Source organism: Populus trichocarpa, chromosome 5 (assembly GCF_000002775.5).
Source record: "Populus trichocarpa isolate Nisqually-1 chromosome 5, P.trichocarpa_v4.1, whole genome shotgun sequence".
Lineage (NCBI taxonomy): Eukaryota > Viridiplantae > Streptophyta > Magnoliopsida > Malpighiales > Salicaceae > Populus > Populus trichocarpa.
This window is the reverse complement of record NC_037289.2, coordinates 15,473,616-15,545,704: the sequence shown is the minus strand read 5'-3', so window position 1 is coordinate 15,545,704 and position 72,089 is coordinate 15,473,616. Positions and strand designations below refer to the sequence as shown.

Here is a 72,089-nt window from a genome sequence, read left to right as displayed (position 1 = left end):
ATCATAAATTAATTGCCTTATATATTTATGTCTCAGGCTGATATGTCTAGATTTTTCATTGTAAACTTTACTAAATACTTTAGATATAGTTGTTTAACTATCATAGTATAAAGAGATAGATAACATCAGTTGTGGCCACAATTTAATGTCCAATAACATATTTCTCAAACATATGGTCTCCTTACAGCTGCTAGAGTTATGAACTCGAATTCCATTGTAGAATGAGTTATACATGTTTGTTTCTTTGAAGCCCAAGAAACAACACTACCTTTTAAAATAAATACTCGTCCAGAATTTAACTTATTATCACTTGCACTAGTTATCCAACTAACATTACTATAACCTTTAAGTACAACTAGAAAATTATTATAAAATAATCCAAAATTCATTGTCCTTTGTAAGTAACCAAAAACTCTTGTAATTTCTTTCTAATGATCCATACTATAATTACTTATCTATCTAGATAATTTGCACTGGATATAGTTACTTGACTATCATAGTATAAGGAGATAGATTGTATCGGTTGTGGTCACAACTTAATATCTAATAACATATTTCTCAATCATTCTGCCTCTTTACCTATAGCTGCTAGAGTTATAAACTTGGATTCAATTATAGAATAAGTTATACATGTTTGTTTCTTTGAAGCCCAAGAAACAACACTACCTTTTAAAATAAATACATATTCAGAAGTTAACTTGTTATCACTTGCACTAGTTATTCAACTAGCATCAATATAACATTTAAGCATAACTTGAAAATTATTATAAAATAATCTAAAATTCATAATCTTTTTCAAGTATCCAAGTAATCTTATAATTGCTTTCCAACGATCCATACTAGGATTACTTGTGTATCTAGATAATTTGCACATTGTCAAAGCAATATTTGGTCTAGTACAATGCATGACATACATTAAGCTACTGATTTTAGTAGCTTATTCAATTTGAGCAACTGATCTACTAGTATTTTTTGTCAACTTAAAAGAAACATCAAACTGAGTATTTGCTTCTTTGATATTCAAATGATTAAATTTATTTAAGACTTTCTCAATATAATGAGATTGACAAAGAGCAAAACCCTTACTGTGTTTTCTTACTTTGATACCCAAATTTGTATCTACCTCATTTAAGTCCTTCATTTTGAAATCTTTGAGGTTAGATATTTCTACGTATCATTGACATCATTCATGTTAGTACTAATAATGAACATGTTATCCATATAAAGACATATTATTATAGAAAAATCATTTGTAAATTTAGAATAAATACATTTATCAACACTATTATGTTTAAAACCATATTCTAAAATTACATAATCAAATTTATCATGTTATTATTTAGGTGCTTGTTTCAATCCATATAGAGATTTAATCAATTTGCAGACTTTATGCTCATTTCCTAGTAGAACAAAACCCTCTGGTAGTTCTATATAAACTTCCTTATCCAATTCACCATTTAGAAAAGCTATTTTAACATCCATTTGATGTACATAGAAACTATAGATTGATGATAAAGCCTAGAGTACTCTTATAAATATTATATGAGCCACCAAAGTATATATATTAAAATATTATATTCCTTCCTTTTGTCTAAAGTCCTTGGCTACTAACCTTACTTTAAAAGTTTGAATTGATCCATCACTATTATATTTTCTTCTGAAAACCCATATACATCAAATTACCTTGGAATTTAGAGGCAAATCAACAATAACCCAAGTATTGTTATATAATAATGAATCAATCCATCTCATCATTAACTACATCTTTCCAAAAAGTAACATCTCAAGACATCATTGCATCTTTGTGTGTTTTAGGATCATCTTCTATTATTAATAAGATTGATATCTTATTAAGAATATTAGTCTTATTATCTTCAACTAAGAAAACAATAGAATATAAAAATATATAATCTGGATGTAAAGTTTTTTTCTTTTCTAGCACTCAGACTTCTCCTTAGTTCAATAAGATGATCCATTTTAATTCTTTTATTTCTAGAACTTGGATAAGAACCTGCATTATTTGTTGACTCTATTTCAATATCAAAATTATTGTTTCGTTTACTAATTAAATTGTAATCAGTTTGAAATTTATTTTTGATGAACTCAACATTTCTAGATTCAACAATTACATTAGAACTTGAATCTAATATTCAACTTTTGAGTTTTTAGCATAGTCAACAAAATTATCCTTTAAAGCTTTAGGTTTCAATTTCATCATTTTAGGATCCAAAACTCTATGAAAAGCAAAACAAACTTAAATTCTAAGATAATTTAAGTTTGATTTTATTTTCTTTCATAATTTCTATGGAGAAACTTTTAATTTTCTGGAATGAATTATTTATGTATATGACAAGCAATGAGTAAAGCTCCCCCTCCCCTCACATGCTAGTACGCAACTTGACATTCGTTAACATAGAGTTAAGCATATCAACAAATGTTTATTCTTTCATTCTGCCAAGCTATTTTGTTGGGGTGTATATAAAACACTAGTTTGATGTATGATTCCATTTTCTTCACAAAATGAATAAAATTCCTTGGAAAAATACTCACAACTTTTGTCACTTCTAATAATTTTAATTTTCTTTCCCTTTTGGTTTTCAACTTCGAATTTATAATTCTTGAACATTTGAAAAACTTGATCTTTATGTTTCATTAAATAAACATAAGTATACTTTGATAGTCATCAATAAAAGTGATAAAATACATATTTCCTCATCTAGTTAAGATATCATTCAATTCACATATATCAGAATGCACAAGCTCTAATAAATTTATATTTTTTTCAACTTTAGAAAAAGTCTTTCTAGTTATCTTTTCTTGAATATAGATTTCACATGTTCTTTTATCTTCAATATTATAAGAAATTAAATTATGTTTAGCCATATTTTTTAATGATCTAAAACTAAAATATGTCAAATGATCATGCCATAAAGATAAAGATAACTCAATCATATAAATAGAAACATTGACTTTATTATTAATACCAAGTTTGAACATCCGATCGCATGAGTAACATTTCCTAACAAATAGTCTATTTTTTAACAGAATAATCTTATTTGACTTTAAAATAGCCTTAAAACCCTTCTTACAAAGCAAATTTGCAGATACAAGATTTTTCCTTATATCTAGTACATCTAAGACATTAACCAACAATAATTTCTTTTCAGAATTGAAATTTAGTTCAGCACTTGTTTTTCCCACACCGTTCTTAGATTCTACGCCCCACATTTTCTATGTTAGACTCTCAATTATAGTGGGATACTCGACACCATTAGTTTTGCTCGTCAGATCAGGAGACGAATCTCATCTTTTAGATTGCGTCTAGATTTTCGCCTTCAAAAACATTTTATCTAACCTGGCATCCTTCATAACAGTTGTAGTCTTGTATGTGTAAATGAGTTTAGGCTTTTGAATCTCATGATTTTGATGTCTGAGACTCAAGATATGCGTGTTTGAATCTATAGTGTAACAGTAGAGAATCCGGTTGCAAGTAGGATTTCAGTCCAATTTTGAAGATCTGATTAGAGGTCCAAATAAACTTGGATTTCTACTCATAATACCTTCTCGGAAAGCTTGTGATGTGTACTTTAACTTTGATTCAGTCCACGTTCACATTCTGAAATTATAACTCAATGAAAAACCTGTCACAAGAAGCAAGATCTGAAACATAAAATGCAAAAATTCTTATCTTTTAGCAATTAATTCACAGTCTCTTAATCATGTCAAACTCATAAAAATATCTTCCAATAAGCTCAAAATACATTAAAAAGCATAGTGTAAAAGGAATAAAAACATATGTATATTTTGCACTTATCATTTAACAAAACGACAATTCCAATCTTTTATCTTCAATCTATTGGAAGACAAACTGTAACGATCTGAAATTTCCATGTAACTTTGATATTTCTAATCATCATGTCTGAGTATAATGGGGTAAATTTATTTTTGTGCAATCTGCTAACAATACTTCCCATTATAGATTCTTTGGTTTACCAAATTTACAGTAGAGTTTCCCCTATAACTTATACGTTTCTTTAGTTCTTTTCTTATCGTCCTAGGCAACACAATATCAAATAACTCTATTACATACACGCAGTAGCCTTCGGTCACTTACCAATTCAATTGTTTCTTCATTTGATTCTTTCATATCACTTCTCACAATTCATCTTATATTTTTTTCATTTTTCATTTACTTAAAACATATGTGTGATGAATACACACACACACACACACACACACATAACAAAAGAGATGCAATAGTCAAATGCTAGAAATACAATCAAACCATTTACTACATTTCAATTTGAATTTATTAACACAATTTTAAGTATTCATAGTACATAAAATATATACCTAACAAAATTATAAATAGTAAAATGACACAATCATTGCTGGCCCACTTCGTGACATGGACCTACAATATATATAACATTATAAGAGTTATTAGTCGTCAAGAAGACTTATGTTCATGATTTTTTTATGAGGCAAATAAATCATTATGTCTATTAGCACTTTTAACAATCTTGTTCAAAACATTCAACTCAAGTTCAATAAGACCTCAACTCATATGATAATACTTGTGCTCATCATTGCAACTAAAATAACATTACAAATTTAACATCTAGCCATAAAATACATGTACGTGGTTTTTCACAAGGAAAGAGAACAATATGTTTATCCAAAATTCTTTTAACATCGATTACATCATATATATACATATTTTTCTCTTTCCTTATATATATATATATATATATATATATATATATTGAATTACGCACTAGCTGTTATGGCGTATAAGTTCATATTTGTCACTTTTGACATTGTCTTTACGATGAATTACACAATACAGTCAAATCTAAAGTTTCCAACTATACATCACCACATAGCAACTCATTTTCTTAATTATTGATTCCCCAATCAATAATTAATATTTCATTTCCTTAGTTACCGATTTTCTTGGGTACAATCCTTGAAGTAACCACATGTATTAATCTTATGTTTACTCGTCACCTTAACATAATTTGTTTGTAACATTATCATATTTTTTATTTTCTAGGTATCACAACTGTTTGTTACATTATCACCCCATTAACATTTACTTTGACTTAGTAGTACATCAAACGATATTATGTTTTAAGTTGCCAATCAACCTCCCCTGTCATATACCTTTTTAAGCATCGATTAATGGTCTTACACAATGGTTTTCATTATACAATCAAGGATAGTTTGAATGATTTCTATTATTTGGAAACAACAACTCCATGGTTTCTACTAATTGGAAACAACAACACCATGGTCTCCATTCAAAACAAAGACAACCATAAGATTTCCCTTTTTATTAGGGACAACTGGGAAGTAACTTTTGTTGCCCATGATTTAATTTAAAAGATTTGTCAACTTAAATAAAAGCATATAGAAAGGAGAATCTACATCATCATCTTATAATTAACCAAATTGTACTTTGCTTCCTTGGTCATCATTCTTTTGGGCAACTAAACATTAAAAGTTGCTATATTCATAGATATTGGTAATTAATTGTCAACAATCTATTTATATGTTGTCGTTAGTCACTGATATTGTGGTCATTCAGTATCGTTCATTTCTTATCCTTAGTCACCGACACTGCGACCACTAAGTATCATTCCTATCTCATCCTTAGTTGCCAATACTATGGCCACTAAGTATAATCTGATCATCCCCTCACGGATGCCAATAATTCCGGGAAACCGATTTGATTGCCAACAAATTCGACTATTAATATCTTTCTACCGAGCTATTTTTAATATTTTACTCCACATCTTCATACAACCTTATATCGCATTATTTTATTTGAGCTATGTTCAACAAACAACTGATGACATATATTATGGTCTAGGAATCCTTGTACATATAAGATTCTTCCATGCATAACTATTCATTCCTAACTATGATCAATGGTTCTTTAAATATTAATTTTGATTGTGAATAACACATCATACTTTTTATTTCATCGTATTAGTAAACGCTTTCAAATGAGATGGTTCACAACACTCATTATCGATAATCCTAATATGGACCCCATTAACCGGAGTTAACCTCATCCTTTACTCACAGCTATCCAACATGGATATCATTACCCAAAGCTAATTTTCAATGCTTATTCTCGGCTACCCAACAAGGATACCATTAGCCAAAGCTAATCTCATCATTCATTCTCGGCTACCCAATATGGATACCATTAGTCGAAGCTAATCTCATCATTCATTCTTGGATTTTCAATATGGATACCATTAGCTGAAGCTAGGGGTGATCATTTTCGGTTAGGTTCAGTTTTTACCCGAAAAAACAACCAAACCGGAAAAAAAAGACCTGAATCGAACCGGAACAGGCCCAAACCGGCCGGTTTCGGTCCGGTTTTTTATCCAAAAAACCGGACAAACCTATATGCATTTTTTGGGCTTTTTTTGGCTTTCTATTAGGCTTTTTAATTGGCTTTGTAATGGGCTTCTAATGGATTTCTGTTGGGCTTACAAGTAATGTTGATATTGTCTCATTTTCTTTTAAGATTCCAAATATATTTAATTTTTTTACCCCTAAATATTCAATTGTATTAAATTGTTATTGTCAATCTTATGTTTATTAAATTTTTTGGCCACTGAATATTCATTGATATGAAATTATTAATGTCAATGTTGTGTTCAATATATTTTTTAACTTCCTAATATTTTTCTGCATCCGAAAAGTTTAAATAACACATACTCACAATCACACACCAATAAGTTAAAATCCAAATTACAAACCATTGCCTTCAAAGGGCTTAACGAAAAAACAAAAAATAATATTATCATAAAACACTACAAGCCACAAAAAATAAATCTTCATGTGCACATCGTCTCAATAAAAAAGCACTTCAAGAGCATTGCACTTTGATTCCTGAAATTCATAATCTAGAATTATAAGATGATAAATTAAATCAGAAGATATAAAAATAAAAAATAGTATTTATACCATATATTTTCAATAAATGCATCACAATCTGTGAACTAATTATCATTTGTTGCTAAATGCAACTTTTCACCAAATTCTACAAAATAAAATATTAAACATGTTAGAATAAAAATGTGTTAATTAATAAAATATAAAATAAAAGGTGTAAGTTTTTAAGAAACATTACTTGATTCAAGGTTTTCATAGGTTTCAAAATCATTCATCCAAGTTGTATTATCAGTTGGAATTGGACCATGATGCAACCAATTTTGACAACAAATAAGTGCTTGAACTGTTGCTGGAGATAGAGAACTTTGAAATTGGTCGAGTATACGACCGCCTATGCTAAAGGCTGATTCGGAAGCCACTGTGGATATAGGAATAGCCAGAACATGTTGTGCAACTTTCGAAAGTATCTTATATTTTAAAGTATTAATCTTTCACCAACCTAAAATATCTAATTTATCATCATTAGGATCCTCACAACCATCAACCAAATACCTCTCAACCTCATTTCTATTTTCCACACCACCTTCCTCTTGTAAGTGCCTTTTAAACCGAGCTAAAGTGTTAACATCTACTTCCATGTCATCAATAGCATCATTAATATCTTGTTTATGCCTATTATCATCCACCACTTCATCAGCTTTCAAATAAAACTTATACAAGCTCACCAAATGATCTTTCACTTTTTTTGTTAGCAATTGTGCTTTGTCATAATCATACAACTCACCAAAACAAAATTTCACATATTTCAACTTAAGACGTGGATCCAAAACATTAGCCACATACAATAAAAAATTCTGATTTGCTCCACAACCCCAATACTTCTCAAACTTACTCATCATGTTCATTGTCATTCCACTCAAAACATTATCTCTACTTTTACACAATTGCAACAAGTTTGTATTCATGTAAATCAATTCAATGAAGAAATAATTTGATATAACATGCAATGAGCCAGAAAATTTCAATGTAACCATGTAAAAGATCTTTAAAAACTTCAGCAAAGTTCTAGCATTTTCCCAATCCTCCAAACTAGGTGGCCCTATGTTTTTTTTATTCCCCTTTTAATCAACCTCCAAAAAGTAACTCATATACCTAGGTTCACTTTGACCTAACCTCACAAACACCTTTTCAAACTTTTCAGCAGCTTCTAACATAAGATAAGTTGAATTCCATAGAGTTGCAACATCCAAACACAATGATTTCTTACACTCTATATGCAACTTTTCTGCACACTTCTTAAAAACAAGTAGCCTAGAGGGTGAAGATTTCACAAACCTAATTGCATTTCAAATCTTAACAACCGAAACATTAATCTCTTTCAAACCATCACACACAATGAGGTTTACAATGTGTGCACAACATCTAACATGCAAATGTTCATTTGACAATATATTAGTTGGCCAATCTTTCATCACATTCTTGAAATATGAAATAGTAACACTATTAGAGCTTGCATTGTCAACTGTAACAGTTAAAAGTTTATCAATCCCTCGATCTAATAAACAATTCTCAATAACTTGACAAATTGTCTCACCCATATGATTGGAAACTTGACAAAAATTCAAGAATTCTTTTATGCAAATTCCACTCATTATCAATCCAATGAGTCGTTAAGGACATATAGTTAATGTTTTGGATTGATGTCCATGTATCTGTTGTTAAGCATAATCGTTGACCCTTAAGAGCTCTCTTTTAATCTTTCATTCTCTTCAACATAAAGTTTCAAATAATCTCTAATAACAATGAAACGAGAAGGAATGTCAAATCTAGGCTGCAAGGTCCTAGAAAATAATCTAAATCCCTTACCCTCCATAAAATTAAAAGGCAACTCATCAATTATAACCATTTTCACTAGTGCCTTTCTGCATTCATTATAATCATAACCTATTGCCTTAAGACTTCCCACACTTCGATCTCCTAATTCACCCCCTGCTTTATTAGGTTCTAATACCAAAATTTTTTGCTTCTTATCAACCACAAAAGGAAACTTTTTGTATACTTTTAAATGACTCCACATATTACTTGTCCCATTAATAATAGTATGCATAATCATTTCCACAATAATTACATTCAGCTCTAGGGGTTGTAGGATCACCATCAAGTTTTGTAAAATGATCCTAAATTTGTGACTTTTTTTTATCATCAACATTTATTTTCCTTGATGCAAGGACTAGAAGTTGTTTATCTTTATTATCCATGGTGGATCCTGTAGTAGTTGATGTTGGGTTAGTGTTTGAAGCTGCGACATTGGTTGATGTTGGGGTAGTGCCAGTGGATGAAGCATTTTGATTTTGAAGGTTTTCCATCTATAATTACCAAATGCAAACATGTTCATTATCACTTGCACAATTCTTTTCAGCACTTAATAAACATAAAGATTAAAATCATGTTTAAAAATTAAAATGAAACAAATATTTGAAAAGGTAAAGAGAATTAAGTGCAAATACCTCTTGACCTTGACTTAGTTGACTAGAGGCAACTTCCTTAGAGCAAAAGTTGTCTTTCTTATATTCTGCAATTTGCATGACATTAAAAAGGATGCACATGTCAAAACAAGCTTAGAAAACATGTCAAAACAAGCTTAGAAAATCTATCAATGGAGGAAACATAATTACAGAAGTAACAGAACAATGAATAGAAGAATGACATGATTTTAATGAATACAAAATGCCAATCAAGATCATCTAAAACAAAATAATGAATACATTTCACAAAATGACAAAACAAAACCGAATAAAAAAAACCCATCAAAACAAAACTAGTTAGCAGAATCAAGTCAATTTTAGTCAAACTACTTGGCGTGACCTTATAAATCAACCAACGCAGCAACAAAATCAACAGTTCGTCTGTTTTTAGTAATCAACTAACAAAGCAACAAAATCAACACATCAACAACAACAGAATCAACACAGGTTTACAGTAGCAGATATTGAAATTACATTTATAAGACATCAAAATAAACTGCAAAATTACATGTAAGATTCTGAAATTACATGTACAAGACAGCTCAAATCCTAAACTGCAAACAATTGTAAGAACGACAATTTTGATTAAAAATAATCATAATCCTAAACTGCTAAATCCCTTCTAAACCAAAATTCATCACCCAACAAAATTGATTTAAAACAACAATAAGCTTAACTGTATTAAAAATAACAATAAGCTTAACCGAATTAATTAATTAATTAATTAGAAAGGAGAAAAAAAATTAAAACTCACTGGTTTTGAGAGGCTGAGGAAACGTCGGTCTGATGGAAACACAGACTGTTTTGGTCCAGCAGACTGAGGAAACGTATTAAAAATAAGCTTAACTATATTAAAAATAACAATAAGCTTAACCGAAATAATTAATTAGAAAGGAGAAAAAAAAAATTAAAACTCACTGGTTTTGAGAGGCAGAGGAAACATCGGTATGATGGAAACACAGATTGTTTTGGTCTAGTGGAGACTGAGGAAACGTTGATGGTCGATCTGTGTTTATGTTTTCTAAGTCTAAGGAGAGAGGAGAGTGGAGAGGGAGAGGCGGAGAGGCGAGAGGGGATGGGTTGCGGGTGCTCTGGTACGGGGGCAGCCTTAGCGGAGAGGGCGAGGGGGCGGGACGGCGGGTGGCTCTGAGTAGTGAGACTGAGAGGAGAGATTGTTTGAAAATTGAAACTGAAACTGTTTAGGGTTAGCGGAGAGTAAACTGGAGAGAAGAGAGGGGCGCGACGTGACAACATTTTCTATTTATACTAGGGACCTTTTTTTTTTACAAAACCGAAAATCGAACCGAATTGGGGTTTTTTCTACATAATCTAATCGGTTTAATCGGTTTTATTTTTCAGTTCGGTTTTTTCGGTTAATTTTTTTGGTTTTATCGGTTTACTCGATTTATCGGTTGTTTTGAACACCCCTAGCCGAAGCTAATCTCATTAATCAATCACAGTTATCCAATATGGATGCCATTAGCCAAAGCTAATTTCATCAATGAATCTTGGTTATCCAATATGGATACCATTACCTGGAGCTAATCACATCATTTAATCTTGATTATCCAATATAGATACCATTAGCCGAAGCTAATCTCATCAATGAATCTCGATTATCCAATATGGATACCATTAACGAAAGCTAATCATATCATTTAATCCCAGTTATCCAATATGGATACCATTAGCTAAAGTTAATCACATCATTATTCATTGTGTTTTATGAGTAATTTTAATAGATTGAAATCGGGTAGCAGTATTATGTATAAATACTTCGAGGATTTAATAATAATTAGTTAAAGGTAGAAACCACCTACCTGCCCCTCCCGTAGTGTGTCCTCGTCTAATCAAATGACAATTACTCAGTATATTTTTATTTAGGTAATGTCAAAGATCATTTCCACTCAAATACCAGAACACACATACTGTAACATCCCCCATTTCTGGGATAAAACCACAATCTCATGTCAATAGAAAAACAGAGTAGTTAATTTTTTTTTTATATACATATTCACGGTCTTCGTGTTAACATCTACCGGAAATTTCGACGGAGTCCCCCCTATACCGGAAGGTCCTAATTTATCGACATGTAACCTGTTTACCCTTCTAACAGTTCGCATCACATAACTTAATTCCCGACCCAATCAACCTGGGTTTCAATTCCACAATTATACTCACACCTATCAACCATAATATTTATGATATGCATGATATAACAAAAATATCATTATGGATGGATAATTTAAATAAATATAAATTCATAGACATGAAATATGGTTATATAAACTACAACGTTAAATTCATCCAATCAAGTTTAAACATTTATTATACAAATTAAGTTATACAACCATTTTCATGTTTACAAAATACAAGGGTATACTCCCTAGAACCTAGACTTCAAAAAGAAAACATAAGCTAGGATCTACTCCTGTCGTGCATGCGATGATCCTGAAACAAAATACATATTATTGCGAGGTGAATATTTCCATAAATATAACAATATGAATATCTAATAATTTCAACAGGGCAACATGCATTCATATTTCATTTACTTCTCCCTTCTAGTTTTTTTTTTTTTATTTAAAATCTCTTCCTTATTCAACTATTGATAATCGTTCCCTCTACCACTATCAACCTTCATTCCAGACATCAACGTGATTACTTTTGCTTATCACATTCCCGATACCAATTTCACTGGTATCGTCATCACCACCCCATAGGAGTCGATATAAGGCGATCCCTTTACCCGGAATCCTAACATACAATGAATGTATGCTGGCCATTCCATGGTGATCCCCTTACCCGGGATCCTAACATACACTGAATGTATGGTAGCCAATACGTGGAGATCCCCTTACCCGGGATCCTAACATACACTAAATGTATGTTAGTCCATTCGTGACGATCCCCTTACCCGGGATCCTAACATACACTAAATGACAGGGTGATCCCCTTACCCGGGATCCTAACATACACTCAATGTATGCTAGACAATACATGGTGATCCCCTTACCCGGGATCCTAACATACACTTAATGTATGCTAGTTTATGCCTCAAATCACACTTCTCATGTTTTCCTTTTTCAGTGATAATTTCATCACTTGGCAATTCACATAACAACTTTTCACCTTGAATACACATACATTCAGTAATTCACATTTCACATCAAAATATATTAAATCATGGAATTTAACTAGGAAGCATAGGTGTGAATCACCTACCTGCAATAGAAGCTCTACTCGTGCTCCCCTGCTGCTGTTGTTGCACCATGTCTGTGGTCCCTCCTGCAAATCATAGGTTTATCTCATAAATTTTCCTCACTCAAGGATATGTTTTATAATAACCATATCAACAACCAATAAGTCTTTCTTTAAGTCATTTCTTAGTACTTTATGTTTTTCTCATTTCACTCATTATTACTGTCGTTCTTTTTCCAATCCTAGTTATCATTCCTTTCTTTATATTTGGACTTTCACTGTCCAACTGTTACTGCTTCGTCTTTGAACTGTTACTGTCTGACCTCTCCTCAGATTTTTAACTATATCTGGAGTTATAGAACTCCGATTCAAGCGAAATTTATGGCGTTGGAAAGGTAAGACATGAGGCTACAAGTTCTATGTTTTGGGAAGAACCCAGTTCTGCCTCTAAGGTAGTCAAAATTGCTCATTAACAAACACTTGGATTGTTACTGTCCAACTGTTACTGTCCATTTTTGAACTGTTACTGTCTGACCTCTCCTCAGATTTTTAACTATATCTGGAGTTATAGAACTCCGATTCAAGTGAAATTTGTGGCGTTGGAAAGGTAAGACATGAGGCTACAAGTTCTATGTTTTAGGAAGAACCCAGTTCTACCTCTAAGGTAGTCAAAATCGCTCATAAACAAACACTTAGACTGTTACTGTCCAACTGTTACTGTCTATTTTTTGAACTGTTACTGTCTCACCTCTCCTTAGATTTTTAACTATATCTGGAGTTATAAAACTCCGATTCAAGTGAAATTTATGGCGTTGGAAAGCTAAGACATGAGGCTACAAGTTATATGTTTTGGGAAGAACCCAGTTCTACCTCTAAGGTAGTCAAAATCGCTCATTAACAGACGTTTGGACTGTTATTGTCCAACTGTTACTGTCTCATTTTTGAACTGTTACTGTCTAGACATTGAACTATTACTGTCTTGAACTATTACTGTCAAGATATTGAACTGTTACTGTCTAGACATTGAACTGTTACTGTCTCATTTTTGAACTGTTACTTTCTAGACATTGAACTATTACTGTCTTGAACTATTACTGTCAAGATATTGAACTGTTACTGTTTAGACATTGAACTGTTACTGTTCGACCTCTCTTTAGATTTTTAACTATATCTAGAGTTATAGAACTCCGTTGCAAGCAAGATTGGTCTCGTTGGAAAACTAAGACATGGGGCTACAAGTCCCCTAAGGAAGGAGAACCCAGTTCTACCCCTAAGATAGTCATAATTGCTCATCAAAAATCAGACTTACTGCTCTACAGGGTCTGTCATGACCCCATCTCGGTTGATAACCCATAACTGGAGTTCTACAGCTCTAAATTGAGCAAGACCAATTTCCTTAGTTAGTTAACATCCAAAACTATAATTTCTATGAAGGACACTGGTTCTCCCTCATCCTCCTATCCGAAATCTTACTGAAAGTCAGGAGACGAGTCTGTCCAGATTCGTCACCCCCCCTTCCCTTCACACATAAATTTCCCAAACTATATTTTCTGGGTAAATTATCATTGTTTCACGTCCCCAAATCACATTCCACACATGAATTAATTTAATTTTTACAACAAATACTTTTCCCCCAAATTTAAGTCTAAGAACCCTAATCTATAATTCACATCAAGGCATCAATTCCTTATCGAATTTAAAATGACTTATAAGATCATGTTTAGAACACCCTACCCGATACGAATTAAGGTTTTGATCTTCAACCAGTTGAAGATTTTCAACTTCCTCCTTTCTTATCTAATGATAGCCAGCCCTCCATCTTCTCTTCTTGTTCAATTTCCTTGTTAATCACTTGCCCATAAGTGTTTATTCCATCTATAAACCCTTAATCTTGAATGGGTTCTTGAAATTTTGGTGTTTCTCTCTTGATTTGTAGAAATAGATACCAAAACTCCCTCTCTTCTTTCTTCACGATAGTTGCAGATCTATTTTTGATAAGAAGAGTAGTATTTATGCTCTATAATTATTCTTATTTGCATTTAGACCCCATTTTCTTTAAATGTATTCGTTTTGCCCCCACTTCTTTTTAGTTTATCTTATTTTCTTTAATTTAATCCAACCCTCAACATTTTTGGGTTGATTTATATTGTCTCGAAATATTTCGTCCATAAACTTATATCCAAAAATTTCTAAATTCCCGTTTTTATTTAACCATATGCATGAATTTCTTCACTTTTATTTCTCATGTAGTTAGTTTGCAATCTAAGCAACCTTTATTTTTCCCCGGGGTTTACACATACATTCATTCAAACATCTCCCATGTTTATATAATTGTACAATGATAATATTGTAACAAGACATTCATCTCTAATTTTAGTGAAGGTCATCTACAAAAATTATATCATTATGACACTGAAATTGTCAACACAACTGAGTTCTTTTGACATTGAAAATCATGAGTGAAAGCTAAGTTCTGATACTAAAAATCATCAACGAAAACAAAGTCATTTTAACACTGAAAATCATCAACGAAAAAACTAAGTCATTTTGACACTGAAAATCATCAACAAAAACTAAGTAATTCTAACTTTTCTTTTCCCAATATTCACACATATGGTCAAATAAGTCAATATTAGTTTCATTTGAAAGATATCATCCATACCTATAACCTTTATAAAGATACCAGCTCCAAATTATATTGTTTTAAGGCTCAAAATTAACAATTATAGTAGCACCCAAAATCTATCTAGTACTAAGTCGGTTTGGACCTTTACTCAGTGTATTTATAATATATGGAGTTATACAACTCTAAATAAGTCGAGACTAGTTCCATTTAAAAGATAGCATTCATACCTATAACTTTTATAAAGACACCAACTTCAAATTACATTGTTTTCAAGTTGTAATGCCAACTAGAAGTTGGCTAGTAAGACTGTCAATTTTAATTACATGAGAAATAAATTTGACAAGCACACTAAGTGTTTCATGCATCACTACATCCATTATCATTACTCCATATTCAAAGAAACTTGCATTTCCTACACATTTTCAAGAACCTTAGAATCACAACATTGAAGGTTTTTCAATTATCCTTTACTAATTATAAAATCAAGGGGGGAAATTAAGGAATAACACTTTTATCAATAATTTCGAGTTCAAATTAAAGAGTTCTTACCAATTTCTTCTTTAATTATTCTTCCTCTTCATCACCTATACTTGTCCCTGAAGTTCCTATCCTCCAACCAAGCTTCTTAATTTTGGCCTAAAAGTATTTCTCTCCTCACAAACCTATTTCCAAACTTCAATCTCACAATTTGAAAAGATTTCTCAAGTGATTTTTGAAGAGAGGCATGAGAGAAGCCTCTTTCTCTGTTTTTAGTTGTTGTTCCACGTGAACAGTAGCAGCTAGCATAATGACATTAGGTTTCATGGATCAATTACTATTATACCCCAACTTATCCCCTCTAAAATTCAGTTTGTTGCAATGACCCGACATTGTGTCTTTATTTTTAGGACCTTCCCGAACTTCGATTAACCTTATATTGTAACCCAAGATAAAACATTATGTCTTAAGATCCCACATAAAATTGTAGCCTGATCAAACAGTCGGATTGGAAGACGCGTTTAATATTGAAAAATTGGACAATTGAAAATTTCACGTCAAAAATCCAAATTTCACATACCATATAATTTACTTAAATCATCCTGGGTCTTAGACTAATTCTTTGGAGATTCTTATTCATAATTATCATAAAACCTTTTCTGAGTTTCTTACCACTTTTAGTCCCAATAGGATGATTGTACGTGAGGATTATACTGAAATTTGACGTTTCTCACGCAAAGGGTCATACATTGATTTATTTGGCATTTCCTTCTATTTTACACATAATATCACCCAATTTTAAAAAATTTGTCCCTCAAGTTATTATTTTTACTTGGTTAGGGAGTTTTCACAATTTATCATTAACTAATATTTCACATATTATTTTATTACTTTAGTTTCTGTAAATTTTAAATTAATCTCCCGAAAATGTTTATCCCAATTCATAAGATTTTCTCCCTAATTTATTATTTTTCAATTAATAATTACCCTATTTAACCCAGATTTATCTATTTTTAACTGGGGGTTTACACAAACTATTAGAATAGAAACCTTGTTGAGATAGCATGAGAAAAGACCAAAAAAAAAATCCTCTAAGAAGAAAGAATATATATTTCTCAAAATTCCTCTTCCAATCAAAGATTTCAACATTACATCTTCTTATAATGAAGATTTTACTAATGAACTAGTCACCAAACTACAATAGCTAAAAGTTTCATAACTCAATTTTGACTCATCCCTTTTCTAAAATTTTCCCAAAAACCCAAAAAGGGTAAAAAAATTCCAAAAAACATGTTTTTAGCCATTCACATGCCTATTTTTTGTTTTTGTTTTTTTACTATTTTTCCAAAAAATTCCAAGTACTCTTGTTGTTTCCGCATTCTCGGATATAACAGAACGACCCAACTGTCGGTTGTCACCACCATACTCATCCAATCCATTACCCAAATTATTCCTTGCCTGCATTTGGGGACGTATATCAACAACCCTGCTTAAACTAGATCCATCCATCTGCTTATTATCTAACTCCTCACTCAACACCTGCTTCTGTTTTTGACTCAAACCATCCTTCTGCTTCTTTTCTGGCCCAGACATAGCAAGCAAAGTTGCCTTCAATGAAGGAAAATCTTCACCCCTCAAAACCACAGCTTTCTCCCACCACTAAATAACTCCATCGACCGCCAGAAGTAGCAGCCGGACCCACTGACCTCACAGAAGGCGGCATATACACACTACCACTGCCACCGATGCTTGCTTTATTAACCCCATTACCCATATTACCCCCTCCCAGATCACCACCACCGTAATTATTTACATATCAACTCCATTATTATTACCACTAACATCCAACCCTTCTTTTTTATTTTCTAAAAAAAAATAAAGCATTCAAAAAATAAATTTTCAATGCATTTACATCTATTTCATAATTTTCAATGTCTTTTATTAAAAAAAAAAATCTATTGATAAGTAAATAAAAAGGACCCATAAATTTATTAAAACCACTTTATGTTTTGGATCAACCAAAATGGTCATGAATGGCTAAGAGAAGAGAGAAGAGAGCAAAGATGAGAAAAGTAGAGTGTGGAAAACATAAAGAAACATGTTACTTTTAATGAAAAGAGAAGTGAGATTAAGAAATCCTTTTTTTTTTACATGCCTATGATTTTACTTGGGTATAAGAAGATATATTTTAACACTAGACCTCTCATCATTATTTTTCTATTGTTTGTGTTTCTTTATTACAAGATTTTAAAGATATCATTCCTGATGAGTTTCCTAGTGGATTGCCAACAATTAGGGGAATTGAGCACCAAATTGATCTTGTACCTCAAACATTATACCTAATCAGCCAACCTATAGAAGTAATCCTGATGAGAAAGGAACTTCAAAGGCAAGTGGAATAATTGATGATAAAAGGGTACATAAGAGAAAACTATAAGTCCATGTGCAGTTCCAATATTGATAGTACTGAAAAAGAATGGGACGTAACAGATATGTTTTGATTGTTGTGTCATCAACAATATTACAGGAAAAAAAACCCATAGCTTATTTTAGTTAAAAGCTTAATGGTGCAACATCGAATTACTCTACTTATGATAAGGAGCTTTATGCTTTTGTAAGAACTTCGAAAACTTGGCAACATTACTTATGGTCTAATAGATTCATGATCCATACCGATCATAAGTCATAGAAATATAAGGCTAAAGAAATCTGAACTATTACATGTCAAGTGGGTAGAGTTCATTGAAATGTTCCCATACATTATTAAGGAAAACATAGTGGTTGATGCATTATTGTGAATATATGTACTTCTTTCAACTCTATACACTAAATTATTAGAATTTGAGTATGTGAAAGATTAATATATTAAGGATGTTGATTTCAGCGAACATCCGACCTTTAATAAGTTTTATAGGGTTAATAGATATTTATTTAAATAAAATACGTTATGTGTGCCTAATTTTTTTATGCGTGAATTGCTAGTTCGTGAAGCTCATAAGGGTAGATTAATGGTATGCTTTGGGGTTCCTAATAATTTAATTGTTTTACATGAGCATTTTTATTGGCCTAAAATGAAAGAGATGTGTAAAGAATTTTTGATAGACGCATAACATGTAAAGAAAAAAAGTCTAAAGTTTTACCTAAGGGTTTATATACTTTGCCAATGCGTAAAGAACCTTGGGTTGATATATCTATGGATATTGTGTTAGGTTTACCTAGGTCAAAAAGGGGTAGGGATTATATTTTTATAGTTGTGGATATGTTTATAAGATTTCACATTTCATATCTTGTCATAAAACTGATGATACAACTAACGTAACAGATTTATTTTTTTAAGGAGATAGTTTGGCTCTATAAGGTACCTAGAGTATTATGTTTGATCGTGATGTTAAATTTCTTAGCTACTTTTAGAAGGTTTATAGGGGAAATTAGGAATAAAATTTTTATTTTTTACTACTTGTCATCAATAAACAGATGGTCAAACTAAAGTAGTTAGTAGGAATTTAACTACATTGTTAAGAACTATCATTCAAAAATATTTGAAAAAATAGGAAGATTGTTTGTCATTTATTTAATTTGCTTATAATAAAAGTGTGCATTCTACTACTAATTATTCTCCTTTTGACATTGTTTATGGCTTTAATCCTTTGACACTTTTGGATTTGTTACCTTTACCTATTGATGAAAAGGTTAGTCTTGGTGGCAATAGAAAAGCACAAGTAGTAAAGGATCTCTATGAGAATGAGAGACAAAAAATACAATAAAAGAATGAGAAATATACATTTAAAGCTAATAAAGGGTGAAATAGGGTTATTTTTTTTAACTAAATGATTGGGTTTGGAAGCATATGAGAAAGAAGAGATTTTTTGTACACAAGAGATCTAAATTGATGCTAAGAAGAGATAGGACATTCCAAATCCTTGAAAGAATTAATAATAATGCATATAAAGTAGACATACCAGATGAGTATGGTGTTGTGCTACTTTTAATGTTTATGATCTCTCTTTGTTTGATGCAAGAGATGATTTGAGGTTAAATTATTTTGAGGAGAGAAGGGATGATACGATCCAAATTACACTAAAGTGTAACAACCTAACTTTTTCATAGCAAAAAATAATCGATGGAATTTTTTTTTATAAGTCATTAGGTTCTCAATGCTTTTCACAATATCATTCTGCGAATTTATAAATGCATTCCACTCATTAGCAAGGCACAACCTACATAGGATAATGTAAATCAACATCCTATAAAAGTGACTACACATCCTCGCAACGGTATTTAAGGTTTATCGTAACATAATTCATCTCTTAGTGTAGTGCAATACTTATGTGATTTCACAATACAACATTCTCATAAGAGAGAATATCACATACATACATTCACCACATTATGTTTACAAGATTGTACTTTCACATCTGTATTCCATTACAATTTTCGATACAAGCCTTTACAAAAATTGTCGAATGACAAATATTCAACTAGTTCATTCGTTCTTATCAAATACCTAACACCTAAAAACATACTATTACATACCACCTTTCAAAATATATGAACCCGTGGAATGGACTTTTCTACGCACCTTGATTGTGTGATGTCCCTGTTACAAAAACAACATGGATACAAGAATAGTAAATAATCTAAACATGATAACAAACAGCTAGAAGAACGTTATCGTTAATTTTCGTTATCAACTGAAAATGAGTACATTCTTTCATTTACTTCTCATATGTATTGTACAATCCTTATTATTTTGTTAAATGTATTATTCTCACCCATATGCCTCAACCTCTCCATAGGAGTTGTGGGGCTGAAATTTAATCATTGGTCGGAGTTAATTACTTCACTTTAACCTGGTCATCCACTTTGGATGCTTTTAGCAGTAGTTAATCGCAATATCTAAACTCATTTATCCATCTCGGATGTTATTAACCAAAACTAATCACAAAATCAAACTCGTCATCTCTTATAGATACCATTAGCCGAAGCCAATCATCACAATCAACTCGGCCATCCATTTAGGATGTCATTAGCCAAAGATAAACATCATATTCAACTTGGCCATCCATTTAGGATGCCATTTGCCGAGACTAATCATCAACGAAACTTGGCCATCCATCTAGGATGCCATTAGCCGAAGTTAATCATCAATACAACCCGACCATCTATCTAGGATGCCCTTAGTCGAAGCTAATCATCAACGCAATCCATTCATCCGTCTAGGATGCTATTAGTTGAAGTTAATCATCAATTCATCCTTGCCATGCCCTTAGGATGCCATTAATCGAGGCTAATCATCAAACACAACCTGATTATCCCTCTCGGATGCCATTAGCTGAAGCTAATCATCAATCACAACCCGATCATCCATCTTGGATGCCATTAGCTGAAGTTAATCATCAATTCATCCTTACCATCCCCTTAAGATGTCATTGGCCGAAGCTAATCATCAAACACAACCTGATCATCCTTCTCGGATGCCATTAGCCGAAACTAATCATCAATTACAACTTGGTCATCAATCTTGGATGCCATTAGCCAAAACTAATCATTAATTCATCTTGGCTATATCCCCTTAGGATGCCATTAGTCGAAGCTAATCATTAAACACAACCCAGTCATCACTCTCGGATGCCATTAGCCGAAGCTAATATCAATTCATCCCGACCATCCTTTTAGGATGCCATTAGACGAAGCTAATCATCAAACACAACCCGATCATCCATCTCGAATGCCATTAGTCGAAGCCAATCAACATTTCATAATCAGTTTAACATTTATCAACTTAATCGATATTTCATAATCGGTTTAACATTCGTCAACAACTCCATCAACATTTCATAATTGGTTTAACATTCATCAACCCAATCAACATTTCATAATCGGTTTAACATTCGTCAACAACTCAATTGACATTTCATAGTTGATTTAACATTCATCAACTCAATCAACATTTTATAGTCGGTTTAACATTCATCACAACACAATAATATACCATCCACAACAAGTCATTTCAGAACATTAAAATTATACATGGAAAAGGTGGAAACCACCTACTTGTTCCTTTTGTGGGGTGTCCTTGTCTGGTCGAAGGTCCCATCCCAGTCGCACCACTTAACACGCCAATAATCACAAATCAACATATTTGTATTCGGAAATCACATAACTCGTCACCATACATATCTCAAGAATACACATGTTTACATTCGAGTGTTCCACATATTAGACAATCATACAATGAAATCGTTACAAGCATTAAATCATTATTGATTTGGAATTCATCAGTGAACTAAGCTGCTGCTGCCATAAAAAGTTGTTGATGAAAATTGGTTTGTTGGTGACATAGAAATCATCAGCGAAAACAGATTCGCTTGTGATACAAAATTCGGTAGTGAATACTGAGTCGCTGGTGACATACAATTCGGCAATGAAAACTTATTCGCTGGTCACACACAATTTGGCAGCGAGAACTGATAGCTGATGACATACAATTCGGCAGCGAAAACTCATTCGCTGGTGCCACAGAAATCGGCAAAGGAAACTAACTCGTTGTTGACACAGTATTTGGCAGAAATCACGAACGCACATAGGCTAGTGCTGGCTCAAAAATCATTGATGAAAATAGAGTCGCTGCCGACTCAGAAATCGTCAACGCAACATAGCTTCACAGCTAACGTTGAAATTATCAATGCATATGGTTTACGACTGACGCATAAATTATTGATGAAAACTGAGTCATTGCTGACTCAGAAATCATCAATGCAACACGGTTTCACAACTGACACTAAAATTGTCAGCGTATATAGTTTACGAATGACACAAAAATTATTGACAAAACTGAGTCGTTGCCACCTCAAAAATCATCAACACAACACAGTTTCATAGCTGATGATGAAATCATCAGCGCATATGGTTTTCTTGCTAACGCAAAAATTATTGATGAAACTGAGTCGCTGCCGACCCAGAAATCATCAATGCAACCCCTGTCGTTGTCGATTCAGAAATCAGCAGCGACGATGGAGTCGTTTTTACTTTCACTTCTTTCCTTCGGCCAAGCATAAGGCTTATGCTAGGCTTCCCTCTACCAATGTTTCTCACCTTAGGTGGACATAGAACCTCACCGAATCACACTCCATTCATTATTCAATATCAAACAACATAAAGATCAACACATGTTCATTTAGCAAGGTTTTCCCTATTCATTCCTTCCAATATCGGCATCTAGCATTGCTACTACCATGCATTCTCACATTAACATTTGTATCAAGGCAATGTATCAACATAAGTGATAACAATTCTACAATACATAAAGATTCTATTTCATTTTTATCACAAGTATAGTCACAAAATCAAGTTGTAACCTATTTCCATCTCAAAATTCAAGCAAGAACATCAACATCATTTCGATTCCAGCACACAAATGTTCATAGAAATCCAGCAGAATCACAGAAATTCAAGCATGAACATCCACATGCATTTCGGCTTCAGCACATAAAATGCTTTTAAAAATCCAGTAGAATCACACTTCATGCATTGCATCATTTCTTTACACATTTCATGTAAGTTCTTCCATCATATGTGAAAAATCAAAGCATCAATCATCCACGTGCATTCTGTTTTAGTTTGAGTATGATCTTAAAAGTTCAACAATGTCATTTTCATGCATTTCATCACACAACACATTATGTCCAGCCCTTCAGTTTCGGCCAGTCATCCTTCCAAGTTTATGCATTCAAAATTTGTTCATTTCCTTGTTAAATGTTTTGGAATTAGGCCCCTTATTCAGCCCATATTCATCCCAATCTTTCCCTATATCTCTCTTCAGTTATGAGTGCAAGAACCCTAACTACCCTCTCGGGTTTCCTTCACTTTTTCTGTCCAGAATTTTCAGGGAATAATTAAGGAGGTGATGTTCCTCCCTTACCTCATGATTTGAGCAGTCATAGAGTAAGGTTTTAGTGGTTTGTTCTTCACCTTCTATTCAATTTCTTCCCTCTTTTCTCCAACTGCACCAGCCGACCTCCTACACTCTCCTTTCCTCCATGGTTTCGGCCATTTATGTTTTCTCTAACTCTGCTATCTTTCCAGTGTTTAAGAGGGGTGCATGCAGCTGTGGTTGTGGGGTTTCTCTTTAGGAAAGAGGGAGGAAGGCTGCTGTAGTGAGCTGGTCGGTTTTGGGAAGAGGAAGAGGAGTAAAAACCTATAGTTGGACACTTGTAGCAGTTGCAGCTATTTTTTGGAAGAGGAAGGTCACCTTCCCTCTCTCCTTACATTTATACCCCATCTTAAATGAGAGGGGGTGTTTAGGTGCAGGTTATCTTTGGTTCCTATCCCTCTTTTGAGTTATCCTATGGTTGGTTTTATCCTCCATAAATCTTAACCTAGGATAGGTCGGCCCTCTTCCTCCAAGATTTTCTTTAAGGATTGCTGGTTTATATCCTTCAATTCCTCATAATATTGGTCGACCAAAGACTAAATTTTTTTTGTTGGGTTTTACAAAATGCATGGATTCACCAGCGCACACAGCCCCCATCAATTCAAAAATCAGCAGTGAAAAATGATTCAGAAAACTGTGTCGCTGCCAATTCAAAAATCGACAGTGACGGTGGAGTCGTTTCTAGCTTTACCCCTTTTTTTGTTGGGTGCTTACAAAAGGATCCATTAGAAGTTTTAATTGGGCCAATTAGAAGATCAAGGAAAAAGAAGCTCAAAGATGCATTCAATGGACTTATTCAAGTATATGGGTCAATGTGAATATCAATAAGGCTATAACTTCAACAAGTGATGATCATATCATATTCAGTCTAATCTATGTGAAAGAGAGGCATATTCAACCTACTATATGGGCAAAATTATTTTGCAATGATAGGCTAATTTATTTTGGCATTGGAGACAGTTTTGGGTTTGGTTTTTCCTAATACATAATTTTACTCTAACAAGCATAATTTTGGATTTGACCATTGGATCAAATAGAAAGTTTACTAAAAGTTTTCAAAGGTGTTTTTCTATATATTTTTTAAAAATTTCAAGGCAATCTAGCATCGAAAAGACCTTACAATAAGGTTCAAAAGCTCCTATGTGGGAATTATATTAGTTTCCTAGTTGATTTAGAGTTTTTTTTTTCTATTTTATTTAGAACTCTTTTATTATTTTTCCAGCATTGCTTATGATGTTTTTAACTATTATAAATAAGAACATTTAGCTTGTATTTAGGTTTTTTTATAGACTTTGATTTCAAAATAATCTATTGTAAGATTATGAGAGGATTATCTTAATTTGGTTCTTCATTGAACTACTCTAACTTATTGAATAATTAATCAAGTTTCTTGGCATTTTTTATACTCGTGTTCATGTCTCTTTATAGGCTTGGGTGATGGTTCAGCTACTTATAGTCTTGGTGCCTCGATATAGGTTATTGTTATGTCAAACTCAATTTCAAACCTAATCTTAGCTTTATTAGGAAGAGTCAATTTGACTGTGGGTTTTTAGATCTTATATCCACTAGGTTCTCATGACAATGCCAAACTCATATCCCATTTTAGTATAGAAATACTAGCTAAAAATAATTGAATTCTTCATCATCACAAACTGAGAATATAAGAGAACTAAAGCATATCACCAAAGGTTTAGTGAGAAAATACTCAACGTGAAAAGTCTACTCGAACCCATTATCATCGAAGCCCCGATTAGTGGAGTCTATAAATATTCCTTATAGGAATGACTATACACTCTCTCTGACCAAATTCTTTTTGAAGTGAAACATGCAATGAAAAATCATATTTGAGTAGAAAAAATAAGTATGACCAGGAAAGAACCCTCTTGTTTCCAACAACAAATAGTAAAATCTTCCAAACACCATCAATTGAAGTTGAAGAAAGCAAAAAAAGTCAAGCATGCCTTGTTACAATTATGTGAGGCTGATTGAAAATAAGATGAACCCTGAGTGTGAAACACCAAAGTGTGAAGTTTTTTCATTAAAGAAAAATTTGAAGGCTGCGGCCAAAAAAAGAAAAAAATAAAAGGAAGGCCGAGTGTGGAGAGAAATGAGTGAAGAGAAGAAAGAATGAGTGAGAAAGAAAAAGTGTGTAGGAAAAGTAGGGAAACATCTTAATTTTTATGCAAAACAAAGTGATCTTACACATGCCTATTTTTCTTATATGCCTATGATTTTACTTTTATATAAAGAGGCATACTTTAACACTAACAAACTTGATCTTGTGTTCCTAGTGTTTGTGTTTCTTTGTTACATGAATTTGAAGATGTATTTTCTGATGAAATTCTAAGTGGATTGCCACCTATAAGAGGAATAGAACATCAGATTGACCTAGTACCAGGTTCAGCTATTCATAATAGATCAGCCTATATAAGTAATCTTGGAGAAACAAATGAATGCAAGTGGAGGAGTTAATGTTGAAAAGTTATGTTCGAGAGAGCATAAGTCCATGTGTTATTCCTAGACTTTTAGTACCTAAGAAATATGGTACTTGGAGAATGCATGTTGATTGTAGAGCAATCAATGAAATAACAATAAAGTATAGACATCATATCCCTAAATTAAATGATATGCTTGATGAATCGTGTGGATCTTGTTTGTTTTCCAAAATTAATCTTAAAAGTTGATATCATCATATTAGAATGAAAGAAGGTGATGAATGAAATACTTTCAAAACTAAATATAGTTTATATGAGTGGACAGTTATGCCTTTTAGACTAACTAATGCGCCTAGTACTTTTATAAGATTGATGAACCATATATTGCCTGCATTCATTGGTAGGTTTGTAATTTTTTACTTTGATGATATATTGATTTATAATAAAGGATTGGATAAGCATATATATCATTTAAGGCAGGTACTTGATGCGCTTAGAATGAAAAGTTTGTATGATAATCTAAAGAAGTGTGACTTTTGCATGGAAAAGATTGTTTTTATTGGATATGTTGTAGTGCAAAAGGAATTAATACGGATAAGGCTAAGGATAAGGTTAAGGATAAGGCTATAAAAGAGTGGCCCACACCTAAGACAGTAAATGAGGTTAAAAGTTTTCATGGATTGGCTAGTTCTATAAAAGATTTATGAAACATCTTAGTACAATAGTTGCTTCATTAACTAAAATTATAAAGACGATAGTTGATTTTAAATGGAAAATTAAACAAGAGAAAGCTTTTAATTTGTTAAAAGAAAAGCTTATTTCGACTCCATTACTTGTTTTGCCTAACTTTGCAAAACCTTTTGAGATTGAATGTGATGCTTTAAATATAGGTATCAGAGCTATTTTAATGCAGGATAAAAGGCTCATAACCTATTTTAGTTAAAAGTTTAATGGTGCAACTCTAAACTACGCAATATATGATAGAGAGTTGTATGCATTAATGAGGATGACACGATCAAAAGATTGATGTCTTATCCCAAGTGCATGAGTGTATAAGGTTGGCTTGGAGGTCATGGTCTTCCCTAAGTTTGTACATTCCTCCACTAGATGTATAAGGTTGAGTTTTACTTGGTGCCTCATAAGTAGTGTCCCGATTTTGAGCATTTTCAGCTAGCAAGTCTAGGTACTCCATTGCTTCATTAGGGTCTTTATCTTCAAAAGTTCTATTGCACATCAATTACACCATTTATCTATCTTTAGGTGTTAACCCTTCATAAAAATGTGAAACTAATCTCCATGTTTCAAAACCATGATGAGGGCAAGTATTAAGCAAGTCTTGATACCTATCCCAACATTGGTAAAATGTTTCTCCTGATTTTTTAGTGTAAGTGGTGATTTGTCTTTTGAAAAAGTTTGTTCTGTGAGACGGAAAAAAACTTCTTTAAAAATTGTTGTTGCATTTCATCCCAAGCAAGAATGGATCCTGCCCTAAGATTTTGTAGCCATGTTTTAGCTTTATCTTTTAATGAAAAAGGAAAAAGTTTTAATCTGATGGTGTTCATGCTACAATTTAAGTCATTATAAGTGTTACAAACTTCTTCAAATTCTCTCAAATGCAAGTATGGATTTTCTAGATCTAAGCCATGAAAAGAAGGTAAAAGTTGAATAATGACTGGCTTAAAATTAAAATGAGATGCATCAGGAGGGAAAACTATACATGAGGGTGCACTTGTTCTTATTGGATTCATGTAGTCTCTAAGTGTTCTAACTCGAATATTTTCATTATTCTCATTATGAAGCGACTGGTTATCTTCTTCGGCCATATTTTCTGAAAATGATGAGGATACCCTACAAAGTCTACCATTTTATGTACATAACCAAACTCTCATGCACGTGTAGGAAGAGAATAAAAAGGAAGAAAAGAAAAAAAAAACAAAACAAAAGAAACAAAAGTTAGATAAAAGAAAAGTGAAAAGAGAAAATAAAATAAATATTATAATTTATACAAGAATTTACCTCCCCGGCAACGGCGCCAAAAACTTGACATGATCAAAATATTGATGTCTTATCCCAAGTGCAGGAGTGTCGAAGTAATAAATAACCCGACAAGACCGGGGTCGAACCACAGGGAGGTGAACTATATAAAATTATAAACAATAAATGAAAAGGAGTTGAAGAGAACTTTTAAGATGTGATATTGATGTAAGGATTAAACAAGGATAAAATAATTGTCAAGGTTAGAGGATCCACTAATGGTATTTCAAACAAGTATAATATAAACTCTTTTTATTACTCAACTGGAAACCACAACAAAGAAGGTTCCACTCGGATTATAAATTGTTAACATGATTACATTAATTATCTTATTCGAGTAATGTTAACATAAGATTACTTAATTATATTCGAGTAATGCCAATACTTGTAATATTATCAGGTATTCATGGTGATAACTTATGTTAACAACAAATCAAGTTCCTTTCATAGCACAGGTGTCGGTTATACCATACAGTTGGGCTATGAAAGTGCCAAGTATTTGTTGTACCAAGGGTTGTTCAACACAAATCTAGATTAACCATTTAACAAGCAAGGTATTAAGAGTGAGTAAGATAATAAATACAAAACATGTTAGTATCAAACATTAAAGTCCATGTTGAGTTTATATTATACTTATTCTTACACCATTAGTGTAACCTTTTCACCTTGACATAATAAACTTAGATGAACATTATGAATAAGAGAAACATAGATAAACAAGATAAGAACATAATTATATAAGTATAGTAAAGGAAATGAAAAGCATAAATAAGAGATTAAGAAAAATATAACATGGAATAAAACTTGAACATTACAAAATACAAAGAAAGAGAGCAAGAGCAAGATCTTGATCTGAAAACCAAGATGCTTAAATGCATGGTAAATGTCTCCTTTTATAGGCCAAAATTCAGAACTATTGATTTGATGACTAATTGTTGAGTGGGTGGCCACATCTTGACTTGGTGACAATCCTTATCTTCTTGTCTGAACAAAATGTTATTGCTAACATCAGAATTTGAACAGATAGTCTTCATGAAAGTTCCGGGAAATTGTCTCAGCTTTCCAACAAAACAAGAATCGGCACATTTGAACTTCTAGAACTCGAGATATGGGCTGAAAACTAAACAGTGTCTAGCCTGCAGGACAAATTCTGACTTCTCTGTTGTTGCTACCATTTGAACTCGAAAATGACACTTTTAAATCTTGGACTCTCATGAAAGTTTTAGGCCTATGTCTTAGCTTTCCATACATATAAATCAGACCTAAATCCAAGTTCTACAGCTCCAGTTATGATCCAATAACCGAATGTTGTTCCAGTTTGGACTGAACCAGCATCTCTTTTCTAAGCTTAGCCCTCTCTTTGTCTTCTCAATTTCAGTAGTTAAACTCATCAATCAATCATTTGATTTATGTGATAGGCTTGCATTTAAGATGAACATTTACCATAAATTAAAGGTATCTTATATTATTAGACATGTTATTATAAAACATGCTCTAGTTAAGGAGTTATTGATACTTCAAGTGCAAAATGATGATATAAAACCTTCATAAAAATGCACTTTTAAGTACTAATCAGAGGAATTTGAAGACGTGGCAATATTATCTTTGGCTTAGGGAGTTTGTGATTCATAACAATTATCAATCTTTAAGACACTTGAAAAGTCAAGGTAAGTTGAATTATAGACATGTCAAGTGAGTGGAATTTATTGAGACATTCTCATATGTCATCAAATACAAGCAAGGTAAAGAAAATATAATTGCAAATGCATTATCGCGAAGAAATATTCATCTTAATACTTTGAATACTAAACTTTTAGGATTTGAGTATATGAAAGAATTATATCTTGATGATACTGATTTCGGTGAAATTTATTTCCAATGTGAACTTGCGATAGCTAATAGATTTTTTAGGCATGATGAATTTTTACTTAAAGATAAAAGATTATGTGTGACTAATTGGTCAATGCATGAATTGCTTGTAAGGGAAGCTCATGGTGGTGGATTAATGAGATACTTTAAGACTACTAAGATTTTAGAAGTTTTACATGACCATTTTTATTGGCCTAACATGAAAAGAGATGTGCAAAGAATTTGTGATAAGTGCATAACATGTAAACAAGCTAAGTCTAAAGTGAAGTCTCATGGGTTATATACACCTTCACTTGTTCCTAAGGAACCTTGGGTTAATATTTCTATAGACTTTATTTTGGACTTACCTAGGTCAAGGAAAGGAAGAGATTCCATATTTGTTGTTGTAGATAGATTTTCTAAAATGATATATTTCATATCGTCATAAAATTGATGATGCAACGAATATAGCAGATCTATTCTTCAAGGAGGTAGTTTGGTTTCATAGTGTTCCAAGAAGAATTATGTTTGATCAAGATGTTAGGTTTTTTAGCTACTTTTGGAAGGTTTTGTGAGGTAAGATAGGAAGTAAAGTTTTATTTTATACTACTTGCCATCCATAAATAAATGGTCAAACTAAAGTATTAACATGACTTTAACTCAATTATTAAGAGTTGTCATTCAAAAAAACCTTAAAAAATAAAAAGATTGTTTGTCATTTATTGAATTTACATATAATCGTAGTGTGCATTCTACTACTGATTATTCATCATTTCATATTGTTTATAGTTTTAATCCTTTAACACCACTAGATTTGATTTCTTTCATGTTAATGAAATGTTTAGTCTTAATGGAATAAAAAAGTACAAGTGGTGAAAGACTTACATGCAAAAATACAACAACATATAAGGAAAAAAAAAGAATTAGAAATATGTATTCAAGGCTAATTAAGGACACATATTAGTAAGATTTGAACCAGGAGATTGAGTTTGGTGCATATGAGGAAGGAAAGGTTTTCTAAACAAAAGAGATTAAAATTTATGCCTCGAAAAGATGATCCTTTTCAAATAATAGAGATGATTAATGGCAATGCTTACAAAGTGGATCTACCAGGTGAGTATGATTTTAGTGCTACATTTAATGTTTCTAATCTCTCATTATTTTATGTAGGTGATGATTCGAGGATAAATCATTTCGGGGAGAGAGGGTATGATGTGATCCAAGCAACACCAAGAGATCCTTTAGAGGTTCTAGTTGGTCTAGTGACAAGACTAAAGGTTAAGAGGTTCAAATAGATTTTCAATGGGTTTATTCAAAACACAAGAGCTAAGGTGGGCTTCACAAAGATATAAATAATGAAGTACAAGCCTTGATTAATTTAACTCATGTTCAAGAATGGCTTATAGGTAGGCATTAAGAGATTACAAAAGGATTGGAATAAGAAGATTCAAACATGTTAGTTTTGACCTTTAACTACTGTTTTGATCATAATTAAAGCTACAAAATGAATTTTAATGTGATTCTAGTTGAATTGGAAAATAGATATCCATAGATTTCCAGTGATATATGGAATGTCTCCTAATTCATTAAGACGAGAGAGAACCATATGATCTTGCTAGCAAATTATGAAAACAAGTTTATTCTTATTTAAATTAGTTGGGCTATTATTTTATTTATTTTTTGGTTATTATTAGGCCTTTTAAAGATATTAGGGATTTTATTTAAATTTGGGTTTATTTTATTACTATTATTTATTAGGTTTATTCATATTCATTAAGGATATCCTATTAGATTTAAGATTCTTTCTAGTATATTGTAGAAACTTAAAAAAAAGGACTATTTTTAATAATAAAAAAATGACATTCCTATTATCTTTTGTCGTAATTAAGTAATTCTCATACTAAATTTTTAATTGAACTTACAAACTCTTCAAATGATTGATCAATTTTGTTGTGATTTTATACTACTCATTTGAGTTTTTTTATAGGCGTAGGGTGAGAGTGATAATTGTGTATAACTTTGGTTCTTCAATGCAAGTTCTTATTGGATCAAGTTGCAAACCATTAAAATCTGATTTTAACATATCTTGAAATGTGACCACATCAAAAGAGGTCAACGTATCCCAGGTAGCATATTAAAATGTTTCAATTTGGACCAAAATTTCAACTTATCAAATTTTTTTATTTAAATATATTGTTTAAAATCAAATAAGCCTAATTTAATTCATTTACCTTCTAGTTGAGCTTCTTCTTCTTTCTTTTTTTGTAGATTTTGATTTAATGAATGTTTAGTTAATAATAGTTTTTTTTTTATTAATTAGGCTCAATTCTTGTTGTTTTTAAATTTCAAAACCAACACCAATATGATTTTTTTTAATTTTCTAACCAAGATTATCCAAAAAAATCCAAAAAACCTTTCAGTTAAGTTAGTTTAGATTGATTTTTATAAATATTTAAGATAATTTAATTTATTTTCTCACCTCTGCATCCTTCATTCAATCATAATAAAATTTATAAACAATTATCTTATCAAAATTTTAAAAAGCTACCTAAACATTCTTCTATACCATGAGTAGTTAAAAATTAGCACAACTACCATACAAAAATCAAATTCTGCAACATGAATAAATTAAATACTGTCTCTGTGAAGTTCACATTTAACGATCTTGTTTTCCAATTAGGATTACCCTAAGTTTTTTTTTTCTGACATTTTATTCCTTGAATTTATAAGTTTTTTTATACAGAGTATAGGAAAAATTTGACAAAGTATATACACTCAAATTATAAATCTTTTTATGTAAGAAAATATTCGATCTATTTTAATGAAACCATAACTAGCTAATATTGTTACCATAGTGTGATATCATCTCTTTAAATTCTCATTCTTGAAAAAAAAATATATGCATTAGTTGTATAAAAATAAAGATCAATATAATAAAGTATATAATACTATAACACTTTATTTTCTGTCCAAATTATAATTCTAACTCCAAGACAATCACACTATCTTATGGTGACAATCTTTTTTATTTTATATTGAGTTAAACTTGGTGTTTGTTGGGCTTTATTTTTTGGTGAAATAATTTTTTTTATAAATTTTAATATGATAAAAGTATGAATGCTAAGGTTTTTTTAAAAAATTTAGAGGTCGATTGAGACATAAGGAATTGAAAGATATATTATTTCATCAACTTTATTAGTTTTATGTGAAAAATAGACAAATTAAAAGATATTGAAAATGCAATAAAAATTGAGGGGCTAATCCATACAAAACCAATTACTTTGGATACATTAAAACATATCTTAAACTTATAGTTATTAGATTGGCCTAATAAGTCAACTCAGTAATTAGCTTACTTAATTTGAATCAGGTTTTTTTTTTAATTATTTTAGAAGTTAAATTCGAACGACTTAATTAAATTTGAGTGAAAGTCAATTGTATCAATTCTAAAAATTTATTTTTAATTTTTATTTAAAATAATATTATTTTATTTAAAAAAAAAAAACGTTTCTACATTGACATAAGATGATTTTAGTAACACGAGCCCTTAACTGGTCAAAATCCAAGATAGGTTTGAGAACTATGACTACAATGTCAAGTATTTGGTGTACTAAAATCTGGTCACAATGCCCTTAACTATGCTCTTAACTGGTCACAATGCATGTGGCTTGGGTTTTTCCCTCTGGACTGTAAAATCTGTAAGGTATCTTCGTACCAAAATAGTGTCAAAAGTAAATATCATTCGTCCAGCTAATTTTTCTCTTGCCACTGGATAATCAAGCGACAGAGCATCCAAGCAGAGACACCACAAGTCGTTTCCATAAATTTTGAATCTTTTGGGATGGAATTAATATCATCGACGTGACATTCTGCACAAGATAATCGTCTGCTTTTTTGTGCAGTCTTCTCCCTCCATACCGTACAAGACAATGATTTTTGGCTATTGACTTTTACTGGAAAGACGACAAATATAATAATGCTGTCAGATTTGCGATGCAATGGCTAGAAGCCTAGAAGATAAGAGCTGTTGATTTTGGCGATATCTCAGCGGCTAAAAAGAACTAAGCAACGTTAGGCTGAGAGATTGGTGGCGGGTGTATCTTGATTCAAATTCGAGTCCCCAAGCAGCGGATCATTCATCCTAGAGGCCGTTGCTTAGAGCATGACAGGTCAATTCATCCTCAGAACGCCGGTCTTTGAGTTTGCACTTGTACCCGTCCACAATGGAACCCAACAAAAAGAAGAACAATCTAATAAGAAAGGGGATCGCAATGATCCTTTTACTAGAAACACCAGGTCAAATCAAATGTTAACAAATGCAAGTTCAGCTACAAGGAAAGACAACCATTTCTATTTGCACTAAGGACTGAAGGACAAATGATTGATGCATGGAACCATAATTACTGTAAAACAATTTTCATTCACAGGCATTGTGCTGGACGGTATGGGTGCAAAATTAATAAAAACGCCACTGCTCAATTGTGGTCCCCTTCCCATCCCACCAACTGGTGTCTTGGAAGGCTGAGTGCTGAGACTCTTGTAGTGGAACCAGGCCATTTCTCTTCAGTCTTCATAGCCACAAGCCAATAGACATTCCCAATCAACATTTCATTAGGTTGAGGCTGCTTCCTTAGTTATGTGGATTTGAGCTTTCTCTGCCTGTAAATCATAGTGTAAAATAAACTGTAAACTACTTTAACCAACCAAGGAAAAATTGAAACAAATGCATGGGAAAAGTATTCCAATAGGGTTACCTCCTTCTCCCATTCACATTTCATGGTGACGACAGAGAGTACCAACGTTTGAACCACAGTTCCGCAAATCATTCCAGCCCAGAGACCCTGTCCAGTTCTCATTTAATTTAGGCACTAGGAATCTTGTTTCAAAGAGAAGAAAAACGATACATTTTGAACGAGCATTTTAGAAACTGTTGTTTCGGCTGAAAGTTTTCGCATGGAAAACAATTATTCTGGGATTTGTAAAATGTACTTTTTAACACAATCACAACATTACAGCTTGAGAATTCAAATTTTTTGCTTCCATTCAATGTGAATCATGAATATGCTCATATTAGTAACAACATAGTTGCACTCACTTTAATACCAAAGTGGAGCAACCAACCCAACAAGAACCCAAGAGGCACCCCGACTATGTAGTAGCTACCTATGTTTATATAAGCTACTAATGCTTGCCAACCAGATCCAATTGCCACACCTGGAAAACAGTACATGGCCATCAAAACCATAGCAATTCTAAATACCATTTGCGTTTCAATTCTAAATATCAAATTCTTGTTTTGTTTCTGACCTGAAAGAACTGGCTGTATGCAATTGAGCAGAATGGTGAATGCCAGCAAGACTGCTAACTCATTAACCATTAAAATAACAAAGGAGCTAGAGGTGAAAATCATCGCAAGCTTCTCAGGGAAGGCTATGACAATTGACCAAAACAATAGTCCAACCACTAGAGAGGTCAATAATGACACGATGGTAGCAAATTTGGCACCTTTTGCATTGCCTGCACCTAGTTCATTTGCCACGCGAACCCTACACAAAGAAACTTTCACATAATTAGCAAGGGAAGGGGAAACTGAACTTCCACAATCCTAGAAACCAGAAAAGAAAAAAGAAAAGGGTCATCACCCAAGACATTGTTTATGTACTTATATGATCAAAGACGATAGAGGGTAGCCCAGACCATTGAAAGATTGGGTTTTAGCTTATGGTTTGGCTTAATTTATTTGAACTTTTTGTTCAGTTTTATTAATTTGACTTTATTTATTGGGCTTGATTTAATTATTGTTGGGAATTTTATTCAGTTGATTATAAACTCAATCGGTTGTTCTAGTTAGAATTTTAGTATCTATATCATACTTTTCTAAATGTTAGACCATTGTTGATGAATTGAATAAAAATTACAAAGTTGCAGACTTTTTCAACCCCTATTCTTTATCTTCTTCAACTCCTTCTCTTTATTTGGCTTCTTCTTCTTAGCTTCTTCTTTTCTCTCTTCTTAACTTATTACTTTATTTTCAAATCTCTTTTGCCCTGCATCAATTATTGCCATGCATGCATGTACAAGGAAACAGAGGAAGCAGGATTAAAATACCATGCAAGACTAATAAATCACCGCTTTTTGATATGTCTGTCCATGCAAACTGTTGATTTGAACTTAAAGGTTTAAACTACTTGATAGACAAATAAAAAAATTCCTAGCAGCGACAGAACTACCATTCAAAATCCAGCCAACCTGAGATTGATGTAACCAGATGTAAAAGTATGAGTTTGCTGCAACTAAACCTTCTAGGCAGACATATTTTGACTAAAAACTTCCAAAGGTCTGCAAATAAAAGTATTCCAGACATGACAACATTTTGTTTCCAAACACATTCCTGTGAGTTCTAAAGGAACAGATTGAAAGACTGATTTCAGTGGAGTTGAACTTTACTGTGTCTAACACAAGTATCTGATCCTAATGTATTTACAGAAGGTTTCATTACATCATAATTGTTTTTTCATAGTGATACTTAAGAAAGTGACCTTTTTTTTTTTCAATATGACAATAGTCCAGGCATATTATGCAAAGATATTGCCAGACCAAAATAGAAGTTAATATTTAAAACCATGAGAATTAATGAGAATGCAAAGGTAGTTCATACATTCATATCAAATGAACTTGATAATATAAGGGCCAAATAGAGATGCAGAGCTATTCACTTGCAAATGTAATGAAGTAGATTGATTACTTCGATCCAATGGGCCACTAATCATAAACCATACACAACAAACGTAGACATTTTGATCATTTAGCATGCTCCTTCAAGGAATATAACCAAAAGCATATGATAGATTCAGGGGCAATGATGATAAAGTTTGGCGCTCAGCCCAACTTAAGCAACATTTATGGTCCCTGCTCCTAAAATATATAAGCAACATTCACTCATGACAAGACTGTCATGAATTTCTACCCCAAAACTATTTTTTTCTCATTTGCGATGGACAAGTTTATGATAAGTTATTACAGATTCTTAGATGGGTACTAAAAATGTGTTAGTGTCAAGGTCCCTCATTTATGAAGAACAAGTTTAATGTGCCATGCCCATTTAAATAGTTGATTCTAATTTCTAAAGTTTATTCCTACCAGGACTGGAACGGTGAAGAATAACAAGAAGATCCTGCTATGCAGCACCATTTATTCTATGTTTCTAAGTTGACCTCAAAGTTTACTTGTTAAATCTTATTTCGCTTCCCCACTTCTGGTTCTCAAGTAGAAGGTTTTATTTTTCTCTTCTTTATAGATCACTAATTGTGGATCTCAAATAGATAAAAGCATGGAAGGAGTGAGACTTACAACCAGCAACATACCCCGTTGCAGCCAAAAATCCAAGTGGAATCATGGATTCCCAGCTGAGTATCGTTACACTGCCAAACAAAGTAATACTCAGCCAACAACAGCAGAATTTTGAAAATTAAGAAAAAAATCTTCAAAGAAATAAGAAACGAGGTTGAGGATTCAGAATAGTGACCAACCAGATGGAAAGGGCATCAACTGCAACTTTAGTGTTGTGCACAAATCCAGATACCGTAATCAACACTCTATAATAGATGTTCTCCAACCTAAACATTAAAATGCACACCTACTTCAATCATTTATACTACCAATTCATTCAAAATCCAATCAATTAGCAACCAAGAGAGATAAGAATACACATACAATAGCATGATCCCAGAAGCCAAAGAGAGTTTGAAAAACTCCCAAAGCCCCGTAAAAGCTTGTGTAGAGAACCCAGTCCAAGAAAGTTGACACCCACCACAAACACAGTAGATAAACATCCCAAAAACAGACACCCACCAAGAGAAATCAAGAGTCAGTGCAGTCCCAACAATCCCAACTCTCAACTTGTAAACAAAAACCCAACTCAAAATCACATGTATCAAAAGAGCCCCTCCAGACACCAGAGCAATCACTCCAGTCTTTAACTGGCTCTGCAAGAACCTTTGTAACGTGAACTGAAATGGGAAACTAAAGTGAAACGGAATTAACCATATCGCCACTAAACCTGTCTGTTCTGCTATGTCTGCAGGCTGTCCTATCAACTTCAATATTGGAGTTGCAAACAAAAACAAGGGTAGTAACAAAATTGAGCATAAAAACAAAACAATCCAAGAACGTTGCATGTATATGCCCAGCATGTGGTACTGTTTAGCCCCATAAGCTCGACCACATAATGTTTCCAATGCACTTGCCATGCCTAACTGCATTAAAGAAAAGAACCCTACCCAATTAAAAGAATTGGACAACTTTCACATTCATTTCGTCGTGAAATTAATCAATGAAATGTTGCAGCTAATATAAATGTGGCATGAACAAGATTGATGGATTACCAGGAAACCAAAACTGATAGAGATGATGAGAGTGGTGGCAATAGAGATGGAGGCAAGATTGAGATCACCGAGGTGGCCAGCGAATGATTGGGTTATGACAGTCATGGAGAACATGGCTAGGCGGCTGAAGATTGAAGGACCTGCAATTTGCCATAACTTCTTTGATTCCAGCCATATTTCCTTAATCGTGCTGCTGGATACACCACTCGATAGGTGTACTTGTTGATGTCGTTGTGTATGTGCTTCTAGCCCTGAAAACAGAAGAGGGTTCTCTTCCTCACCTACTCCCATGACCTCTACCTCTCCTGCTCAGCAAAGGCAATGAATGCGCATTGGCTTTCTTGATGAGGGTTGCATGTGGGGCCACCTTGTTTTTGGGTGGTGGATGTTGTCTTATTTATTTTTTTTCAATGCTTTTTTTCCATCACAACCGTCGAAAATTGGATTCTTTCATAAGAAATTATTAATGGACCAACATCATTTTATTATATAAAATATGCACAGTAGAATGAAACAAAATTTAGGGAGGAGTTGAATATATATTTAATTGAGGTATTCTATTGCTCGACATCTAGGTGGTGACTCAGTGGTAAGAGTTTGGGACCAAGAGGTTTGCTTTCTCTGTGGTCTCAGGTTCGAGCCTTGTGGTTGCTCATATGATGGCCACTGGAGGCTTACATGGTCGTTAACTTCAGGGCCCGTGAGATTAGTCGAGGTGCACGCAAGCTGGCTCGGACACCCATGTTAAACTATAAAAAAAAAATGGGTTTTAACAAGTGGATCGGATTGTAGGTTGATACGTAAAGAGTCACACATAATTAAAGATGAGACCGAAAATACATATTAGTAAATAGAGATTTAAAACTTAAAATTTAGATTTTATTGTTTTGAGATTGGTATTGTTACTTCAAGGCATTATAATTATAATACATTTAACTTATTAGTTCATAGTCACTTAAAAATGGTTTCTTTACAACTTAAATGTATGTTTTTCTTTTCTAAGATAATAATAAACTTTTTTCTTGAAATTATACTAATTTTTTTGTAATTATTATAATTATGGAGAAAATATCTAAATTATATATAAAAAAAACATTTTCATGATTTTTTTATCGTACAGTGTGTAATCATTTACCTGTTACAAAATGAATAATATTTTTATAAGGTCATAATTTAATCCCCTCAAAACAAAATTCTTCTTTGAATAAAAAAAAATTCCAAAAAAATGCATTTAAAATAATCATGCTTTTAATTTGATAATGGTAATTTTTTCCAAATTTTTATTATTTTTCATAGTTTTTTCATATTATTGTTTTGGGCAAGCAAGCAAAAAAATAAATAAGAGAGAAGCAAAATACAAAATAAAAATAATAATAATAATAATAATAATAATAATAATAATAAATGTGCAATTAAGGGTGAAATTAAAAGAAATAATGAGAAAAGTGGTGCAATTGGTCAAAAATGTAAAAATATAAATCTAAGGACTAAATTGGAAGAGGAGGAAAAATGAGAGGGTCATAAAAATATGCAATTAAGGGAGAGATTGAAAGCAATAATGAGAAAAGAGGTGTAAAATAACAAAATAAAAACCCAACAACTAAATTGGAAGAAATGGAGGAATGAGAAGGCTGTGAAAATGTGCAATTAGGGACTAAAATGAAAGAAATTCAAAGAAAAAGTTGCAATTGACCAAGAAAATAAAAAAAACAAAGAAATCGAAGGACTAAAGTGGAAAAACAAGAAACTTGGAGGATCACTTAAAAACAAATTTTATGAAACGATGTTGTTTCACATGGAAAGAAAAATTAAAGAAGGCATAAGCGAAACAATACCATTCCATGCCTAAGAGAAATGATATCACTTCATATAAAGAAGAAGAAATAATCATACACCAAAACGACAATGTTTTTATGCATGCACCAATCACCTTCTTCTTTTTTTTTTATGTAAAAATCACCCATCACCACCCTTAATTGATTGCCCACACTCCCTAACACAACCAAAACACCACCACCCACTTCCCTAACATACCCTCTCTTACCTTCACCCATACTCATATCGAAAAGACCCCTTAAATTGTCATAATAAGAGACTAAAATAGGAGAGTTAGTCATTTTTTTGCAAGAAAAATGACATTTAAGGGTGGGATTTTTTCTAATGGGTTAAGGTCCTGATCAAACCATCTAGAGGAGCTTCTAGAAGTTTTTCTCTTTATATAAATAGAAGAAGTAAAAAAAAGAGAAAATAAAAGAGCTAGAGAGAGAAAATATTGAAGAGAGAGAAAGGAGAAAAAAGAGTTTTAAGCTAAGTTTTTGAAGTTTGTGTGAGCCAAGAGGAAGATAAAAAAAGACAAAAAGAAAAAAAAAAGGGGGGGATAGATCCTGAAGTTAGAGAGAGAAGCCAAGAAAGAGAAAGAAAGAAAATGAGAGTGTTTGAAGTTAGTTTGAGCTATGAGATGATAAAGGAGGAGGGGAAGGAATAGAGAAAGGAAAAAAAAATATGAAAAAAAATATAAAGAAGGAGAAAGGAACCTAAGAAGAGAGAGAAGAACAAAAGAGAGTTTGAGCTAATTAAAATGGATTTTATGTGATCCAGGAGGTAAGAAAAAATAAGTGATGAAGAAAATAAAAATAAATGAGAGAGGGGGGGGGGAAAGCAAGTTTTCCCACCGAAATCCAGCAGGAAGAATTGCCCAAAAACCCCTCCACAATGAGCATCACCATCTTTTTTACCACCAGAAGCAACCCTAACACCTCCTCTCTCTTGTTTGGAACTACCCTTAAGGTGAGCCCCTATCTCGTTTTCTTTTTTTCTTCTTCTCCGATGAGTAGCACTAGTTTACTATTCAAAAAATGTGTATTGCACTATTCATGCATGGTTATTGTTGTATTTTGTTTTTACTAGCATTGCATTAACGTTAGCTTCATTTTATAAACTTGTACTTTCTCCTTTTATGTATGCATGTGTATTTATAAATTCATTTTCAGAAATATATTACTATGCACTCATGCATCTTTTTTTCTTTTATTTTTATTAGCACCACCATAAGCAACCCTAACACCTTTTCTCTTAGAATTAAACCATTAGGTCACAAATGGATCTTCAAAAGAAAGATGAAAGTCGATGGTACTATTCACAAATATAAAGCTAGACTTTTTGTGAAATGATTTAGACAACAAGAAAGAGTGAATTATTTTAATATATTTATTCACCTGTATCAAGAATAACTTTTATATAAATGTTAAAAGCCATTGTAGCTATTCACAAGCTTGAAATACATCAAATGGATATAAAAATAGCTTTCTTAAGTTTATATGGAACAACTTAAGGGGTTTGTTGTTAATGGACATAAAAGGAAAGTCTTTAAGATTATCAAATCATTATATGATTTGAAACAAGTTCTCGAATAATGACATGAAAAATTGAACGAAGTTATGTTGTCAAATAAGTTTAAAATCAATAAAATATGTATTTATATGAAAAACACAAATAAAGTTTATGCCATTGACATGTTAACTTTAGGCAGCAATGATCACATAATCAAGTCTACCAATAAAATATTAACTAACAAGTTTGACATGAAAAATTTGGATGTTGCAGATATTATACTAGGAATAAGCATTTCTTAGACAGCTGATGGATTAATATTATCCTAATATCATTATGTTAAGAAAATTCTTGATAAATTTTTTAAATGTAACAATAGCACTATTAAAATACCAATTGATATAAGTTTATATTTTTCTAATAATAAAGGTAACAAAATAAAACAATTAGAGTATTTTTGAATAATTAAAAGTATAATGTATGTTATGAACTGCACAAAACCTGCACAAAATTTGATATTGTTTACTCGGTTAGCAAAATGAATAGATTTACTAGTAATCTGAGTATGGATAATTAGATAGCAATAAAAAGAGTATTCAAATATTTGAGATATATTTTGGACTATGGATTATACTATATTGCTTACCCAGTGATACTAGAAGGGTATAGTAATGTCAATTGGATATTCAATACTAAGAATTCAAAATCTACTAGTGGATATATTTTCATACTTGATGGAGCAACTATGTAATGAAAATTCTCTAAATAGATGTGTATTGCACGATTCAAGATGAAATCAAAGTTTATTACTCTTGATAAAGCTAAAGAGGAAGCCAGGTGACTTTGAAATTTCTCAGAAAATATTCCATATTGGCCTAAACCAGTGTCAACAATTTATATCCAGCGTGAAATTAGTCTGCAATTGAAAGGGCACAAAGTAGTACGCATAACAGGAAGTCTACACATATATGTCGTAAATATAATATCATTAAATATTTGTTCTCAAATGAAATTTTTTTCATTGACTATGTAAAGTTAAAGGAAAATATTTTGGATTTGCTAAATTAACAAAGGTTTATTGAAAGAGCTTATATATAATTTATCAAGGGGAATGAGCTTAAAGCTTTTAAAAAATAAAAAGTGTAATGATGGTAACAATACATAATTGACTGGAGATCTCAAGTTCTAGGTTTAAATAAAAACTAAGTTATATAACATTCTCAGTAGCACCTAGAAAATTATTATCTCTTGCATATTCCTATAATGAAAGTGGTGTTAGCTATAGCATGATAAATAGTGAGTTATGCTTTTAATAATTTCATATCTTGGTATACCATTTGAAGTATAACATAATACTCTTAATGAAAGATCACCTATATGAGTGAAAAATATGATTGTTTCTTTGAAAATTTTAAAAAAGCTAAAATCTCTAAAACACTTATGAAACTAGGAGTTGTTTAATGCCAAAATGAACACAACCATAAGAACCAAAGGATACTCAAGATGGAGAATTATGCAAGTGATATTGTCTTGGTTTACATAAAAAGATGAATAGTTCAAGACATTACGTTCACTACTTAGTGAGTAAATTCAATAATATTTTACTAAGAAAAGTTCAAAGCTTAAAACTACATCTCCTGATATAATAATCTACCAAATCAATATCTCTCTACAAACTCTTTAAGTATTCATATTGGTCAAATAACTTCCATTCATGTTAGACATTGTTGAAATTGGTTTATAAAATATGAAATATAATTTTTAAATGTTAAATTATATATGAGGTCCACTCATATTTAGGGTTAAAACCATGTTGAATTTTATAATCCAACATGAGTACTTGAACATAATATATTAACATGTTTTAAAAATCAATTAAAAGTGAATGAGAAATTGCTTTCAATTAACCTTTGGATAGCAAAAGTTTCAAAATATAAAATAGCTTTGTAGTTTGGACAATAGGTTTGTGGGCTTAATTATGAGTTTGGGCTTAGGTTTTGTTAAAGAAAAATATTTTCAATTAAATCTGATCAATAAATTTTTTTAGTCCCTAAAATATTTTAGTATATTAACTAATATATTAATTATATGATGATAATGAATGTTATTATCAGTAATTCATGGACTATGAATATTCATCATAATTAATAAACATTCATGAATAATGAGAAATTAGTATTTTGGTTCTCAAGTCCTATAAATAGGAGTCTTGGATGGGTGAAAAGTTAAATGAAATTTCTTGAGTTTTTTCTTTTTGTTGTTGTTGATTTTTCCTAAACTTGTTCTTCTACTCTTTCCTTCTACTATAGAGTTTATGTTTGGTCTTTGTAGAGGGATATTGAGTATCATTCTTTTAAGTTCTTTGAACCTTGTTTAATAGTGCACCTAAACAAGAAGAAGGTGTTGAAATCCTGAGAGACTTATTGAACTCAGTTTTTTTGCACCAAGTGAGAAACAATAAAATTTTAAGGACAAAGGATTAACTTTTTACGGCAACAAAACTTTAGATTGGATATCTTTTGAGGAATTCAAGAAGTACTCTAAATTAATCTTGTTCAAGTATAATTTTAATACTTGCATAATATGCATGCTAGATTTTGTAATGATTATTGTATGATTATCATATTTTTATATGTTTGCATAATAATAAACTAATCATACGTTTTTTTTACTTGTCTAATATTTATTTATGAAGTTTTGGACAACAAATTAAAGCAGCTCACTTTAGTTATTGCAAGAGAGAGAGTTTAATCTTTCGCAAGAAAAAAGATCCCCTGACTAGCGACTCGTTGCACATTACCATTCATTGTTTTCCTCTTCTTCAAATAAATGAATCCTAGGTCAATTGTTATCTAATATTATAAAGAAAAAAAAAGGATTGTACTGTCTATTTATGATTGGATTTTTTTTTTATTTGACAAACTGTCTATCAATAACGTGGATTTTTTTTTCCAAACACTTAAGGTTTAAAAAAAAATCAAAAGGGTGTTTATATATATATATATATATATATATATATATTCTTTGCTTAGCTATTAAGTGCTTGGAATGTAATTATAATTATTTTTTAAAGTGTTTTTTTAGAAATATATTAAAATAATATTTTATTATTATTTTTTTAAAATTATTTTTGAAATTATCGAATCAAAATGATTTAAAAATATTAAAAAAATATTAATTTAAAATAAAATAATAATTTTTTAAATTTATTTATAAAAATATTTTTAAAATACAAATACTAGGCAGGCAGCATGGCTTTCCCTGGTCAAGCTTCTCAAAGTTTTCTGTTGTTGTACGTAGATCTTATCTTGTCCAAGTCATTTCTTTTTTACTTTTGTAATTTTCTTAATCTTTTAATAAAATTTGATCATGAAAAAACTCCATAACGAATTGTAGGCCCAATTACAGTAAGGGTTGTGTTAAGCGATTTTGTAGTTAAGCTGTCCGAAATACGGAATGTCTTTTAATAATCTTAATTCCATACAATTATTTAGTTCTATTATTAATTTCTGAAATATATATTAATTTATTATTTTTTTTCAAAATTCATGAACATATATTTATGTTGAAAACAGCCAATGTAATAAAAGTTACGAATAAATATTCTCATATGATATTATGATATGATATATAATAATTTTTTGTTGTCGACTAGACAATTATATAATGTAAATAGGAAAATACATGTAAAATAACAAGTTAATCTTCCAATCAATTTTAGATACTTCAAATTTTATTTACCAAAAAAATAAAAAATACTTTTTCCATAATATTTTAATATATCAAATTGAGTGATTTAAGGTTTTTAAAGTTTAAAGTTTTTTTTTCTTTCATACATATTAGGTTTAGGAGAATATTTATGTCGAACAAAGAAAAACAAAAGTGAGATTAGATTGGTCAATTGGCAATGTTATGGAATGGTGATAATACATATAACTCTTAAATTTATACCTTTTTACAAGGTTATTCAAAAAAACAATTTTTTTTTTAATTCTGTATTAGTATGTCACTTGGATTTGCTCACAAGTTTACGTGCAAATCACTTACATATATAAATAAATATCATTTTTTTTATTAATGTGAGTATTTGAGTTAGCTTTCGTGTATATCGACAAATCCCACGGGTTCTGAAATTAACGACCATGTAAACCTCCAATGATTTTAATGTTTGTGAGACTCGAACTAATTGGATTCAATAAGTTGGATCCATTCTTCTATATAATCAAACTCGAACTGTTTTATGTTGATATATATTCTTCTTATGTTGAATCACTTTTTTTTTTATCACGGATTTGCCTTTGCGAAAAAAGGTTTAAATGTTACCGATGCGACGGTTCTCATATCCATAAATATCATAAATATTTAGAAAACAATAACAAATTCGAAAAATCATGAATATCCATAAAATGTTACCACCAACACCAATATCCGTGTTAAAGGCGTACTTCAACATCACAATGTTCTTACAACTCTAGAGAAAGCCTCTGGATTATCTAAGCAAGCAAGCGCGCCTTGTGAGCTTATAGTCGGCTCCAAAGGAGATTTCTTTTTGTGCCTAATCATGAGAATGGCATTTGATTTTTGTAGTGTTTAAAGAAAAAAAATTAAAAAGTACAGAATAAAATTAACGAGGACAACGAATATTATCAGATAGAAAAAGAATAAATTAAATATAGAAGAAGTTGATGAATAACCCTCAAGTATTAAGTTACTGTATTAAGTGTTATTTTAGCAAAACAGCTTAAGTTTAGGAATTAAAAGACCAATAAGTTGTGTAATAATTTTCAATGACCAATTAGAAATAAAAGAAAGAAACTACATCAATTTCCAACTATTACACAGAACATGATGATGAGCTTGAGATTTTGAACATGTTTGAGATTATAGTAGTGATTGCAGTTCAAAGTATTTTTCGTTTAGAAATGTATCAAGATGATGTATTTTTATTTTTTAAAATTATTTTTAATATCAGCGCATTAAAACGATTCAAAAATACTAAAAAAATATTAATTTTAAACAAAAAAAATTTAAAATTTTTAAAAACACGAGTTGAACAACGTTTTCAAACGGCCCAAAGTTCTTTAGCTTATATTGAACTACCTGATAAATTAGGGCAATAGTAATAATAGGATCATTACTATTATTCCTGTTAACTTGAATGTTTTTTTTCTCCCTCTAAATGCTATACACATTGACATTCCAAGCTAATAATACACAAAATCGAAAAAAAAAAATATAAGCACCAAGCCATGCGGCTGTAATTATTCCAGCTGTTTAGGCCGCACAAATGGCAACCCTTATATGCATATTTTTTTAGGTTCATGGAGTTACACACACAATTTTTACTATATAGAGCTGACATTATCTTTTGCATGAATGACACAATTCATTACTAGTATTTTCATCAATGACGTCATGGTTAGCCAATTATTTTTTTCCTATACTATCAACATATCAATTTTTCCAATAATAATATGTTTTCTTCTCCATGAAAGAATTTCAAGATTTATATGCATGAATATATACACTCAGTTACAAGAAAAAATCATATCACATCCACTCAGAGCTATAAATACCCATACAAAGCCAGCCAGGTCTTAGCCATAAAAAGATACCAAACCATGCCACATAAGTTTTAGCTACGTAAAAGCCAACTAGAGCCATGCACAGGCTATACACGTATACACATTCTGTAGAAAATAATGGTGTCTACCATCTACATAGTACTGAATTTTTCATTAGTATTTTTCTCTTTATAGGAGAAAATATATATACAATGCTATGAATGGGTAACGATTCTATTTCAAAAAAGTATAGAAATTTTATACAAGATTTGATATGATTCCTATAATTAATCAGATTCACATATTTACTATTTATACAAGATTTGATCTGAATAGATAATAATTAGATTCTAAAATAATATTTGATTTAATTTTTATAAATATTAATCAAATTACAGAATCGTAAATTATCATGTCTAACACATTCCCTTCACCTTCTTTATTCTTTTCTATATTCTTTTTCTACTATATTTTACTAACTCAAGCATCCATCTATCTCTTGTTTCTTAAGTGATTGTTTTTCAAATGAATGTCTAGACCAGTTCAAGCAGGACGTAACCATCAAAAGTTCATATTTAATTTGTCTGAGTGGTTTTTTCTTTTTTTTGACCTCATCATAAGCAAAGAAATTACCAATGATATTTCAAGGAAACACCTTTTCTGCAAGTACAACTTGGCTCATCGAAATTTTGTACTATAACTAACCTTATCATGCCTCATTCTTAATAAAGTTCCTTTTATTACGTTCTAAAATACTTTTTTAAACGTGAAATTACCCATATATATAACTTAATTTAACCGTTTTACTTTTCAAAGAAGATTTAGATCTTTACTAGTGCCATTGCTCGGACTATCCTGCGGGTAATTAATTCAGTTTATCAAGTCGTTAAAACAAGGAGAAAGCCTTTTTCTAAATACAATATCAAATATGAGGAAAATGTGCACGATTTGTTTTCGTTAATTTATACCAAAAACATTTATTATGATCCATCACATATGAGTAAATGTCACAGCAAGAAGGGTCCAGTATGGTTTTTGCATGCAAAAGGACTCATATTCTTTTTCTTGAAGGGATACGAATATCAAAGAATCAATTCAATCCAAAAACTTAAACTGTTATATGAGATTTCAAAATATGATTTATATTATTATACAACACACCCTTCAAGTGAAAGTTCTTTGAGCTTGAAATTTGCACAGACTCACATTACCTTGTACTTAATTTTTATCAAATAAATGGAGATGATGAGATTCAAACTCGTGACTGCTTGATTATCAAGGCTCCAATACCATGTTAAAGAACTAATTCAACCAAAAAACTTAAACTGTTATGTGAGATTTCAAAATATAATTTATATTATTTTATATTATTCTACAACAACTAACCAGTGAAAAAATAAAACAGGAGCTCTCGCTTTATATGAATTTGAACCTCTATTCCAAACCGGAAAAAGGAAAAAAAAGCCACCCTCTTCTATTTAATAAAACAAAACTTGTAAAAACATAATAATATTAAGGGTCCTTACATGTTTCTAATCCGAAATCTTAATGACTTTCAAATCAAAATCATTATGTGTACTAATGATTACAACTTCATCAGTTATATAACCATGCAAATTCTAAAAAAATAAATTAAATAGCATGTTTTCTTCTTCAACCAAAGACTAGATATTGCATCAAAACTTTAATTTCAGTAACTATTTTTTAAAGTAAGGATAAGATTGCAAGAGAAAATCCCTCGTAAGGTAATAAATATATAGGGAAAACGAAAATGAAGAGCAAAACTTGAGCGAAAATTTCTAATGGATGAGTTGTCTAATTTGAGATTGAAGCTAGAAATATAAAAAATGTTGTTGAACATTCAAATGCTGAACTTACGGCAGTCAAAGGAATTATTGGACAACATGAAAGAAGACAATATTCTCTACCAAAAAAAACACTAGAAGATAATGCAAATTACGACATATATACAAAAGAGAAAAGGACTTTTAACCAGTGTTTTAAGACCCGGCCCGGCCCAGCGGGTCAACCCGGGACCCGGCCGACCCGGGCCTGTGGCCGGGCCGGGTCTAAGCAAAAAACAGGCTGGGAATTGGCCCGGCCAGACCCGGTCGACCCGGAGGGTCGACCCGGGACCCGGCCGGCCCGGCCAAACCCGGCTGAGACCCGGGTTTATTTTTTTTTATATTCTTATGCCCGAAACGACGTCGTTTTAGCCTTTTACAATTAAAAAGCCAAATTCCAAAACGACAAGAGCAGAGAGACGAGCATTGCAGAGCAGAGAAGTGAGAAGAACACCTAATTAATTTCAAGAATTTGTCAAACCCATTTCTTAAAAAGTTGGAGTCGAACCCAAAAAGTTTGGGAGAAGACGCTCATTTTATTTGCCAAGAAAGGCAAACCTTTGGGGTAGCTGATGGTGTTGGTGGATGGGCTATGAAAGGAATTGATTCTGGGATTTTCGCAAGAGAACTTATGTCCAATTATCTCACAGCTCTTCGATCCTTGAAGCCTAAAGGGGATGTTAATCTCAAGAAAATATTGTTAAAAGCGCATTCCAAGACTGTTGCTTTAGGATCATCCACTGCTTGTGTTGTTACCCTTAAAAGAGACCGATTGTGTTATGCCAACGTGGGTGATAGCGGTTTCATGGTTTTCAGAGGGAAAAGGCTTGTTTACAGGTCACCGACACAGCACAGCTTTTTCAACTACCCTTTTTCGTTGGGGAATTGGGTTCAGAAGGGTAAGCGCCGGGCTTCGGTTTTCCTTGGTGAATTTGATGTGGAGCAGGGGGATATTGTGGTTGCTGGTACCGATGGATTGTTCGATAATCTTTTCGGCTCTGAGATCGAGGAGATTCTTCAAGAACATGGAGGAAGATCTTGTCCTCAGGCTCTTGCCTGGACCATTGCAACTGTTGCGTCCATGAATTCAACCAGCGAGGATTATGACTCTCCCTTTGCAGTTGCTGCTGAGTCTGAAGGAATCGAGCACATTTTTTTTGGGTTGACCCGGGTTGACCCGGGTCAACCCATCTGACCCGTGACCCGGTCACTGGACCGGGTCGATGACCGGGTCGGGTTTTAAAACTATGCTTTTAACCCTTCAAGTAACATTCAGAAAACCAGGCAGCACGCCATAAACATGGCTTGTCACTGTTGAAAACTAAAGTAAACAACATACAACACAATAAGAAAACTATGAAAGAAGAGTTTCGAACTGATAAGCTAAATTACATTGGGAAAAACATGTTGTGAAGATTAAAAATTAAGAACAGGCAAGTGAGATGATAGAACAAAGGCCCTCATTAGTTGCAAGCCTAATGCAAATAATAACACAGGAACATAGAGAGTGAGGTTTGAAGCGAAAAAAAAGATCAAATAAGAGATCATTAAGGAGTCAAATATTAAAAACAACAACTAATTTCACATCATATTTACACGTCTATGATGAAATAGAATTCTAAAACCGGCCTAAAGCGAATTGGAATCAATGGTATAAAGCACGTGTTAGAAAATAAGAAAAGCAACTTTCGAATGAGAAATTCAAACAACAACACACAATGAGCATGAAAGCATGGGTCAGATCTAGAACCATCTTAACCCAATAGTTTAAGTTGTTAGATGAGGTTTTAAGATATGATTTATATTATTCTCTAATACACTTTCCTCAAGTGAAATCCCTTTGGACTTGAAACTTGCACAAATCCATACTATCTTGTACTTAATTTTTATCACATAAATGAGGATGGTGAGATACGAACTCGTGACCGCTTGGTCATCAAAGCTCTGATACCATATCAAAGAACCATCTTAACCCAATAGTTTAAGCTGTTAGATGAGTTCCCAAGATATGATTTATATTAGCATGAAATAAACTCCAAATTCATGATAAAATTAACTTTAGTAAGAGAATAATTTATTTTAGATTTGAAAAACAAAAGCAGAAGCTAGAAAAATATCAAACATTGCAACATAAATTAAAAAATATAAAATAAAGAAGCCAAGTAATCCATTATGGATTAATAGTATTTTATAATTTTATTTTATTTTATTTTGGTTGTTGATTTTTTTTTTAATTTTATCATTTAATATTATGCTGATTGGAGATTAAAATTGATAATTTATTTTTATTTTATGTTTTATATATTTATCGAGGTCTTGAAAAAATAACCCGACATCGAGTTAATGCTTTGTTTCACATAGAAAGATTCAATTTAGTTGTTTGCAAACAATTAAAAGGGAGCATGCCAAAAATGAAGGAAAGGAAAACTAGCATGTCTTTTATTGTTTATGAAAAAAAAAAGTATAAATTCTGGCCCTTTCTCTTTTTTCTTTATCCTTCGGTCATTGATCTTTTTCTTCAATTGGATCATTTAATGTTGTGTTGATTGAAATTTTAAGTTGATAATTTATATATTTTGATTTATTTTTTATGTGGTTATCTAGATCACAGAAATTTATCTCACCATTTTTTTCGAGCTCGATTACAAAAAAAAAATCCAATTATATTGTTCGAGAAGAATTGAAAATGACAAGACTAAAATTATATAAGTAAAATATTTGAAGGGCTTTTTTAAAAAAAAAATGTCACCTTTTTCACAATTTTCGCCTTTGGGTTTTGTCATAAATCATTTTTAATCTCTTTGTTTTGGAAATTACATAGTTAGGTCCAAAACTTTATTTTTCTTTCATTTGAGTCCATAAGTTTGGAAAATAAAAGATTGAGAGAGAGAGAGTCTCCAGACTAAAAAAATGAGAGAAAAAGTTGATAAACACTCACTTTTCGATGACAAAACTTGTCATTCTTGGTGTCAATGAGTTTTATTTGTTTACGAGAGTTTCATGTAGATCTTTTTTTTTCCATTTATCACTACCAAAAAATCGGATAACACCAACGAAATTACCGACAGATATTTTCCGTCGGTAATTTTTAACGACGGAACTAATTCCGTCTCAAAAGCTGTCGGTATTTGCCGACGAAAACAGACCGTCGGCGATGCCGTCGGTATATACCGACAGAATTATTCCGTCGATATATACCAACGACGAGAAACGTTTTTTGAAAGTTGCAACGGCGTCATGACGTGGATTTTTTTCAGACGAATTTATTGACGGAAATACCGAGGGATTCAAACCCGGATAGCCGATCAGTGACGTGTCGCTAACACCGACGGAATCACCGACGGTTATACCGACGGAAATATTCCGTCGGTAAACGCAGGTATATACTCACTCTACCGACACTCTCTCTTCCTCTGTTTCTCCTTCTTCTTCCCCTTCTTCTTCCCCATCCCACCTCTCCCCTCCCAAACTGCAGCCAACCACCCATCTCAACTCTCCACTCTTCTCAACACAAGCTAGCACTCAAGTTTCTTATACTTTTGTATGTGGTCACAACATCCGTTAATTCTTGTGGATTTTATCATTTTTTGTAAGTAAATCGATCTATCCTTTTTAGTCTTAACTTTTAAATATGAATTTTATTGTTTTTTTAGTATATGTATTTTGTTAAAGAAACTTGTTGTATGAATGTATAATTTTTTAGTTGTTATAGTTTGTTTTAGATTTTATCAAATTATATTTGTTTGTAAATTGTTGAAATTTTGTTTGAATTACACCGAATTATATGTATTGTGATGAAATAAATAATAGCTTGTTTAACGGGTTTGTTTTAATTGTTATCAATTCTATTGCGAAGTTGTGATTTCCGTAAATTTATGTATGTATAAATTTGTATGTATGAACGTTGATAGTTGATAATTGATAATGAATAGTTAACATAAGTGTTTTTTTAGTTTGTTGGATAATTGATAGTGAATATTTAACATAGGAAACCAATAAATTTTTTTATGTTTTATAGAGATTCAATAGAAGTCATGGATGATCGTTCATGGATGTATCAGGACTCACCCCAAGAATTGCGGAGGATGGATTATTGTAACGGTGTTCAGGGTTTTATTAATTTTGCAACATCTATCCCGAGGAATTTTACTGATGGCGGTATTAGGTGTCCATGTAGGAAGTGTAAAAATTTAAAGTTTTTGCATCAAGATGTTGTAACAATGCATCTTCTAACTAAAAGGTTCATGCAGGACTACCTGTGTTGGTATGCACACGGAGAAGTATTTGTTCCTAATGAGAGCATGGTTGAAAGGGTGGTCGGGTCAACTTCTAGTGCTAGCAACATGCATGAAGTTGGAAATGAGAACAGTAATCCTTACAGGAATATGGTTATGGATGCAATGAGAATGAGTGAAGGTAATGCCGGTGAATTTCCAAACGTAGAAGAAGAACCTAATGCAGATGCAGCAAGGTTTTTTGATCTGTTGAAAGATTCTGACGAGCCATTATGGGATGGCTGCACGAACCATAGTAAATTATCGGCCGTAGCACAGGTGTTCACCATCAAGTCAGATCACGGGTTGAGTGAGGCCGGGTATGACAAGATTATTGAATGGACAAGAAGCATTTTACCTGAAGGGAACAGGCTGAAAGAGAACTTCTATGCTGCGAAGTCCATGATGAAACCCCTCGGTTTAGGATACCAGAAAATTGACATGTGCCCTAACTTCTGCATGTTATACTACCTTGAAAATGCTGAGATGACCGAGAGCATGACATGCGGGCATTCCCGTTACAAACCCAAAACTGGAAGAGTAAAGACTCTCGTGGCATATAAAAAACTTAGATACTTCCCAATCACACCTAGACTGTAGAGGTTATTCATGTCACCAAGGACTGCTGAGCACATGACATGGCACCAATCACATCATGCGGTTGATGGAGTGATGGTGCATCCTTCTGACGATGAAGCCTGGAAACACTTTAACAGTGTGTATCCTCACTTTTCAGCTGAATCAAGGAACGTGCGTCTTAAGTTGTGTACAGACGGATTCAACCCATTCGGGTCATTTGCTGCTCCTTATTCTTATTGGTCGGTCATACTGACGGTTTATAACTTGCCACCGAGGATGTGTATGAGGCTAGAGTTCATGTTTCTATCTATGGTCATACCAGGTCCGAGCAGTCCGGGTCGGAATATAGATGTTTGTCTTCGTCCGTTGATTGATGAGTTGACACAGTTGTGGTCCTCTGGAGCTTTGACTTATGACATCTCGAGGAAACATAATTTTGTTATGAGAGTGGCTTTGATGTGGACTATCAATGATTTCCCAGCTTATGGAATGGTTTCTGGTTGGAGCACGCATGGAAAGCTAGCATGTCCATACTGTATAGAGAACAACAAGGCATTCACGCTAACTGTCGTACCCGACATCGCGGCGGCCCTAAAAATAATTCTGCATTATGGAAAAAGAACAGATTTCTAGCATCTTGTTCTTTTAGGGGAAAAGGTCTTGTTTGAGGAGTCGCCACCTAGTATTACGGTCACTAGGAACCCTAACTGGTCAACAGAGATTCTATGGTACGAGATTGGTTACGTAAAAGGGAAGATATTATCACCCCTTAAACGTTCTGCCTGAGGCAGACTGCATTGCTGATTTTGTCTTAAATTGCCAAATATTTATTGGTTTATGCTCTGATGGTTTACTTGCAATATTCCTGACTCTGGCGCCAGTGAATATTCAACTACGAATAATTCCAACTCTGGCGTTGGTAAATATTACGTAGCTATAAAATAAATTTGGATCAATATTTTTATTCCTGACTCTGGCGTCAGTGAATAAACAAATAAAATAAATTTATTTTTACACATGCACATATCTTTTATTTTTCTAGCTAAATAAAATAAAATATAATGAATAAAAATAATATAAATTTAAATCGGTGTTTTTATTCCTGACTCTAGCGTCAGTGAATAAACCAATAAATTTATATTATTTTTATTTATGCATACACATTTTTTCTATTTTTTATTTTTTTTTATTTTTATTTTTTTGGGCTGGGTCCAACTCAGCCCACATGGGCTGGGCTAGACCCAGCCAGCCCGGCCCGGTCACTGGCCCAAGCCAGTGACCCGGCTGGGCAAAAATCAAAGAAAGCACGCGTGAAGTGATTTCACGCGTGCATGAGCAGAATAGAGGAAATGAGTTAGAATGTGTGAATTAAAATTCAAAGTAAACAGTAGCCGGTGAATTAAAATGAAAAGCGGGGAAAGAGAAGTTTACTTACCTGGTCTGCTGCTCCTGAAGATGAAGACGCTGCTCCTGAAGATGAAGACGAAGCCGGTTCTCTCGGGTGGTTCTTCTTTTTCTGGTCACTGTTCGTCCTCCATTTTTCTGTGGTTCTTGGTCTGTTCCTCCATTTTTTCAGTTCTTCCTCTGTTTCTGTTTTCCCCGTTTTTTAGTCTCCCCTGCCCTTCGTGGCTTTTTCTTCTCCCCGGTTCTGGGTCTCCTCTTCTCTCAGTTTTCCCCAGGTTTTTTCAGTCTCTCCGCCTGGCTTTTTCGGGTCCCCAGTTTTTCTTTTTGGTTTCTCGTCCCCTGTCTCCTCCTTTTCTTTCCCCTGGGTTTTTTCCCGCCTTTTCTCTTGTTTTTCTCAGTTCTCTCTTCCGATGGTTTGGAGTGTGTAGCTGGAGACGAATAATTAGGCTGACCAACGCTTGCAGTTTCCCTGCACTTCACTTGCGTTTTGAGAACAAAGGCAAAGCAGGCCTGCTGTCCTTTTGCTCTCTCCCTATTTCTCTGTTTTCAGGTCCCCTCTCTGTTTTCGTTCATGCTCCCCATTGGCCCCTCGGTTCTGCCCTTTTTTCTCCTCCTCGCGCTCTCTCATCTTATCGGGCTTTATAGCCAGAGAATGCCAAGCATCCTTGCGATTGAAACGGCTTTGAGCCTTTACTCCAGAAACGGTTCCTGAGGAAGAAGGCGAAGAAGGCGACGAATCACTTCTCAAAACGACGCCGCTTGTCTGATGGGAATAGTCATTTTCAATCTAGTCTGAAGTTCTGAAATCGTGTAATCAAGCCCCTAGGCAAATTGTAATGGGACCCCTGTTTTTCAGCGCTTTTTACAAGCTAATCCTTGGAATTTAATCTGTTGCCATTTTGCCCCCAATTAACCCCAAACGTATCAATTCTCCAATTAAACTCTTGATTGGATTAATTAAATTAATTTCAAAGTTTAATTAAACCTCAAAACTTCCAATCATGTTGCCCTTAACCCAAATTTTAATTCATTCTTCATTTATTTCATTTTACTTGTTTTTCATCATTATCATCATTTCATTTTTTTTTATCCTTTTCAGTAAATAAAATAAAAATAAAATGATCAAAAATTGGGTTAGGACACTAACAAACGGGGGTAAAGCTTTTTTTTTTTACTGTCACTGTCGCTTCTTGCCGCCGAATCACAGGTATAGAAAGAACAGGAAGGATTTGTTTGTTAGCAGAGTTGAAAAGGATGTTGCACCCCCGCGTCTTTCCGGTGAAGAATTGCTTGATGTTGTTTCAGAGTACGGTAACATTGTGTTTGGTCTCCAATCAGGTAAGCAAAAGTTTCCTGGTTTTGGTTTGACCTATAACTGGGTGAAGCGAAGTATATTTTGGGAGCTTCCTTATTAGAAGACCAATCTTCTCCGTCATAACCTTGACGTCATGCACATTGAAAAGAACGTGTTTGAGAACATTTTCAACACCGTCATGGATGTGAAGGGGAAGACAAAGGACAATATCAAGGCTAGATTGGATGTAGCGTTGTTCTGTAACCGTAAAAATATGGAGTTGGTTTGTGATGGATCACGGGTCGCAAAACCAAGAGCAAGCTTCGTGTTAGAGAAAAACGCACAACTACTAGTCTACAAATGGCTTAAGAGTCTGCGTTTCCCCGATGGACATGCTTCGAACATATCAAGGCTGGTTAATACCGAGGAAAGCAGATTATATGGAATGAAGAGTCATGACTGCCATGTGTTTATGCAAACACTCATCCCATTAGCTTTTCGTGATTTGTTGTCAAAGGGGATATGGGATGCACTAACGGAGATCAGTTATTTTTTCAGAGATATATGCTCTAGCAAGTTGAATGTTGATCACATTGAGAGGCTTGAAACGAATATCGTGGAGACAATATGCAAACTTGAGATGATATTCCCTCCATTATTTTTTGACTCAATGGAGCATCTACCCGTACATTTACCGTTTGAGGTAAAAGTTGGAGGACTGGTCCAATACAGATGGATGTATCCATTCGAGAGGTTAGATATTACAGTTGCTATGTAATTCATAATTAAATGTTTTATATATATATATATATATGCAGGTATTTGTTCAATCTTAAAAAAAAGGTTAAGAACAAGGCGCATGTTGAGGCGTCAATATGTGAGGCCTATATTGTTGAGGAGATCTCAACATTTATCTCATACTATTTCGAACCTCATTTGAGAACGAGGATCAACCGTGTTCCACGGCATGATGATGGTGGTGAAGTGCCTTCAAGTGGGAACTTGTTAATATTCTCTAATCCTGGACGACCCACACCTAAAAATGCCGTGAGGGGAAGATATTTGTCTGAAATAGAGTTTAGAGAAGCACACAATTATATCCTATTTAACTATGATGAGCTGAGACCTTTTATTAAGTAAGTAGATATTCGACATAAACTTTGTCAAGAGTGTACTATTTATGTTTTGTGATACCATAAACTCATATAATTTGAAACAACCTTGCAGGCAACATCAACGATACTTACTTTCAATAACTCACAGCTGACCGAATCTTAGATCTTTCAATTACAAGATGAACAATTTGCCATATGGTTTAGAACACATGTAAGTCCTATCACAAACTCATAATCTCTTGCAATATAATTCACTGTACGTAAATATATATTACATAATATCCGTTTATTGATTGTTGTTATATTTAATATACAAGGTTTATCAAATGAGAGTTAGTGCTGCTATTTCACTGTCTTTACTAAGCCTGGGCCCTGAAAGAAAAGTCAAGTGCTATAACTAGTATTTTGTCAATGGATATATCTTTCATACTGAAGAATATGGGCATGGAAGAAAGACATACAACAACGGTGTTTGTATTAAGGGATCGACTTCTAGTGAGTTTGAAGTTGACTACTACGGTAGATTGGAAGAGGTCATCAAACTACAATATTATAGCGAGCATAATAGAGTGTTTTTATTCAAATGCTATTGGTATGACACAACTGACAGAGGAATCAGAGTAGATCCTCATTATGGTCTCGTTGAAATCAACTCAAAGGCTAGACATCGCAATGTAAACGACGTCTTTGTTTTCGCAAAGCAATGCCAACAAGTTTATTACACATACACCCCTTCCTTTAGAAAGGACCGATAAAGAGTTGATTGGTTATCCGTTTTAAAAACAAAACCCAGGGGTCGTGTCGAGGTTGTTCAGGATGAGAACGAAGACACAAGTGTGATAGATGAAGTCTTTCAAGCTAGTGAGTTGGTTGAACCATACTGAGTTGCTCCTTCGATTGACTTAGAAGAAAATTCGAATTTTCGTGTTTTCGACGATAGTCTTGTTGATGTTGACGCAGAGGATTTGAATGCCGTTTTGATCTCTACTAGTGCAGTATAGAATGTTGATGAAGAAGATGATAACCACATTGAAGAGCGCGATGAAGCGGATGATAACAATTCAATTGAGGACGAAGATGAAAATTCTGACTAAACATGTTGTGAAACCTTATTTTTATAACGTAATCTTTTGGAACATGAAATATTTATTCTTTTTTAATTGTCAGCTCCTGTTATTGTGTTGTGTGTGATCTAAGTGTGTAGGAGGATAGACAAAAATACAAGTAGAAGCTGTATAAATATTGACTGTTTCACCGACGGATTCCCAGACGGATTATTGCCGTCGGTATTTCACAGAGAGTTAGAAAAAAATTACGGGCTTGTGTCACACTTTCCGACGGCATTTTCGACGGATTTGGAAACTTTTCGACGGGAACACCGACGGAATATTTCCGTCGGTATCTCACAGAGAGTTGGAAAAAAAATTACGGGGTTGTGCCACCATTTTCGACGGCATCGCTGACGGACTCACCGACACGCATCACCGACGGAACTCACTGACGGAAATCACACATCCCGATGCGCACGCCTGTCAGAAGCACTATTATCAACAACATTGTCGGCGGCACAATTTCCGCCGGTAATTTCCGTCGGAATAACTGACGGATAAAAAAAAAGGCGGTATTTTTAAAAATTTTGGTGCGCATTTCAATTTATTTTCGTCGGAATTACCGATGGAAATTAATGCCACCGACAACAATTAATGTTCCGTCGGTAATTCCGACGGAAATATTGGCATATAAAACCCTCCCCCCCTCCCCCCATTTCATTTTTTCTCTTGGCTCTCATCTCTATTTCTTCTCCTCTCCGTTTGAGTTTAATTTTTGGAAGAGTTTTGATTGTTTTGGTGGTAGTTTTCAACATATTAAAAGGTATGTAATGGTTTTTCTTTATCTTTGTCTTTTTTTTTTAATTATCATTATTTTTTTGGTGTTCTTTGTTTTGTATATTGTTTATAGATAAAATCTAAAAATCAACACACTATTAAGGTAAGCATTTTTTATTCCAATTTTTTTTGAATTAATGTATTGTTTTTTTAGTTTTGTGTATTGTTTGTTTTGTATTTAGGATGTTTTGTTTAGTGTTATTGAAATATAGAATTAAATTTAATTAGTTTATATTAATTTTAGGATATTATTGTTTGAATTGGAATAATTGTTATTGTTGAATTTATGTTATAAATGTGAATTGAAATATAGAATTACATTTAATTAGTTTATATTACTTTTCGGATCTTCTTGTTTGTCTTGGCCTCATTGTTCTTGTTGCCTTTCTGTTCTCCTGTGCCTTGCTCTCTCGCCTTCCCTTTCCTTCGTTTCTCTTCTTTTCGGCTCTTCTTGTTTGTCTTGGCCTCCTTGTTCTTGTTGCCTTTCTGTTCTCCCTGTGCCTTGCCCTCTCGCCTTCAATTTAATTAGTTTTTATTAATTTAGGATATTAGTTATGTTGTTTCTTATTTTGATTAATTTTAATTGTTATTTATAAATTTGTATTGATGGTAGTTGAAAATATATAGACGTTGAATTTCTATAGATATTAGGTTGTATATAGTTGATTTTGCAATATTTGTGTAATTATCAATATTTGTAGGTATGAAAACTGTGGGTAGTCTCTACTATAAGGAAGGTGCTGTCGAATTTTTTTTAATGATTGAATTGGTATAGATATTAGGTTGTATATATGATGTTGATAGAGATTATATGGATTGTGGTTATTGTAAAGATTGTAGGTTTGAAAACTATGGGTAGTCTCCAATATAGGGGAGGTGCTGCCGAATTTTTATTAATGATTGAATTCCTAATGATATTAGGTTGTATATATGATGTTGATGGAGATTATATGGATTGTGGTTATTGTAAATATTGCAGGTTTGAAAAATGTGGGTAGTCTCTAGTATATGGGAGGTGCTGCCGAATTTTTTTTAAAATAATCAAAGTTAATTTATGTAATAATTCATATACATTTGTGTAGATGCGTCGAATGAAATCTACAGGACGTCGTCAGCAGACGGTTGCACATAGTTTTTCTAGCAGCAAGGAGGACATCTCCTTAGGTGCTGATCACGACGATGCATTTGCGCCACCGTGTGATGCTTCCTCTTCTACCGCGGTTTCACAGTGCAGAAGCGGTGTGCCTTTACAGCGGGGTCAATTCACCCGCAAGTACCAGGTACAATAGAAGGATGACCTCTCAATGTAAGTTTGTTTAAGTTTTAGTTTTTTTTTAATACTTATAACATAATTTATGAACAACTAATTAATTTTTTATTATTTAATTTCAGGTTCACAAACATTGAGGTTGCCAGGACAATTACATTGGCGTTGAAATCATCGATGGAGATTCCATTGTTTCAATGGAGTCAGGTCTCCAGACATCCGAGTGGAGACCTAATATCGATGCCTAGTTTCGGCGATTTCAGGCAGGTGTTAATTTTTAATTTCTAGTTTATTTTTAATAAATAATTTTTGTAATTTCATGTCTTGTACTATTTTTATTTTCAATGAATTATTTATATATACAGAATAAATTTGAGTGGGATAGCGCGGACAACAATGTTGTCAGGAGAGTATAGGAGAATCACGCGGCAACTAGGTAACATTGAAAATAATATTTATTTTTGATTTATAATTTTATGTTCTACATTCTAATTAGTTACTATGGATGTAGGTTGCGTGATTTTTGGTATGACACCCAAAAAAAGGCGAAAAGATATGCGAGGAACAACGGTCTTGAAGGCTGGAATGAGGTGGCGGTTTGGCGGGAATTTAAACCGCCATTCATCTCGGGAGATATATGGGTGGCATATATTGAGCACGTGACGTCTGAGCGGTTCTCACGGCGCTCACAATCCGGAGCCGTCAACTGGAACCGGCAAATTCATGGTTCGGTGACAACGCACACCGGCGGCTCCGTCCCGTTCAGCGCATATGCGAAGCGGATGGTAAGATTAATTTAAATGAAATATATCGTTAATTAATTTGTTGTTGCTTATAAATATATTTAACTTGCAATCTTTTTTTTCCTTACGTCTCTTGGACGTGAGCCGAGTCCAATGGAGCTATTTGTAGAGACGCACGTGCGGAGTCAAGACCGCCAAAAGGGGGTGCAGCAGTACGTGGACAACCGTGCTCAGCATTTTGTGGTATGTTCGATCAATCATTTTATTTCGTAAGTTATTATTTTCTTGAATTGAATATGATGATTTAAAAAAAAAATTCAAGAGACCTATAATAGCCGGTTGAGAGAGAAAAATGGGGACGATCCTTTGACCCAACCAGATTTCGATCCGGATTTATGGATGGAGGTCGGAATGTCTGGTGGACCCGATAAAAATCGAGTCTACGGGCTCTCCAACACTACGGTCGAAAAATTACGGTCGACCCGTAGTGTCTTAACCGTTGGGAGCTCTCCATCAGTATCGAGCACTCAGTCAGAGGAGTTTTTAGCCTTGAAACAACAATATGAACGCCTCTCGACGGATTATGCTCAGCTCCATCAAATGGTCATGGAGATTAGATCAAAAATGGGTGATGATCCATGTGCCGCTTCTTTTTGGCCATACGGTCCCAGCAACAACCAGCCTCCTCCTCCAGCTCCGCCGCTATTTTAATTAGTTTAATTTTGTTTTTTTAAAACATTAAATTTGTAATGAATATTTCGATGAATATTATTTAACATTAATTTTACATTTTTAATGTCTAATGCAAATTTACTTGGTTATTAAGTTTTTTAACTGTTAATAAATATTTTTTTTTTAATATTTTAAATAATTTTTTTAAATATTTTAAATTAATACCGACGGATTGACAGAGGGAATGTGTCCGTCGGTATTTTAGTATCGTTTATAATATTTACGGTCGTGCCACAATCACCGACTGATTTACCATGACTTTTACCGACGGAATATTTCCGTCGGTAATTCCATTACAATCACCGACGGAATATCTGTTGGTAATTACTGTTGAATTTTACAGACAGAAATATTCCGTCGGTAACTTGGTGGCGAGAATTTTTTTTTTGGCACGCTGAGCCGTCTGTAATACCGTCGGCATTTCCGTCGGTATTTTATTTTTTAATTACCGACAGAAATTGCGACGGAATGAGAAATTACCGACGCTCATTTCTCCGACGGAATAAATCCGTCGGAGATACCGTCAGTAATAATTTTACCGACGCTCATTTCTCCGACGGAATAAATCCGTCGGAGATACCGTCAGTAATAATTTTACCGACGGTTTTTGTTCCTTATACCGACGGATTTAATCCGTCGGTAAAACTGTTTAATGGCGTAGTGTATCTTGCATAAAAAAAGTAGATCGAGCTTCAAAATTTTATTTTGATGCGGGTTGATTTTTATTTTTTAATCAATAAAATGGTGATTTAATACTAAAAATAGATTTTTTAAGGTTTCTACGGTGTTCCTTAGATTTTTTCGCTGAAAATAGATCAAATAAGTTTCATTTTATCTCTTGAAAGACGACTTTTAAACCACCTATGGTGGTCATAATATGTGATAGCAAACAACAATGTCACATACTATTTATTTTTAATGAGTGGGGCAGATGAAACGTTTTTTATTGCTTAAAAAAACAAAAATATAATGGGTTTAGATGGGTGGGCTGCCCAGACTCGCATGTTCGGCTTTTTTATTTTTATTTATTTATTTATTTTATGATTCAATATTGTTTTTAAATTTACCTATAAATTTGTTTTGGTTTTGATTTGATATTTATAGATCTATCGATTAATTACATTCACGTTGTACTGAACCATATAAAGAAAATAGCTTTTTTCTTAGCGTATTAATTTTTCTGTGACTTTCATAATGCAGAAATTCCTGATCAAGCTGAGCTGAAACTATTGTAGGCGCAACCACAACCTTTGAATATTTTGACAAAGTAACTAACAGCTCCACACCTAACTTTCTTAGATCACAATCCCGCATGCTTGACTTGAAGTTCGAATCCCCGGGAAATGCATGCACAATTCAATTGTGATATATTTGTGCGGGGTATAATGTGAATAAAAATTAAGGTTTTTAAATTTCAAAGTTATAGTCCGGTAGAGAAATAAAGAAAATTCAATAGTAAAATAGTCTAAAGGTTGTAAAACTTATGAGAACATTAACTTTTAGGGTTTATTTTAAGGACTTTCCAACCTCTTAGAACAATGAAAATCCTAATCCAATGAGAAGTTTAATCTAAATAGAAAAAATAATCCAAATACTACATGAAAAATAAAATAAAAAATCCCAAACAATAAATTTTAGCGTTTATTTTAAGGTCTTTCCAACCTCCAAGAACAATAAAAATTTAACCATTATTAAACAAGCATTTACATTATTAAACAGGCATTTACAATATTTTATTTTACTAGAATACACACTGAACTCTTCTAGAACTCTTTAAAACCTAGAAAGCCTTAACAATTAACAAAATAATACAATAAAAATAATTATACAAAAAATAAAGAAGAAAATGCCCCCACATTAATCCCTTCTACTTGCAAAAATAACTTCTCCTTGAGTTAACTGTTAGAAATTATCATGCCAAAGGAATAGATACTTTGAATGTAACATTGTAATCAATTTATGCATGGGTAGCTTGCTCCAAATATCATAGATCCAATTTTAGTAAAAATATATTCATGTAGAATTTTATAATCTAGAAAAAACTTCACAAGATTTGAATTGGTAATTTTAAAAGATTGATCCAACATAGATACGTTGGATTTGGACAACACATCCCAACTTAATTACTCTTTGATGTCAACTTCAGCCTTTTGAACAATTCTAACAACTTGTTCTAAATTTTCTTTAGTGAATTTAATCTTATAACTAACTTAAAACTTTACTTCATGTTCTTCTGATTTTTCAGCATATGTAGTGACTTTAGGTTGTTCCTCTGAGAATGACAATAATTATGGCTCTTTTGCTTCTTTGGAAACAAACTCTATAGATAGAGTAATAGATTTATCATTAATAATATTGGTCACTGGAGCTAGAATATTAGGTGTGTATGATTCTAGAATGAAAACCTTTTTCACATCTTTTTATTATCAACTTGAACAATTGGTGCCTTACTCTATCTTAAAAACTTTGGGTTTGGGTTTCTGTTTGAGTTTGGGTCGGGGCTCTCCTTTTAAAGGTACAAATATATAATTCACACCATCCTTATTGATCTTATACCAATTATATAGCATCTACATCATAATATAAAAGGCCTACCAGATATCAAACTACATGCATCTATATCTATCATATAACAATAAATCTCATTCCTATATTTTCCAATGAAAAGAGTTACTTTATAGTGTTGGGATACCCTTATTTCCCCTGCAGATTTAATCCATATAATTTTATATGGTTTAGGATGTGGTTCTAATTACAATTTAATTTATTAGTAGTATGTTTTCCAATAATGTTTTCATAGCAACCATTATCCATAATCAAATTAAACATGTTATTATTTATGGTGCATTGGTTATGAAATAACCTTTAGTGTTAGCAATATCTTCATAATCAAGAAGGTTTGTCCCTTATCATTATCAACATCATTATCTTCATTATATAAATCTTCTTCATCATCTCAATCAGGTTCACACAAATTGTCCTCATCATCAGAAGGTTTTAGCTTATACTGACATTCAATTAGGTTGATCGATTTTTGTCTCAGGTTATGGTAGTTCATCTTGATCTGACAAAGCCCTACAACCCTTATCAAACTCATCTTCACCAACATCTACATAGACAACTGGTTGTCTAGGAGGATTTTCAAGAATAGGTCTGAGGTTAAGCTTGCCCTGAGATAAGTCTTCAAGCACTTTCCTCTCCTATTCACGATTCCTATTTATGCTTGCCCATTGTAATTGATCTATACATTCAGATAAATATGCTATGAAATGCTCTCGTCAATCAAATGTAAGTGGTGGGGTTTTCCATGCTGCCTCTTGAGCCCTCATATATAGTGCTTTAGATGACTTATAAGTGCAAAATATACATATGTTTTTATTCCTTTTACACTATGATTTTTAAGGTATTTCGAACTTATGTGAGTTGATTAGAAGTTATTTTTATGAGTTTGGCATGCAAAATAGACTTTGTGAATTAATTGCTAAAAGATAAGAAATTATGCATTTTACGTTTTGGACCTAGCTTCTTGTGACAATTGTTTTTGCCAAGTTAGAGTTTCAAAATGAGAATATGGGCTTAATCTAAGTTTAAGTACACATGTCAAGCTTTCCATGACGGTATTATGGGCAAAATTCCGATCTCATTTGGACCTCGAATCAGACCTGCAAACTCGGGCCAGAAACCTTCTTGCAGCAGGATTCTCTGCTTTCACACTAGATATTCAAATGGGAATATCTTGCACTTATGATATCAAAATCAAGCGATTCAAAAACCCTAATTCATTTACACATTGAGGACTACAACTTTTATAAAGGATTCAAAGTCAGATAAAATCATTTTAAATGACAAAATTCAGACGCAATCTGATTGGTTGAAATGAGTCTCCTAATCTGATTCGGAAACTAACAATGCCGAGCATTCCAATACGGCTGAGAGTCTGACATAAGAAGAGTAGGCCTTAGGACCCGATAAAGTTGCAAATCAATCCTTTAACATGTCATGAATGAAATAATATAGATGGTATGGTCGGATAGTGCAAGAAACCAAGTTAGAATCAAAGTCTAAATTGCAACAAAGTTGATATTACAACAGAATTATGACAGCAGCAGAATCAGTTTTCAACACAAATTCTGAGAGATTTATCAAAACTTAAAAACCAGATAAATAAGGAAAAAATTTATCATCATAAAAACTCCTAATTATCTTAAGAATCTTGAAGATTTCGGCAACAAAGAGGGAGGATAAAGAGAGCAGAACACAGCTGAAACATGGTTCGAGAAACATTATCCTTTCTTCTCTGTTTATGTCAATTTTCCAGCAACCATGAACTAAACTCCTGAATTCGATTCAAGAGGGATACACACCATCTCCATTAGCACGTTATGAGAAGTAATGTTATCATTGTAATTCTTTCAGATTCAAATATTTATTTTTCCTTGTTCATAATTATGTTATTGATTGTTATTCAAGCTTATTAAATTTTTTTGAGATGACATGTATGCTTTTTAGTTTCTTTCAATCCATAATTGTTGTTAGTGACTAGAGTAAGAAGCAAAAGAATTATTTTGATTGCTGCAACTCTCATCTTGATTTATCAGAGAAGAATAAATTAAGTTAAAATTGTCAAGCTTTTGAACGTTTGCTTAGAATAAATGCATAAATTTTATTCCTAAGACTATTGCCGAGTGAATGAAAATTGCTTTCAATATTACATTCGTTTGATGGTAAGAAATTGATTAGAGAGCTTTTCCTAATTAATGTATTCGTAATCTCATTGATTTCCCTTAACTTTAAGGGATATCAAATTTATTTATTTTTATAATTATTGTTTCTTGAATTTTTCATTCAAATCCCCCGTTCTTTCTTATTTCAGTATACTATACGAAAATTAAATGAAATTTCCCTTGGGTTCGACCTGGTTTTTCACGATCATACTATAATTTTTTTTTGTTTGTGATGGTTAAGCCAGAATTATATTTTGGTGATTTTGACAATCGACCAATGACCTCCAATCTTGCATAATGAAATAGGATTCTATCATCTTCGTCAATCAAACATGACAACCTACTTTGATACCAATTGACGCGGTGTATAACATAGATAAAAACTAAGGTTCTCAATCACTAAGGTTATATCATGAAATGGTAGAGAAATAGAAATTTTTTTGATATTTTTCTGAAAAGTTTGAAATTCAATAGTTTGATCTTCAATGAAAAAAAAACCTACAAGGTTGTTTAAATACAAGAAAAAAATCATAATTAAATTATAATTCCTAATCTAAATAGGAAAAATAATCCAAATGCAGCAAGGGAAAATAAAAAAATATCAAACAATAACTTACGAGCCTTATTTGAATAACTTTTCGACATCTAATGACTATAAAATTTTAACTCTATAAGAAACAGAGCCTCTAGAATGTTTTTGTTAAAATTTTAGTTTGATTTAACAATGCTATCAAACGTTACACTTGTTTTATTAGACTGTGCACTAGACTCTTATAGAACTCCAGAAACCTAAAAAATCTTAACAATTAAGGAAATAATACAACAAAAATAATTATACCAAAAATAATGAATAAAGGACCCCACTTCAGATATTGTTAGAAAATTTTAGTTAGCTTTATATATATATATATATATATATATATATATATATATATATATATATATATATTAAAATTGTTTATTATGAACCATAAACATATAATCAATAAAGTTATATGTAAATTTACAAATAATTTTAACTAGGAATAAGTATAAAATATAGAACTAGTATATAAAGTATTTACAATATCTATATCTTCTTTATTTGAAGCAGAACTGCTCATTAATGAGTGCAAACAGAAACTATTTATATTATTGAACATTCCATAACCGGAATTGAAAACATCAAAGCATTTTTTTCGACATGCTTATTGTTTCATATTATAAAACTTGTTGAAGAACATGTTTTAATAAAGTTTTAACCTCAAGCACGAGTATATCTCGTTTTTAATTTGACTTTAGATATGCCCTCCTCCTCCTAACCATGCCATAACCAATTTTTTGATACATACATATCATTTCATTGATCTCAGCCTAGAAAATTACAGAAGCCATAATCGACCATTAAAAAACATAACCAATAAACAGAAACAAAAAAGCATATCAGCTAATTTGTTCCTGATGAGCAATTTCTTTCATGCATCACCTAGCATGCATTTACAGGTACTGGTCTCTTAATTGCTAATGGGCGCGCGGTAGTAATGAGGTTGGTTTTGGTTATATTACAACCTATAACTGCGCGAAATCATCTGATTTCTTTCAATTCTGTACTCCATTACACTAAGAAGAAAGAAATCTGAAAACATGCATGGTTGTCTCTATAATTGTTGTGCCCGTACGTATAAGAAACGAGAGTCAGAGAGACACTAACGAGGTCTACCTAATCCAAAGAATCCATATACTAGCTGCTCTTTGATAAATTAAATCCCACCGACCCCATAGCTTAATTATTCCATATAGGAAACTTAATTTGACTTGACATTTCCTTAATCGAACAACGAAATTGTAGATTTTAATAGTTAATGTTTGGTTCGACTTAATCAGATGTCTGCAACTTTGGGTTATTTTTAGGATAATATGATGCTAGCTGTTAAGGGGGCTCGGAAAGCAAGAAAGAGAGAAATAATTCTGAGTGGAATTTTAGTTCATCACATGCTTTAAACGCTTTTATATTTATTTTTTTATTTAAAAAGTTTCCATTCGACATCTTAATGATGAATGATGGTGTGCGCCTTCAATTAAGACTGCAAAACAAACAAAATCATTTGATTTATCATCTAAGGACGGCTCTTCTCAAAGTCTTTTAAGTGTGGCAAGATTTAAGCGCAACATGGCCAAGGCTGCGATCGTGCTCCCATTTCCAATTAGTACAAATAGAAACCATATATTCATACAAGGATCCTGCCCATCTCAATAGAACCCATCGACTGATCAGATATGTCACTTGATTCTCTTAAGATGGCTTATCCATACTATTCTCCTCCACCTCCTTCGCCACCCCCACCACCACCAACCTCACAAGTATTGTGTAATCCTATAACGACATCACCTCCTCCCAAACACCACCGCCGACCTCCACCACACCCTCAACTTAAGCCACCACCACCTCCTCCCAAACACCACCACCGACCTCCACCACACCCTCAACTTAAGTCATCACCACCTCCTCCACGGTCGCCATCATACCAATACGATTGCAGACACCCACCTCTAACACCCGTTAAGGCTCCACCCTGTCAAGATTTTGCACCTTCTCCATCCCCGTCCACCACTCCATATTCAAAGCCACCAACACCAACATCTACTGCCCCAACTCAACCGCCCTCTCACCGTAAGCCAACACTACCTAAACCTTCATCACCGCTACCAAGCTACGCTCCTAGTCCAGCTCCACCATATGCATCGTCACCACCTAAACAGACTACTACGAGTCCAACACCAATGCCCTCCCCTTATAAACCAACTCCACCTAAGCCTTCATCTCCACCAAGCCACATTGTTCCAGCACCAGAACCAACACCTACAGGTCACACACCAATGCCCTCCCCTTATAAACCAACTCCACCTAAGCCTTCATCTCCACCAAGCCACACTCCTGGTCCAGTTCCACCGCCAGAATCAACACCTACACGCCCAGCACCAGTGCCCTCTCCTTATAAGCATACTCCACCTAAACCATCATATCCACCGAGCCACACTCCTGGTCCAGTTCCACCGCCAGAACCAACACCTACAGGCCGAGCACCAGTGCCCTCTCCTTATAAGCATACTCCACCTAAACCATCATATCCACCGAGCCACACTCCTGGTCCAGTTCCACCGCCAGAACCAACACCTACACGCCCAGCACCAGTGCCCTCTCCTTATAAGCCTACTCCACCTAAACCATCATATCCACCGAGCCACACTCCTGGTCCAGTTCCACCGCCAGAACCAACACCTACACGCCCAGCACCAGTGCCCTCTCCTTATAAGCCTACTCCACCTAAACCATCATATCCACCGAGCCACACTCCTGGTCCAGTTCCTCCACCAGAACCAACACCTACACGCCCAGCACCAGTGCCCTCTCCCTATATGCCAGGTCCACCTCAACCATTAAAACCACCAAGCTACGCTCCTGGTTCAGCTCCACCACCGAAACTAGCATGGGCACCCTCTCCTGACAAGCCAACTTCACCTAAACCCCCACACGCAACACCACCAAGTTACCATGTTTCACCTCCAACCCCATTAAACGGTCCAGTTTCACCACCTAAATTACCTCCATATGCTACACCACCACAATATAATATCCCACCACCACCTAAACCTAGCTCAGCCCCACCAGTATATGCTGCACCCCCAACTTTTAACTCGGTGCCACCATCGTCAAATGTTGTATCACCGCCTCCTGGAGGCAATCACACCACTGTCATTGTCGTGTGCGTTTCGCTTGGTGGGGTGTTCTTCCTTGCATTCCTTTTGATTGGCCTCATTTGTTTGGCTAAGAAAAAGAAGAAACCAGTTATGGTTCCTGTAGCTCCAGTTTGTATTGAAGAACATGAAGTAATTCAAGAAACCATTACTACAGGACAAAGTGAAGAAGAAACTGCGACAGTGTCTATGGAGGATGATGTGCGTATTCATGGAGTTTTAGGTGTTGTTGGTTCTGGTAGTAGTTCGAATACGAGTTCTCCTAGTGGCCCTTCTTCTCCTTCTGAATCAGGCCGGCAACCCAAAGGTTAAAGTCATAGTCAAGGCTACTACGGTCAATAATAAGTTTTTCATTAGCTATCATGAATCCAGCCACAACTTGCCTACTTTAAATTCATTGGTTGGTTTCTTTCCTTCTTTTTTTTTTTCCAGTTATAATTCGTTGATCATACTGCCTGTAATAAGTTTGAAGATTTAAAGTTTTATACGATCTGTGTTTTGATTCTTCAATCATTTCCTGTAACGTTGTTATAATTTAATTTTTCCCTATTGATTTTTTATTTAATTTTATGTAAGTTAAAATATAAAATTAAAATATTAAAAATATATTTTAATAAAAAGTGTAATTTGTCAATTTATATAAAAATTAGAGACTACAATATTCTTTGTTATTCTATCCTTGTTATTAAAATAATGATAATTATTTACTTTTAAATTTAATTCTTAATTAAATATAAATTTTTTAAAAAAATTGTTTGAGATTTTATTTTTTACACCTGATGAAACTCTTGTATTAGTAGTATATACAAAAAAGGAAGGCTGCTACAAGAAAAACCGGAGACATTAAAAAAAAAAAACCTAGAGAATGCCATTACAAGAAAAAAAAACCTAAAAAGAGTAACATGGAAAAAAGAAAAAAACAAGAAGTCAAGGGGAAGGTCTGGTATTGCACTTTCTGCTCTTTGCCCCCCCCCCCCCCCCCATCAACCTTCAAAAGCCACCATACAGCTTTTCGTCCGGTGTTGCAGAAGACGCCTTCGTCTCCTCTATCCCCCCACAGTCCGGCAACGACAGCAGACCGTCAACCAGCAGCAGCGGAGTACCCTTCCCTGAGCAATAACCAAGTCTCCAGCCATGGCAGCCGAAAGGGAGTAGTCCATCACCGTGCGTCTTCTCCCTTGTATCAGCTACCCGTCCAGCACCGGCTGCAGGTTGCACCC

At 33.2% G+C, this 72,089-nt stretch overlaps 3 protein-coding genes across 6 annotated transcripts; 2 read left to right on the top strand and 1 right to left on the bottom strand.

Annotated features, from left to right (window-relative positions):
* Positions 1–34,245: 34,245 nt before the first annotated feature.
* Positions 34,246–38,746, bottom strand: LOC7486570 (protein DETOXIFICATION 27). 4 transcript variants are annotated; one of them, XM_024600507.2, is made up of 8 exons: positions 38,379–38,746; positions 37,708–38,249; positions 37,524–37,610; positions 37,359–37,415; positions 35,302–35,540; positions 35,158–35,208; positions 34,749–34,835; positions 34,246–34,653 (listed from the first exon to the last, which is right to left on the bottom strand). In XM_024600507.2, the coding sequence occupies exons 1-7, from the start codon at positions 38,667–38,669 to the stop codon at positions 34,762–34,764; spliced, it is 1,341 nt and encodes a 446-aa protein (XP_024456275.2). In that variant the 5' UTR covers positions 38,670–38,746; the 3' UTR covers positions 34,246–34,653; positions 34,749–34,761. The 4 variants fall into 4 exon arrangements, with proteins under 4 accessions (XP_024456275.2, XP_002306557.4, XP_052308655.1 ...); XM_002306521.4 differs by having other exon boundaries at positions 35,090–35,208; positions 38,379–38,744; XM_052452695.1 differs by having other exon boundaries at positions 35,090–35,208; positions 37,708–38,269; positions 38,379–38,519.
* A 10,962-nt stretch (positions 38,747–49,708) lies between these two features.
* On the top strand, positions 49,709–63,645 carry LOC112327618 (probable protein phosphatase 2C 55). The gene is made up of 3 exons (XM_024601822.1): positions 49,709–50,287; positions 60,751–60,907; positions 63,611–63,645. The coding sequence occupies exons 1-3, from the start codon at positions 49,709–49,711 to the stop codon at positions 63,643–63,645; spliced, it is 771 nt and encodes a 256-aa protein (XP_024457590.1).
* A 5,624-nt stretch (positions 63,646–69,269) lies between these two features.
* Positions 69,270–71,379, top strand: LOC18099532 (extensin). The gene is made up of 2 exons (XM_052452824.1): positions 69,270–69,979; positions 70,190–71,379. The coding sequence occupies exons 1-2, from the start codon at positions 69,391–69,393 to the stop codon at positions 71,179–71,181; spliced, it is 1,581 nt and encodes a 526-aa protein (XP_052308784.1). The 5' UTR covers positions 69,270–69,390; the 3' UTR covers positions 71,182–71,379.
* The last annotated feature ends 710 nt before the right edge of the window (positions 71,380–72,089 follow it).

Bases quoted from the DNA above. Each gene is read 5' to 3' on its own strand.
- LOC112327618 (XM_024601822.1), top strand. From the start codon at position 49,709: ATGAAAGGAATTGATTCTGGGATTTTCGCAAGAGAACTTATGTCCAAT. The intron at 50,288-60,750 runs GTTGACCCGGGT...ACATTTGTGTAG, and splicing joins TTTTTTTTGGGTTGACCCGG to ATGCGTCGAATGAAATCTAC. The intron at 60,908-63,610 runs GTGTGCCTTTAC...TTCATAATGCAG, and splicing joins GGTTTCACAGTGCAGAAGCG to AAATTCCTGATCAAGCTGAG.
- LOC18099532 (XM_052452824.1), top strand. From the start codon at position 69,391: ATGTCACTTGATTCTCTTAAGATGGCTTATCCATACTATTCTCCTCCA. The intron at 69,980-70,189 runs GTCACACACCAA...CAACACCTACAG, and splicing joins ACCAGAACCAACACCTACAG to GCCGAGCACCAGTGCCCTCT.
- LOC7486570 (XM_002306521.4), bottom strand. From the start codon at position 38,669: ATGGGAGTAGGTGAGGAAGAGAACCCTCTTCTGTTTTCAGGGCTAGAA. The intron at 35,209-35,301 runs GTCAGAAACAAA...ACTGTTTTCCAG, and splicing joins CATACAGCCAGTTCTTTCAG to GTGTGGCAATTGGATCTGGT. The intron at 34,836-35,089 runs GTGAGTGCAACT...AGAACTGGACAG, and splicing joins TGCTCCACTTTGGTATTAAA to GGTCTCTGGGCTGGAATGAT.